This window comes from Pseudorca crassidens, chromosome Y (assembly GCF_039906515.1).
Source record: "Pseudorca crassidens isolate mPseCra1 chromosome Y, mPseCra1.hap1, whole genome shotgun sequence".
Taxonomy (NCBI): Eukaryota; Metazoa; Chordata; class Mammalia; order Artiodactyla; family Delphinidae; genus Pseudorca; species Pseudorca crassidens.
In genome coordinates, this window is record NC_090318.1 from 1,406,603 (window position 1) to 1,476,437 (window position 69,835).

The 69,835-nt window shown below is 52.3% G+C and overlaps 2 protein-coding genes across 6 annotated transcripts; both read left to right on the forward strand.

Annotated features, from left to right (window-relative positions):
• Positions 1-3,370: 3,370 nt before the first annotated feature.
• LOC137217916 (A-kinase anchor protein 17A-like) lies at positions 3,371-12,653 on the forward strand. Of its 4 annotated transcripts, none has more exons than XM_067724907.1 (6): positions 3,371-3,538; positions 5,139-5,916; positions 6,542-6,690; positions 9,491-9,731; positions 10,729-11,672; positions 11,949-12,653. In XM_067724907.1, the coding sequence occupies exons 2-6, from the start codon at positions 5,155-5,157 to the stop codon at positions 11,959-11,961; spliced, it is 2,109 nt and encodes a 702-aa protein (XP_067581008.1). In that variant the 5' UTR covers positions 3,371-3,538; positions 5,139-5,154; the 3' UTR covers positions 11,962-12,653. The 4 variants fall into 4 exon arrangements, with proteins under 4 accessions (XP_067581008.1, XP_067581009.1, XP_067581006.1 ...); XM_067724905.1 differs by having other exon boundaries at positions 3,372-3,538; positions 11,919-12,653; XM_067724906.1 differs by lacking the exon at positions 3,371-3,538 and adding an exon at positions 4,097-4,745 and having other exon boundaries at positions 11,919-12,653.
• An 11,245-nt stretch (positions 12,654-23,898) lies between these two features.
• Positions 23,899-55,658, forward strand: LOC137217806 (acetylserotonin O-methyltransferase-like). 2 transcript variants are annotated; one of them, XR_010940260.1, is made up of 6 exons: positions 23,899-28,162; positions 30,132-30,263; positions 35,203-35,343; positions 41,385-41,549; positions 50,902-50,978; positions 51,332-55,658. XR_010940260.1 is itself a non-coding variant. In XM_067724768.1 (4 exons), the coding sequence occupies exons 1-4, from the start codon at positions 27,907-27,909 to the stop codon at positions 41,411-41,413; spliced, it is 558 nt and encodes a 185-aa protein (XP_067580869.1). In that variant the 5' UTR covers positions 23,899-27,906; the 3' UTR covers positions 41,414-42,986. The 2 variants fall into 2 exon arrangements, 1 of the variants encoding a protein (XP_067580869.1); XM_067724768.1 differs by lacking the exons at positions 50,902-50,978; positions 51,332-55,658 and having other exon boundaries at positions 41,385-42,986.
• Positions 55,659-69,835: the final 14,177 nt, after the last annotated feature.

Below are 69,835 nucleotides of genomic sequence, written 5' to 3' on the forward strand. Positions count from 1 at the left end.
ATGGATGGATAGATGCGTAGATGAATGGATGGATGGGTGGGTGGGTACATGGATGGATGGGTGATGGACAGACGTATGGGTGGATGGGTGGAGGGTGAATGGACACACAGATGGATAGGTGGATGGATGGATGGATGGATGGATGGGTTGTTGGATGAGTGGCTGGATGGGTCAATGGATGGATGGGTAGATGGGTAGATGAATGGATGGATGGGTGGGTGGATGGATGGATGAACAGATAGATAGATGTATGCATACATATATACATACATTTATAGATGCCCATACTAACACCAGGCACTTTTCTCGAAGGAATGGATTAACAGGGTCCCTCGATATGGCTCAAAGTGAAAGGAATGCTGATACAGAGGGGGGAAGGTGTCTAACCTGGAGGGAAGTATCCGAATCTAGATGGAAGCCAGAATTGGAGTAGCTCTGGGTTCAGAAACAGGTGTCCAGCTTACTGTTCTCAATTCTCGCAGTACCTCATTGAATGCCTACATCCAGCATGAACCTGAGTACCTCTGCATCAGCTGTAATTAGTTACATGAAGATGAGGGCACAGCGGAGGAGGGTGGGTCTAATCTAATGTGTACGGGGCCCTTATGAGAAAAAGACGGAGACACACACACAGAGGGAGGACGATCCTTTGAGGATAGAGGCAGAGATGGCAGGGAAGCTGCCACAGGCCAAGGGACACTGGAGATCGCCAGCAAACCACCCAAAGCCAGGAGACGGACCTGGGACAGATCTTTCCTTGGAGCCCTCAGAAGGAACCCACCCAGCCCACACCTTGATTTCAGGCTTCTGGTCTGAAGGGGGTACATTTCTGTGCTGTCTGGGGTAATGTGTTACAGCAGTCCTAAAAACTGAATCGAGTGATGATAAGAAAATCACTGCTTATTTAAGCACGAGAGGAGGTCATTTTCTGCGTGGGGTAAAGAGGCATGTTTTTCTGTGATTAAGGAGGGCTGAGGATCCATATGTTGATTCCAGATGTAGTAGTCATGTATGGCTGGGTAACAAAGGGCTCCAAACGTAGAGGCTATAAACAACAGATGTTTACCATCTCCCAGTTTCCCTAAGTCAGGCGTCCAGGCCCCGGGCTAATGGCGTCCTCTGCTCAAGGGTTCACCGGGCTGAAATCAAGGTGTCAGCCGGGGCTAGGGGTCTCACTGGGGGCTTGGGCTCTCTTCAAAGCTCAGTGCTTGTTGGAAGAATTTCAGTTTCCTGTGTTGGGGCATTAAGACCGTCATCTCCCAGAAGCCACCTGCCAATCCCTGCCAAGTGGTATTTTTCCACCAGGCAGTTTGCTCCCTCGAGGCAACCAGGCAGTTTCTCTGCTGTTTCAAAGCTCTCCGACGTCTTAGCCCTGACTCCGACACCTGATTAGGTCAGGCCCATCCAGAATAATCTCTCCTTCCATTAGCTCGAATCAGTGGATTATAGACTTAAATTACAACCACAGAATTCCTTCACCATTGCCATATAATCCTGGGAGCGATATCTCATCCTATTCCCAGGTCCCCGTCACGCTCAACGAGAAGGATTTATATACCCACGCATATACCATGCCAGCACAAAGGATTCAGGCTACAGGTAATTGGGAACTTTGTTTTTCTGTTTCTGGGGTACATCCCCTGGAGGAACATTTTGCTCAAAACTGTAAAAGGATTTTCCTTGAACATTTCCCAAATTATTACAATCATCTCTTAGTCTTGCCGCTCCCGAAGAAGTGAATACCTCATTTCTTAATTCACTTTGCAAATTGCTTGGTAGAACACAGCGGAAAAGCAGTTTCCAAATTTAACAGTTCTCCAGGGAAATAAGCAAGCCATCCACATGCAAGCAGCCTTTGGGAGAACGGCTTTCAAGGGAACACCAAACACCTTTACGTTCTCCAGAAGAAGACAAAAGAAAGCAGAAAAGATACATACCCCACTGAGAAGCCTGCCTGTGTTCAAAGAGGGACCCCCCTACCTGGGGGGACCCTGGAGCCTCCGTTTCCTCCTTGTCAGGTGGATGTCATGATTATATTTGACTATATGGGTAGCATTTAATTCGACTACATATCTCACCCATAGCAGACACCCAGCAAAAACCCAGGAGCCTCTTTTCAAAACTCCACCTGACATAGGGTGGAGTTACCCACTCTCGCCCCTTCTGAAGCAAATGCTTTGGCACTTTCCGTGTTGAAAAACAGAGGGTCTGTGCTCTTGTTCTCCGACCCTGGGTTGTTTATTTTTTAATAAACTTATTATTTTTATTTTTGGCTGTGTTGGGTCTTCGTTGCTGTGCACTGGCTCTAGGCGCACGGACTTCTGTAGTTGTAGCACGCGGGCTCAGTGATTGCGGCTCATGGGCTCTAGAGCGCAGGCTCAGTAGCTGTGGCGCAGGGCTTAGTTGCTCTGCCGCATGTGGGATCTTCCCAGGCCAGGACTCGAACCCGTTCCCCTTGCATTGGCAGGCGGATTCTTAACCACTGCACCATCAGGGAAGCCCCCAACCCTGGATTTTCAATGTGGGGACTTGTGACATATTTGGGGCATCAGAATCACATGCCTTGTGCAGCGCCTGGCACAAAGTGGGAGCTTAATAAATTGTCATTTGTTAATTTATATCATAAAATTATATGTATATTATTATGCATAAAATATATGTAACATGTAGTTATGCAAAAGTTCATTACATATGAAATACGTTGCATATAACGCCTAAAGCATATTATTACTTATTTACATTTAAATTTTAGATATTATTAGGCTTCACCTTAAAATGATAAAATACATAAAGTATATGTCAAGTAAGTAAAAATAATCGATATGTAATTTGTGTCATTTTCAGATATTAAAAATAAATATTATAGAAAAATAAATGTTAAAATGTAAAACATTCAAAATGTAAAAATACTATATGTTTACACTAACATTGTATTACATATGTAGATGTAATTACCTTATAATATAATAACGTTATGCAACGAATCAATTCCTATAGTAAATAAAATAATCAATATGTAATTAGGTAATAGTTTATAACGAAATTATATTACATATTATGTGCGATGCATAATTATAATAGAAATTTAGGCCCAAACACCTGGTCCCGGTCCTAAGGCAGGTGGCCTCACACTCCTGCCCCAGGTGTGGCCTCCGCCTGGACCTGAACACAGGTAGCGGCCTGGGGGCGGGGTGGGCTCGCGCATGAGCAGTGCAAAGCCCGGGGGGGGGAGGGGAGGCCCCGGCCTGCACCACCCCGTCGTCTCCGGAAGTCCCGCCTCTGAGGGCGGGACCAGGGCCTGGAGGAGAAACAGGGAGCCGCCGCGCGGCCGTTTCCGCGGGCCCCGGCGCCGGAAGCGGATATGCGTCACAGGGGCGGGCGGCGGCGGCGGCGGTGGCGGAGGGTCGCGTTGGGGTTGCCTCCGGTGGACGGTCGCGACGCCGGGCGGGGAGGCCGCGCCTGCCAGGGTCGTCGGGGGCCCGCGGAGAGCTGGGGCCAGGGCGGCGGCGGCCTGGGACGCAGGCGGAACCCCGCTCCGGTGAGCGCCGCCCGCAGCCGCCTCCGCCCGCGAGCCGGGCGGGGGTCTGGGAGCGGGGACCCAGTGGCCGTGGTATCAGAGGGCCGGGGTCTGCGGGGCTCTCGGGAACAGGGACCCAGGGGCGGAGGACCCAGAGGTCGGGAGTCTGCGGGCGGCCTGGGGGCGGGGGTCGTAGGCCTGGGGACCTGGAGTCTGGGAATCGAGGGCCTAGGTCTGTGAGGAGCCGGGGGAGGGGGACCTGGGGTGACGAGGTAGCAGGGGCCGAGGTCTGCGGGGATCTTGGGGCCGAGGACACTGGGGGCTGGGAGAAGAGCCAAAGGCGTCCGGGGAGACGGGGGTTCCCAGGAGGCCACTGGTACCGGGGGGTGCGGTGCGGGGGGTGAGGGCAGGGCCGGTGACAGAGAGGGAAGGAGGCGGGGCCGGGAGCTGGGGGTTCCGAGGTTAATGGGGTTGGCGGGGGTTACAGGCAGCGGCCCGGGACAGGGAAGGCGGGAACTGAGGGGCGGGGGGGACAGTTAGAGGGGCTGGAGGTACTGGGCACCGCGTAGGGTTAGCTGGGGGTATCCGGGCAGCGAAGGGGCTGGGGGTCGCGCCCAGGATGCAGGAGAAGCCAAGCAACAGGGAAGCTGGGAGTACCAGGGCTCCCGGCAGGCAGGCGGGGGAGGGGGGTAGGGTGTCTGGCGCTCTGGTTCGGGCCCTCCCTGCGGCCTTTGGGGTCCTGTGGAGCGGGGAGTCACAGGTCTCAAACCAGGCCAGAGCTCCTCTGCAGTGCCCCTGACCCTGCCACGTGGCTTTCCTCCAGCTGGGACGCCCGCACCCCTGGGGTTCCTCCTGGATCTGGGGCGGGAGCTCCGAGAGCTAGCGGGTGGGCGGGCAGACCGGCTGAGGCTGCCACCTGTAGGGCTTGGTGTCCGTGGGTCAGGCTTTCTGGAAGCAGGCACGTCTCCCAGCAGGTGGGAAGAGCTGGGGGAGGAGGGTAGGAGGGGCTCCCTCCCCTCCCCCGGTTTCCAAAAGGTCACTTTTTATGCTTTATCTGGGAACAGAGAGGGTGCCTCTGCCCACAGTGGGGAAGTTGAAGTCGATGGCCCTTGGCTGTTTTTTTCAGCCTGAAACTTCTTTCCTGTTTCTTCCGTGGAAACACAGGGCCACCTCCTCCACAGACCCTGCCAGATGCCTGTCCTGGGCCGTCCCTTCCCTCCCCCGTGAGGTGTGTGCACCCTCTGGTGGAGGTGGCGGGTGGAGCCGGCCTGCCCCGTGTTTGCTGAGGGCAGCGACCGACCCCGCCGAGCTGGGCTCCCACTGCCTTGGCCCCGGGAGAGCTGCCTCTGGGTACTGGGGGCAGGTCAGCGCTGCTGGAGGAGTCGGGCTGCCAGCTGTGCCTAAACGTTTTGTCGGCCCGTTTTCTCCCCTGCTTTAGTGTAATCTCATTAAAAGCACCAACGTCTCGGGCCGAGGGCCTTTCCCTCTGTAGAGGCCCGTGTGCCTGACGTACAGAGAGCGAGCAGACTTGCCTCCCTGCTCCGGGCCCGCGGCACCGGCCAGCCTGGGACACCTCGGCCCGGTGCCCGGCCCTGACCCGTCGCGCACGGTTGTTTTTCAGGCCCGAGGTCCCGGCTATGGCTGCGGCTACCATCGTGCACGACACGTCCGAGGCGGTGGAGCTGTGCCCTCCCTACGGCCTGTACCTGAAGCCCATCACGAAAATGACCATCAGCGTGGCGCTCCCGCAGCTGAAGCAGCCGGGCAAGTCCATCTCCAACTGGGAGGTGATGGAGCGCCTGAAGGGCATGGTGCGCGACCACCAGTTCTCCGCGCTGCGCATCTCCAAGAGCACCATGGACTTTATCCGCTTCGAGGGCGAGGTGGAGAACAAGAGCCTGGTCAGGGCCTTCCTGGCCTGCCTGGACGGCAAGACCATCAAGCTCAGCGGCTTCTCCGACATCCTCAAGGTGCGCGCCGCCGAGTTCAAGATCGACTTCCCCACCCGCCACGACTGGGACTCCTTCTTCCGGGACGCCAAGGACATGAACGAGACGCTGCCGGGCGAGCGGCCCGACACCATCCACCTGGAGGGGCTGCCCTGCAAGTGGTTCGCCCTGAAGGAGTCGGGCTCCGAGAAGCCCAGCGAGGAGGTGCTGGTCCGGGTGTTTGAGCGCTTCGGGGAGATCCGCAACGTGGACATCCCCATGCTGGACCCCTACCGCGAGGAGATGACGGGCCGCAACTTCCACACCTTCAGCTTCGGGGGCCACCTGAACTTCGAGGCCTACGTGCAGTACCGCGAGTACGCGGGCTTCATCCAGGCCATGAGCGCCCTGCGCGGCATGAAGCTCATGTACAAGGGCGAGGACGGCAAGGCCGTGGCCTGCAACATCAAGGTGAGGGAGGGGCCCCTGCAGCGCGGGCAGGGCCCCGTGGAGAAGGTCCCCGCGGCAGGCCGCGCCCTGCAGGACGGCAGCCGCGGGCAGGGGAGCGGGCGGCCCCGTGCTTCTCTCACAGAGCCTGCGTCTTCAGGGCGCGCGAGGGAGCCGAACGTCCTCCCGTGGCTGCCAAGGTGACGGTCGCCCTGGGAGGAGCTCCAGCCGGGCCCCCAAACGTCCCTTGAAACGAGGCGACGGTTCTTTTACGGCCGCGCACTGTGCCCCGTGCCGCCTGGGCGGGGGAGGCGCGGCAGCCGGCCTCGGGGCCCCGGGGCCCTGTGGCAGGAGGGGAGAGGGGCGCGTTTCCCGCCGGTACCGGGGCAGGGCGTCGGGCCTCCGGGTACGCTCGTGCTCCTGGCGCTGTCCCTGTGGTTCGTGGTCCCCTTCCCCTCTCGGGAGAAGTGGGGTCCTGAGCGCTGACCGTGAGGCTCGGGGCCCGTGGCCACGCAGGGGAGGGCGTCCCGGGAGCCCCTTCCCTGCGCTGAGTCTGGGGGAGCCGGCCTCGCGCGGGCGGGGCTGTCGCCCTCAGGGAGGCTCTCCGGTCGCCGGACCCGCCCCAACCTGCCCCGTTCTCCCTCTGAAGGTTTCTTTCGATTCGACCAAACACTTGAGCGACGCCTCCATCAGGAAACGGCAGCTCGAGCGGCAGAAGCTTCAGGAGCTGGAGCAGCAGCGGGAGGAGCAGAAGCGCCGGGAGAAGGAGGCGGAGGAGAGGCAGAGGGCCGAGGAGAGGTGCGTGCGGCCCGGGCCGCTCGGGGCTCCCGCCTGGGCCCCGTGCGCGCACCCGTGTGCGCATGTGCGGGCGGCGGCGGCGGTGGCGGTGGCGGGGCCAAGCCCCCTACCCGCGTGGCCCTGCCCAGTGCCCTGGACGGGCCTTCCCCCTCCGAGCCTCCCTGAGTGCCATGCGCGGGTCCTGCTGACACAGGCACGGAGTCTTGGCTGTTTTGCAGGTTTTTGCGTTCAGGCTGAAGCTGCTTTTAAGTGAAGTAGAGAACTGATGACGTTGGCGGGTTTTTGCAAAAACGCCTCATTTAGGTCTGTAAAGTAACTGAGGTTCACGTGTCTAATGGCAAACTCGGGGGACGACCTTTCCCCCTTTTATCTTTTGCTTTATGAGTTATAAGAGCAACCTAACGATACTACCTGGATTTTAGAAAACAAGGAAAGATTCTTCTTGGTCCATCACGGCTGCTGTGCGCTTGGTGTTTCTTTCCAGCGTGTGTGTGTGTGTGTGTGTGTGTGTGTGTGTGTGTGTGTGTATGTGTGTGTGTGTGTGTTACAGTCAAGGTGTCGTGTGTTTTGCAGAGTGTTGTTCAGTCTTAGGTGTGCGTGATCTGGGCAGTTCATTGTTCACCAGTCTGTTTATCTGTTGCCTGAATTGACTTACCTCTTGCCCTGGCTGTCGGGTTCCTGTTTTGTTTTCCCTTCTTCACCGACAGCACTAACACAGATGCGGAGATATCTCGGCGGGTAGCAGTTCCTTTGTCTGCACCGGAACCCAGTTCCAGGGTAGTGCGTCCAGACCATGCTGCTGTTCTCTGCTCAGCCCCACGTGGCTCCCGCGGGGAGGCGGGGATGCCTGGGCTGCAGACGAGGGTGTGGCCGTTGGTCGGGGGCCAGGAGCCCCGGAGTAAGGCCGTGGGTGCAGAGAGAGGAACGGGCGTCCGGGGAGTGTAGGCTGTGCTCGCTGCGTGGCTGCCCTCAGGAGGCGGCCCTTGGCGGGGACGGTTGGGATCGTGCAGTGAACCGGGCCGCAGCGTCAGCACGGCCCCCTCAGGCAGAACCGGGAAGCGCAAGTGGCGTGCGGACCACCCACCCGCCCTTGTCCCAAACGGGCCTTGTCCTCCCTCTTCGAGGTGGGCCGTGACCACAAGCCCCCGAGCTGGGGGGTGTAGAAGTTCCCCACGGCCTTCCTAAAGCAGCTCTGAGGTCTCGTTAAAGGCAATTTGCTTGACCTTACGGCAGGAAAAGCGGGTGGGGAAACGGGACTGAGAGTGGCCTTGGAGGACACAGAGCAGGACACGTCCTGGTGAGGACCCGGCCTCGCAGCCCCAGGGCGGCGCCTCGGCTGTGGCCACGGAGCGTGGCAGGGCTGGCCTGGCACGAGCGGTGGGCCTGGGAGGCGCCCAGGGTGAGCAGTGGTGGCCAGGGCTGTGGGGCGGAGCCTCGGCGTCTGTGCCGCATCACGGGCGCGCGTCTCTGGGTCCTTCGGTGTTCATAGGAACAGAGTGCAACTGCCCAGTAGCGGTCGCGTTCCTGGTCGTGGCACGCCGTGGGCCATGAGCTCCACAGTTGAGAGCTGTGGGCACTTGAGGCCCGTGAGGCAGCTAGGACCCGCAGCTCTTGACGGACACCTGCTGCGGGAGGCCTTCAGGTGTGTGTGGCCTCCTGGACGCCGGCACCCTCGAGCTGTCCTGCTTCCCCGTGTTAGCTCGGCCTCGGTGCCCAGCCCGCCCCCTCCTCTGCGTCCGGATGAGCTTGGGTCCTCCCGCCGCCTCCTCCGGGCCTGGCACCCTGGGAGTGATGTCGGCTCTTCTGCAGACAGTCCGCCTTCTGGCCTCAGGGGTCTCCTCTGTGTCTGGTCCTTCCCGCAGCGACCTCGCCTCTCTGCTGTGCCGGCCCCACCGGCAACTCAGCGAACAAAAGCTCGCAGGAGATGCGGGTGTGCCGGGTGGACACATCCGTTGGTCTTCAGACCTTCCCTGGGGGTCTGGAGCCATCCTGCTTTCGGTGGCATCCTCATTTCCGAACGAGGAAGGATGTTGTTAGGGTCTAGGCTGGCGGGTGTGGTGCGGGGGTGTTTATGGAACAGTCGCTGTCTCCAGGGAGTGTGTACGCAGTGATCTCGCAGGGTTTCCCCAGGCAGTGCGTCCTCTCGGGACCCCTTGATCGGGGTACACCCCAAGGCAGACCGGGTCGGGTTTGCGTCCCCGTGCCTTTGTCGTTTCCACTACTTCCTATGAAAGGCCATGCGGTACAGTCTCTCGTGTTTGGTCTTGCCCTTAGCTCGCTGCTTCCGGAACCTTCCTGCGGCTGTGTACGTTGCCGATTCCCTCCCGCTCAGGGCCCGCGGGTTCCCAGGGTGTGAAAGCCCGGGCCGGGTGTCTCCGCTGCCGCTGGGGCTGGGGACGGTGCAGCACGCTGGCTCTAAGTTCAGGGTGCGTGCGGCCAGCGGAGGGGCCTCGTCGCTCTGCGTCGCAGCCCTTTCCCCGTCCGTCCGTCGTCGCCCCTCCGCCATCCGGGTGCCTCTTGTTCAAAACTCAGCGGCCGCTGCGTCCTCCCTGGCCATCCATCCCTTTCTTCACGATTCCGGGCTGGGGTCGCACTCAGCGAGACTCTCCCGCGGATGACGCCAGAAAGTCGCAGCCCCTGAGCGCCGCGCTCCTCGGGGTCCCCGGATGCGACTGAGGTTTCTCCGGGGAGGAAGCGCCGCGATGCCGAGCCCCGCGGCCGCCACCCGGGTGCCCTGTGGATGGCGCGCCCTCGCGCATGCGGCCCGCGGCCTCACGGAGCCCGTGTCTCGCTCGCGCAGGAAGCAGAAGGAGCTGGAGGAGCAGGAGCGCGAGAGGCGGCGGGAGGAGAAGCTGCGCAGGCGCGCGCAGAGGCAGCGGGAGCGCGAGCTGCGGCGCGGCCAGCGGAAGCTGGAGAGGCTGCAGGCGGAGGAGCAGCGGAAGCTGCAGGAGAAGATCCGGCTGGAGGAGCGCAAGCTGCTGCTGGCGCAGCGCAACCTGCAGTCCATCCGGCTCATCGCCGAGCTGCTGAGCCGCGCCAAGGTACCACCTGCCGCGCCTGCGGGACACGGCGCCCGGCCCGCGGGTGGGGCTCGTTGCGCGGGACGACGCTTCTGGCGTCCCCGGGTCGGCGCTCCACATCCGCGCCCTGTGCTGAGGGAGCCTGCGGAGCTGTGGGTCGGCCTCCCCACGTCCAGGCCTCGCAAGGGCCGGCCTGACGGGGAGGGGGGCGGGGGTTAGGTGGCGGGAAGTGGGGGTGGGCAGAACCCGCCAAGGGCCGCCCGCCCACCCCTGGGGCTCACTGGGGCCGCGCTGCTCAGGCCCCGTCAGGTCAGCCGCCCTGGGCCGGGGCCTGCCGGGGGTCGGGGCGGAGGCCGGAAGATGCGCGGTCCTCGCCGTGGCCCCGGGAAGCCAGGCGCCTGGAGCCGGGCCGCGCCCCCTCGGTCCGCAGCTGCAGAGCTGACAGGTCTCAGCTGCGCTGTGCGGACGGCCCTCCCGGTTCCCGCACCTGCTTCTCCTGGAGGCCAGGCCGGTAACTGCCGCGAGCCGGGCCGGGGGCGTGGACGGACCTTGCTGGGCGCGCCTGGTGCTCAGGCGGGCCACGGAGTCAGGCGCGGGGCGACCCTAACCTGTTGTCTGGTTACAGTTGTGATCAGTCCGCGGGAAGGAGCGTGGCGGGCGCGCTGAGACCTGTGGCAGCGTGTTCTTGTTTCATGGTGAATATTGAAGACCCTGAGCAGGCCCGGCCCCGCGCCTCCGCGCCGTAATCTCAGTTCCCCGTGGCCGGCGACCTTCGCACCGACAGCAGGCGCAGAAGGCCCGCCCCGGGGCTGCGGCGAGGAGCTTTGCCAGGGCTTTCCTCCGCCGGCTGGGCAGGACGCCCGGGCGCGGGCAGGTGCGGCGGGCCGGGCTCCAGCCGGCCGCCCGCCCGCCCGCCCACCCGCCGGGTCCCCCAGGCCGGCGTCTGCAGAGCCGCGCGCCGCGGAGCGTCCGTGCGGGTTCAGAGCCCAGCTCAGGCGCGGCCCCCTCTGTCCCGCAGGCCGTGAAGCTGCGGCAGCAGGAGCAGCGGGAGGAGACGCTGCGGCTGCAGCAGCAGGAGGAGCGCCGGCGGCTGCAGGAAGCGGAGCTGCGGCGAGTGGAGGAGGAGAAGGAGCGCGCGCTGGGCCTGCAGCGCCGGGAGCGCGAGCTGCGCGAGCGTCTGCTCAGCATCCTGCTCAGCAAGAAGGCGGACGGCGCCCGCGCGCCCGCGGGTCTGGGCGCCGCGCACGCGCACCTGCTGCAGCCGGTGCTGGACATCCTGCACACCGTGTCGGCCGGCTGCTCGGGCGCCGCCCCGCCCACGCCCACGCCCGGCGCCCAGCGCGAGGACCCGCCCCGGCCGCCGGCCGCGGGTCCCGCCCAGAACATGAACGGCGGTGCCGCGGACGAGGCCCCGAGCAAGGAGGGGCAGGATCCTCGCCGTGTCGCCCCCGACGACGGCCCTTCCGAGAAGAGGTGCCCCGGCGTCCTCGCCTGCATCCCCGACAACAACCAGCAGCCCAAGGCCGCGCCCGCCGCCTGCGAGCAGAGCGCGCCCAGGAAGGACGCGCGCTCCGAGCAAGACAAGTGCAACCGTGAGCCCAGCGGGGGCCGCGGCCGGGCCAGCGGGGACCGGGGCAGCGATGACGGGCCCAAGCGGGAGCGCAGCCGGCCGCGGCGGGCGGGCAGCCGGGAGGACGTGAGGCTGCCCAAGGAGCGGAGGTCGCACAGGAAGCGCTCGCACCAGGACGGGAGCCCCCGCCGGCGCAGCGCCAGCCCCGAGCGCGAGCACGAGCACGAGCACGAGCGGTCGCGGAGGTCCCACAGCAGAGACCGGCATGGCCGGCGGGAGAGGAGCCGGGACCGGGACCGCAGGGGCAGCTCGGGCAGGAAGCGCAGCCGCCACCGACGCAGCGAGAGGTCGCGCTCGGGCTCCCCCAGCCGGCACCGCAGCACCTGGAACAGGTAATGCACGGAGGGCCCAGGCAGCAGCTGTCCCGGAGGACCAGGACGGGGGGAGGGGGGGCGCACGTCCTGCTGCTGCTCGCTGCCCCCCACGCCACCCCGCCACCCCCCCCAGCACACCCAGGGAGCTCCCTGGTGAGGAAGGCACCGCCTCCAGCCTCCTCTCGCTCGTGGCCGTGGGTCTAGTTCAGAGGCATCGTCCCCGGTGACGAGCTTTCGTTTCCCTTAAAACTGTTGATCCAATAGCTTTAACGTCAGCAGTCCTCTCTGAATCAGGAGGAACACGTAGGCCGCCAGCCGTGAGAATTGCAGACCACCCCACCCTGGGCACACAGGCTGGCAGCGCCGAATCCCGCACCTGCTCGGAGACGCCTCTCATAGTCACTTCACGGGAGCTGCCTGTCGCGTCACGGGGATGGACTGTCCGGTGTGGCGGCCACAGCCCCATGGGGCATGGAAAAGAGGAAGCCTCGCCCTGCGGGTGTTTTTTTGTTTTTTGGTTTCTTCCCTCTTTTGTAAGTTTAACGGACTGGGAACAAAGTTTGGGTGGGATGCCAAAGGAAAATGGCTCTGGTGCATTTAAGTCATCGGCGGGGAAGCTGTACGTTCTGCAACGCGGAAACTCAGACGTGCCGTCTTTTTAGGTGTGGGCAGGTGCGGAAGTGGTACAGAGGGTCCCAGAAGCTCACTTTTCTACAAATTCAAGTAATTCAGCGTAAAAAAAAAAAGGTTGATTAAAATTAGTTTTGGTTCCTAGTCAAGGTTAGCCTGTGTGGTTTTTTTAAGAAACCGTTTTGCTAAATTATTTTTACTTGGAGCGTTTCAGATTTAATGCTGCAAACATGTTAAATTTTATAATCGTTGGCTTCTCTGAGTGAAGCTCAGAAATACTTAAAAATAGCTGTTATCGTCCGCCTTAGGAGAGATGGTGTTTATTCCAGTTTGCCTTTTTATGGTGAAATAAAATCCTTTTCCAATGAACTAATGTTTCCCATACTTAATGTGTGTTCGCGTTTTTAAGTTCTTTGGGCTGCCTCACTGACCTGAGCGTGATTTGGCGTATCTGAAATCGCTGGTTTCTAAAGATTCATTTCACATGCTGTCACTTTTGTAAAGTAACTCCCTGGAGGAGAACACGGCTCCTGAGACTCCTTCAATTTGCTTGCCGGGAACATAAAAGTGTAGCAAGTTCACGGAAGCAGTCTTTTTAAAGCTACAGTGCCATTAAAAAAAAAAGACTTCAAGTGGTTCTCTCCTCACCTTGAGTTGGGGTAGCAGGTAGGTGTCAGTGCCCCTGCTGGGACCCCGAGCTGCAAGTGATCCCTCCGTCTGTCTGTGTTTTAAGTCAAACGCAGATGTTCTCAGCACGTGGAGGGCAGTTATATGCTTTCTCCACCCTAGTCACATCATCGTCAAGATCTCAGGTCGGCACAATAGACTTGCACTTTCCTTCTCTGCGCTGACATTGGTCTGGTCTGTCACCAGTCGAGGTGTGCGTGCAGGACGTGCTCAGATGCCCAGTGATTGGAGATGCCTCTCAGAGGTGCACACGGGCAGCTGTGTCAGGATTCCTGCAGCCTGGCATTAAGTGTTTTTTGCCCCATCAGCAGCTCTGAGAAAGTCGGAGGACTGGGTGTCACTCTGGGTGCCCAGGATATGTTGCTGGATGAGACAGGCCCCCTGAAACATGGGAATCTTGAAGGAGCAAGTACAGGACTGAGGAGCAGGCCACGTGGCATCGTGTGTGTATGTAGGGGAGGTCTCTGAAGTCAAGGGAGATCTCCGTGAGGTCAGAGGAGGTTTCTCTGAAGTGAGGGAGAGTCAGATCAGCACACATCTCTGAGGTCAGGGGAGGTATCGCTGTGGACGAGAGTCAGGCATCTGAATTCTAAACCTGTTCCACTGATCATGCGTATTCCACCTCCAAAACCACTGAGCTATGCAGCAGAAGGTAGAGGCATAATCAGTGCTGCCCAGGCCAATCCTCCCTTACCGACTGGTCCTCCGCCTGCTGGGTCTGTCAGTTCCTGAGACAGGGGTGGCATTGACATCTCCAGCCGTAGCAGCAGATGCATCTTTTTCTCCTCAAAGGCCTAACAGTTTGTGCCTTTTGTGTTTGACACTGTGTTATTAGTTGCGTACAAGTTAAGGATTGTCACGTCTCCTTGGAGAACTGGCTCCTTGGTCATTTGCAGTGCCCTTCTGTACCTTGATAATTTTCCTTGTCCTGAAGTCTGTTTGGTGGTAAATGGGGAGGAAAGGAATTTGATGGAAAGGGATGTCCGTTACGTGTATGTGTCTCCTAGACACACACACAGCATCCGAGGGTGTCAGGGGAAAAGAAGGTTTTGGCGTAAGCCATGATTGTTCTCTCTTTTCAAGCCAAGCTCCACAGAGGAGAGGACAGTAGTTTTTTGTTGTGACACAGCAGATACTTTTAGAGGCAACGTGCCTAAGAATGAGGATTCGGGAGCCTGGCTTAGAACCGTTTGACCCAACAGCCCCTCTCCTGTGAGGCTGACGGCAGTGACTTGCGTGGGGACCAGGTGAAGAGCACCCATACAGCCCGTTGGGATCCTGCTGGTTTGGACTCATCTTGGGTTTAAGGCACTTGTCGTCCTTATGACTTAGGGTGGGATTTCCCAGGTTACAGTGCAACCAACCCTTATCCACGGGTTCCACATCCATGGATTCAGTGAACCGCAGATTGAATACTATGTTTACCACCCGCGGTTGGTTGAAGCCGTGTGTGCGGAACCATGGATCCGGGAGGTGGACTCTGGGACTGCAGCATCGGCGAATTTTGGTACCGGCGGTGAGTCCTGGAACGGATCCCCGTAGATACCGAGGGACAATTGTGCTTTCGTTTATTTTCTATAAGTTCTCTTGTTTTCTGTAGGAGTTGTTAGCGATAAAAAATAGAGATTAATTGAAACACGTCTGTTAACTAATTCGATTTTATCTTCACAAACCAGGATTTTTCTTAGTTCTGAGGTGACTAGACTGTAATCAAGGGCGCTGTGAGTAAGGAACACGTTCATTGAGGAAATGGAAGGTTTCCACCCTAGAAGCGTTGTCCTGCCAACTTCTGGGGTGAATGAATGGGAGGTTTGCTTCTCCTTTTCTGTCTGTCTCACAGCATTTTGTCCTGAGCCTCGTTCTAGCCGAGTGGGCTCGTTATCTCATTGTAGGTAAATAAAAACCACGCCCAATTTATCCGTTTCACCCGGCGGAGATGTTCTCCAGACCTGAGGGCCTGGGGGTCACCAGGTGTTCTGGGATTTGGGACTTGACTGTGGCTCTTGTGTCCTCTGGAACCTAGCGCCCTGCATTCGAGGAGAGACTGGGACATGAGGGAAGGCGAAGAGCTCTCAGGGAGGGACGGGGCTGACGTGGCGTCGCGCAGTTGTCTCACCCCTGTCACTGCCATCTTCACTCCTGCAGACCCTGCATCTGACAGGCGACTATCGATGCAAAGGGATTTTTGACCTGCTTTCGTTTTGTAGTTGCTTTTACTTATCTGGATTTTTAAAGTTCTGCCAAAGAGGAGGGTGTCACCACTGTAACCATGCCTCGCTACTCCAGGCACCTGTGCTTTTCCTCACCATGCCTATCCCTGCTCAACACACACGGCGGAAACCCCGCCGACTCACCTGAGTCACCTAGGCTGCTGTCTTGCCAGCTAGAGTCCCCACTTCCTGTCTTTGCCCTGTGATCTCCCACGTGGGGCTTCATGCCAGCTCACGGGGTCCTTGATGCACACACGGTTTGAAGGGGATCGGGGCCATTTCTCAGTCCTCGGCTTCGCTCTAAACTTGTTCTTGTAACTGATCGTCCTGGGAATGTGCCTGGCTCCAGCGTCCCCCTTCTCCTCCCTCTCGCGGCCCCCGTGGAGGCACCGTGCCTCCTCCTTCCTCATACTTGGGCTCTGCTCCCCAAGGTGACACGGCTTCTAGGGTCCCAGTGTCACCTGGAGAGGTGGGTCTGGGAGCGACACGGTGACAGCGGAACGGAAGAAGGGCCTCCTGGAGGTGTGTGCTGGGAGATTGTTAAAAAGGAAGTGACACCCTTCTGTCCATGTTTCTGCTCCCACCAAGTACATGAACCAGGTTCCCCCAGACCCCAGGAAAACCGGGAGAAAGTTCACTCTGAGCCATCATGAGAGGAAGCCCTGTCCACCTCGTTTAGAGGACGCATTTCCAGTCGAACATCAGTTATTAACATTTGCAAAGTTTTCATTTATACACCTGCTCACGATGAGTCAGAGCACAGAAAACACATAAAACCTGTTAACAGTAAAAAACCCAAAAAACGTAAATTCTCGTACAATTTCAATTTATATATTTTATTTTTTCTAGTTTTATTGAGATATAATTGACATATTGGTTTGAAATTTGTGTATACTGCAAAACGATCACCACGAAAAGGCTAGTTAACCTCCGTCACCTCGTGTATAGACATCTTACTTCACAAGTATGATGGGATGACCAGGTACATTTCTAAGCACAAAACATAGAGCCCAGAACCCTGGCGGGGAGAGAAGTGAGTTGAGAACGTGGATAGAACTAGAAAAGGAAACCGCACGACATTATTTTAAACACGCTGTCTTGTGGGTTTAAGTGGATGGATATAGTTATTAAATCGCTAGGGTGTTCGGGGTCTATCAGACACTCCAAAGAACGCAGCAAATTGGAAAAACGTCTGTTATATGCCAAGCATTGCGCCGTTTGCATTTGCATTTAGATGATATTAAAAAAAAAAGCGTAGCGGGCACCTGAAAGACCCCTCCCCCGGGATGGCGGTCTGGTTTCAGACTTCCAGGTGTTCTGGGCTCACCTCGGGGTGAGAGGAAAAGGCAGGATTCCACGCGGCAGGTGTGTGGGGGGGTGGAGCTCCTGTAACAGCTGTTTTCCAGGTGATGCTCTTGCTCTGTCGGAGGAGGGGGTGCACTTTGTGGAGCGTCCCTTCCAGCCCCTCCCACCTGCCCCACTGCCCACACGCACATGGCGTGCCCGAGGCCCAGCCCCCTCCTCCGGGCAGGCCCTTCCCGGGTGCTATACGTACCCGCCTCTCTCATCAGGCCCCTCCAGTCAGCGCGCAGACAGGCTGACGTCTCCATCCCCGAGCTGTGTACGTGTCTCCCCACACCCGCTTCAGCCTGAGTCCCCCCATCTCTGCTCTCGTCCATAAAACCCCTGCAGGAGGGTCTTCTCTCCTGCCCTGCAACTCAGGCGCTGCCCTCACACTCCCACCACCCTCACCGCCCCGTCAGAACGCTCGCACCCAGGCGCTGTAGACGGAACGTTCGTGTCCCCCCAAATTCAGACATGTTCTGGGGGGCCCCTTACCCCCAAGGCGATGGTGTCAGGAGGTGGGGCCTCTGGGAGGTGATGAGGTCATGAGGGTGGGGCCCCCGTGGATGGGATTAGTGTCCTTAGAAAAGAGACCCCAGGGAGCTCCCTCACCGCTTCCTCCATGTGAGGACACAGTGAGAAGACGTCCATCTAGGAACCAGGAGGAGGGTCCTCACCAGATGCTAAATCTGCCCTCGCCGGGATCTCGGACGTCCAGCCTCCAGGACCGTGAGGAATCAGTGTGTGTTGCTTATAAGCCCCCAGTCTGAGGTATTACAGGAGCTGCAAGTAACGAATACCAGGTGGTCTCCAAGTACGTCTGAACTCGCCCTTCTCTAATCACGTTCCCTCTTGCTTTAGGGCAGCAAGTTAAAGCATCCTGCGGCCCCAGGCTCCAAACTAAAAAGCAAACAATTTGCTCAATTAAAAAACCCACTAGAACGGCAGTACTACTACAACTACTAGTCACCCCCACTGATAGTAATAATAAAAGGGAAATAAACACTGACAAGGATGTGGAGAAACTGGGTCCCTGTGCACAGTTGGTGGGAATGTAAATAGGGCAGCTGCTGTGGGAAGCAGTATAGCAGTTTCCTAAAAAGTTAAACATAGACGTACTGTGGGACCCAGTCATCCCACTGCCAAGTGTACACCCAGAGGAACTGAAAACAGTCATCTAAGAAAAGCTTGTACAGGGATATTCATAACGGCAGTATTTACAACGGCGACAAATGTGGAAACAACCCAAGTGTCCATGGATGGATGGATACACAGCACGGGGCCCATGCACACAGTAGAATATGACTCAGCCGTGAAAAGGAGCGAAGCCCTGACACAGGCTGCCACGTGGATGGACCTTGAACACACGATGCTCAGTGAGAGAAGCAGACACACAGTGTGTGGTTCCGTTGGTAGGAAACGTCCAGAACAGGCAAATCCACAGAGACAAGAAAGGAGATTCATGGTTGTCGGGGGCTGGGGGAGGGGGAGGGGGAGTGACTTTTCATGGGGACGGGGTCTCCTCGGGGGGATGAGAAGGTTTGATAGAGGTGATGTTTGCACAACACTGTGAAAGTCCTAAACGCTTCTGAGCAGTTTACCGGAAATGGTTAAAATGGTCAGTTTTAGGTTACGTGCACTTTACACGACTGAAAACCTAAGGATCTGGTGTTCTGGCTTTTTGTTTGATTTCTCCTTTCCCAGCTTCTTGGTCTAACTCAGTAACGGAGCCAAACTCGGGTCCTGTGTGCAGTAAAGCCAGTCTCCTTCACCCCTGTGGCGAAGGAAAGTGCAGCCTTACTGCAGGGCCCAGCAAGGAGAACGGGGCTGGTGCTCGAAAAACCCGACCTCCCCGAAGGGCTTCGGCAAAGCATTTTTAAAGGCGAAGCACGGTAGGCGTGTCCCAGGATGTGTGATCAGCTCCTGCACAGTTCTCTGATTGCCTGACGGTGAGGGACCAGGACAGGGTCACAGGGGTTCACGTCATCAGTCCTCAGCTGCCAGGAGGTCTGGGGGCTGTGTGCTCATGATCATCAGGTAGTTAATTTCTTCCACTTGGTGGTGGTTTTAGCCTCTGCAGAGCAACTCCGGAAACGTGCACCAGATACTGTTATCTAAGTACTTCAGGGAGGAGCTACGGCAGAGGGCATGGGGGAGGGGTCTGTCCCGGAAGGCCCCAGAGGCTCCTACTCGGTTACAGTTCCCTGGGCGCCTCGATCTTTGAAAAGGTTTAGAAGGCTGGTTTGGTTCAGGGACTGGAGGGTGTACAGCTCTCCAGACATCGGCCAGCCCCGCCCTCCTGGGCCGCGGCGGGGAGCAGAGGATGGTGTGGCCGCCGCCCACCCGCCATGCTTCGGCCTCTCCAGGCTTAGGCCCACGCGGCTCACAGCCCGGGGCGTCTCTCCTGCTCATGCGTCGTCCTTACACCAGCTCGGTATCTCCTCGGCCTTGGACCCCACCCGCTGCAAGGCGCAGAGTGAGGGGTGCACCTCTGAAACAGGAACGCTGCCGTCCAACACTGATCCGTGACTCGCCGCTACTGGTGAGAAATCTGTATGGGTTTTCTGGGGCGTCTGTGACAGATGGACACAAGCTGGGGGCTTAAAATAACAAACAGTCATCCTTCCCCAGTCCTGGAGGCCAGGCATGTGAGGGTCAAGGTGTCCCAGGGCCGAGGTCCCTCCAGAGGCTCCAGGGGAGGGTCCTTCCCGCCTCTTCCAGCTTCTGGGGGCTCCAGGCGTCCCTGGGCTTGTGGCCGCATCCCTCCCCTCTGTGCCTCTGTCTTCCCGGGGCTTCTCCTCTGTGTCTGGGTCTCTCCTCTTCTGTCTCTTAGAAGGACGCTGTCATTGGATGTAGGGCCACCCTCCTCCAGGAGGCCACCTCATCTCAGACCCTTCACTGCATCACACCCGCAAAGACTGCATTTCCAAATAAGGTCTTTTCTGAGGTTCCAGGAATTTTAGGGGGACAGTCTTCAACCCAGTGCAACATCCCAATTTCAGAGATGTTAAGTGTTTGGGTTTTTTAAATGTACATTTTGGAATTGATACAACCATTTCTCACCTAATGACTAGATCACGTTGAATCTCTGATTTAACATCTTCCTTGCACGTCAGCCCTGGGAGTGTTTAAAAAGCCGGAAGCTTTTTACATTTGTGCTTACGTTTAAGTTAGAGATTTAAAAAAAAATTTATTTTATTGAGGCAGAGTTGATTTACAATGTGTTAATTTCTGCTACAAAAGTGTTTCAGTTATACGTATATATGTATTTTATTCATATTCTTTTCCATGATGGTTTATCCCAGGATATTGAATATAGTCCCCTGTGCTCTACAGTAAGACCTTGTTGTTGATCCATCCTAAATGTAATAGTTTGCATCTACTAACCCCAGACTCCCACTCCATCCCTCCCCCACCCCCCTCCCCCTTGGCTACCACAAGTCTGTTCTCTACGTCTGTGAGTCTGTTTCTGTTTCATAGGTGTTTGTGTCATGTTTTAGATTCCATGTATAAGTGATATCATATGGTATTTCTCTTTCTCTGGATGACTTGCTTCACTTAGTATGATCACCTCTAGGTCCACCATGTTGCTGCAAATGGCATGGTTTCATTCTTTTTTATGGCTGAGTAATATTCCTTTGTGTATGTGCGCCACATCTTCTTTATCCAGTCCTCTGCTGATGGGCACTTAGGTTGCTTCCGTGTCCTGGTTACTGTGCATAGTGCTGCTATGAACGTTGGGGTGCATGGATCTTTACCAGTCAGTGTGTTACTGGACCATATGATTTAGAGATAGTTTTAGAAGGCGTATGGTTGTTTGCAGTGAAAGCAGAAGAGGCTGTTTGCAAGCTCGTGTACTGAGAAGCAGAGGAGCAGTGGGGATAGCCGTCTCTGTCCTGCACGTGTGTGTCTTCAACACTGATGTGCAGGGACCCCCGGAGACAGAGGCAGGGCAGCCACGCAGCCCAGAACAGGCCGTGCATTTTCATCCGGCCTGTACGTGCGATCACCTGAGGCTGCTTTGGTGTTCTGGTTCTTCCTAAGTTTCCACGGATGGGCAGACCTTGTTTCGTCATGCTTTGCTTTGCTGCATTTTACAGATGGTGGATGTTTTAGAAATGGAAGGTTTGGGGCCCCCCTGTGTCGAGCAAGTCCGTTGGCGCCATTTTTCCAACATCATTTGCTCACCTTGTATCTCGGTGTCACATTTGGGTCATTCTCGCAGCGTTTCAAACCTTTAAATTATTTGTTATGGTGTCTGTGGTTTTTGATGTTATTACCATGACTCACAATATTTGTTTTATTGGGGTGGCCTGGAACCGAACCCGCAATCTCTCCAGCGGATATCTGTGCTTTTTTCTTTTATTTTCTTTGGCCTCGCTGCACGGCATGTGGGATCTTAGTTCCCCAACTGGGGATCGAACCCACGCCCCCTGCCGTGGAAGCGCGGAGTCTTCTTAGCCACTGCACTGCCAGGGAAGCCCCTAGGCTCATTTTTAAAGAACACTCGTCCACATAAATTCTTTCCTGGCCGATGAGAATAGCCTTCTGTCAGGATGCCGTCTTCCTTCTTCCGGTATAAATGGGGACCGTTGAGGGCCTGGCTGTGCAGGGCAGATGCTGATCCAATGAACAGCTCAGCACGGCCAGGCACCTTGGGGCTCTCGTGGCCTCTAAGTCCTTTTGAGACAGGCTGGGACCTGGGACCCTTCGCTGCAGGGCTTGCACCTGGACACACCTCTCCTGGAGCAGCAAAATACAAAGAAACTAAGGGACGAAAAATAACTGCGTGCATGCGCAGTTGGGGCAAATTCTGGACAAAAGATACAAAGAGACCAAAAACCCACCTGTGATCTCTGAAGAGCCGGGAGCAAAGGCGGGTACTGCGCACGCCCCCTGCACTCACACCACCAAAGCAGGGCACTGCGCACGCCCCCTGCACTCACACCACCAAGGCAGGGCACTGCGCACGCCCCCTGCACTCACACCACCAAGGCAGGGCACTGCGCACGCCCCCTGCACTCACACCACCAAGGCAGGGCACTGCGCACGCCCCCTGCACTCACACCACCAAAGCAGGGCACTGCGCATGCCCCCTGCACTCACACCACCAAAGGGGTGGGCAGACCCCCTAAGCCTCCCCTCCGGCCCGACCCCTGGACACACCCCTACCCTCACGCCGTAGAAGGACCCAGCTGCCCCCGCCTCGGGGAGCGGGGCAAGGGCACCTGTTACTTGTTCTCGCTCCCCGCCTGCTGCAGCAGGGACCTCAGTAAAGCTTTGCCTGAATTTCTTGTCTGGCCTCTGATCAATTTTTATTGATTAAGGAGGCCAGGAACCCCGGTCGGTAACACTTTCTGCCCCTGGAAGAGTAAATCCAAGCCCCGACCTTGAATTTCATAGGTTCCTTCTCGTCACTCAATCTCGTTACTAAACTAATCACCTTAAGTGAAGATGCCGGATTGATCCTGCAGCCGAGGGGGATTTGGCTAAAAAAGGGCTGCTTGCGTTTTAATCAAGCAAATGGTCTCCAAGGCCAGTCCCTCTGGCCTCCTGTGGGTCCCTCCCAGGGATCCCCCCGTCGCTCTCGCCTTCAGGCTGTGTCCACCGTGGCATGGTCAGCTGACACTGAGGTCCTGCTTGCCGGGGTCCAGGGTGAGAAAAGGAGGGCCACCACGGCGGGGGCAGGTGCGGGGGGGAGCTGCAGCCCCCATCTGGGCTCTGAGGGTTTAAACTTGAGTGTCAGAAATGGCTGGAAAAGGGGGGAGCAGCTCCCCAGCAGGGCTGGGCCATGGCAGGACCCTGTTCAGGGCGGGTTCTGGGCTTCCTCTGGGATTAGCATGGCTCACCATGGTTCATTGGTGATTGAAACGCCTTCAGTGGAAATAATTGATCACCCTGGTGTAGCGGATTAAATGATGGCCCCCCAAAACATATGTCCTTGTCGTAACCCCCAGAACCCAGGAACGGGACCTTATTTGGAAAAGGGGTGTTTGCAGATGTGATGTAGTGAAGGGTCTGAGATGAGGTCCTCCTGGATAAAGGTGGCCCTACATCCAATGACAGGGTCCTTCTAAGACACAGAAAAGAAGAGACACAGACATAGAGGAGAAGCCCCAAGACAAAGGCAGAGATGGGAGGGATGCGGCCACGAGCCCAGGGACGCCTGGAGCCCCCAGAAGCTGGAAGAGGCAGGAAGGACCCTCCCCTGGAGCCTCTGGAGGGAGCACGGCCCTGGGACACCTTGACCTCAGACGTCTAGTCTCCAGGACTAGGTGAGGATGAATGTTTGTGGTTTACAGCCCCCCAGTTTGTGGTCATTTGTTACAGCTGCACCAGAAAAGTGATAGACCCCCTCTCTCCCCATATGAAGGGCCCAGAGCCTGTTCAGTCCATCCAATGGGTTATCAACGCCAGGGATTAGTGGGCATACGGGTTTGGGACCAGTTCCACAGCTGATGGTGCAAGGGCGGGCAGGGGCTGGGGGTGCAGGTGATTTTAGGGCTGTGTGCTCATCAGGGACAGAAGGAGTGAGCGGAAACCCCGGGGGTCCCCATAAGCTTTGTCATCCCCTTAATCAGGCTGATGGAATTTTCTAGAATAATCCATCTTGGGCTCACTCCTGGCCCAAGCAAAGAGCTTGGGGCATCAGCACTGAGCCCCTGGCCGTCCCCTCAGCTTGCTCAGAGACCCGTGATTCTCGAAGCCAGGACGTTGGGGTCCTCCAAGCCAGGCTGGCCTGGAGGGAAGACGGGTTCCCCCTGGGGAGGAGAACTGCGGTCTCCTGGAGGAATATTCCAGCGCCTTCGTGGTCGCCCAGGTGGGGGGCTCTGAGAGCTAGCGGCTGGGCATGTAGACAGCCTGAGGCTGTCACCTGCACTGTCTGCTCTCCTCCAGGGGGATGAGAATGTCCGGGAACTCTGGACAAGACTGTGTGCAGAAGCTTGGCCATCGGGGCCTGGGGCCCTTCTGGGGATCTGTTGACCCCAGTGGACTCCATCTCAGAATGATGTTCATGCAAGCTTAACCTGAACTAGATAAGATTACAAAGGAAATGGTGGTTATTGGAATACAGGTATCAACTTATTTCAAACACTTGGTGATCGAGGAATACGGGTGCTCGTCTGCTGCACCCTAAGGTGATGCGTTTAAAATCGAGGCAGCTTTGAAAGGTTCACCCAGGAGGTAGGAGACGTAAGTGTTTCATCCCTTCTCGTGGCTGAATATTATGTGCAGTGAAAGTGCCAGACACAGAAGGTCCCAGGGTGTGTGACTCTGTTTATAGGAAACGTCCAGGACAGGCAAGTCAGACGGGCAGAAAGTGGGCTTGTGGCACCAGGGGCTGGGGAGGGGGATGGGGGTGACGGCTCGTGGGGACGGGGTGTCCTCTGGGGGGGTGAGAAGGTTCTGGAACCAGATAGAGGTGGCGGTTACCCAACGTTGTGGATGTGCTAAACGCCGCTGAGCTGTTTAGTCTAAAATGGTTAAAGGTGATTCTTGTGTTACTTGCATTTTTGCTTCAATGAAAACTGGAGGGAAGTTGGAGCTGGATTTTGTGTTGTAGAGAGACAGGGGTGGCAGGTGTGTTGAATGAGGTTGTGAGCGGCGGGTGCAGCCCTTCGGCCAGATTCACTGGGAATCCAGTCCGTCCTCGCTTTGGGGTCCAGGTGGTGCAGCTCGCCGTGCGCAGTCGCTCGGAAGCAGGTAGGGGCAGGCCAGTCTCCGCTTGCTTGAGGGCGAGGCTGGGCCTGTCTCTCTGAAGAGCACGAGCCCTCCAGGCTTTCTCGAGTGAGGCTCCGCCGTTGAGAACACACAGCCTCACCACGTGGCAGCTGACTGTCCTTGAGGCCTAGAGATGCCCCAAGCTTGGCCACGCTGGCGGGAGGGGAGGGGTGTGTGGGTCTGTGGCAGCAAGACGGGGCGCTGTCTGCAGCTGGTGGTCCATCCAGACCCCCGGCTTCAGGGAGGGCACTGCCCGCCGGCAGGGTCCCACGGTCTCTGCGGCTGCTGTCGTGCCCCTGAGGACAGTGTAGCACCTCCTGGCCACGTGGTCACACATGCATGGTCTGGGCGGACTTCGTCCTCGAGGGGGGTGCTTAGATTCAGGAAGGGTGGACCGAAAAGGGGAGTGAAGCATCTTCCCCATCCAAGGTCCGGATCCCCCGAACACTACCCGGGGACCCCCCTGGGCTACGACGCCTATCTTAGCGCCACTGAGATATAGGGAAGAGGACCTTACAGAAAACAGAGTAACTTGCTGCCTTCCCCTGGCTTGAAAACGTGACCTGGCTGTGCTCCCATCCCGTCCCCAGCCGGCTGGGGCTGCCCGCTCTTTACTCAGTGCCAGCTGCGTGCTCACAGGGTGTGCGGTGGCTTATAACTCTTGGGAGGAAAGTCGCTTTGGTACACGCAATTTCATGCCGTGTACTGTCACCTGTAACAGAATCAGAGCAGATGCAATTTTAGTTTTAGAATAAAACTTAATACAGCCTGAACGGAACGAGAGAGTTAATAAACTCTCCGTAGAAGAAAGCTGAATGCAAGCTTGAAAGAATAAGTCAGTAACCTCTCAATAGAAGAGTGATTACAGCTCTACTATAATAAGAGTTAATACAACCTCACTACATAAAAGCGAACACCGTCTTAACCAGATAATACAACCTTAATAGGACAAGAGTTAATAGAATCTCAATACAAGAGGTTCATCCAACGTTAAGAGCATAAAACTTACTACAACCACATAGAATAAGAGTTCGTAAACTCTTCACACACAAAGAGTGAGTACAGCCTTAATACAGGAGCTCATACAGTCATGACAGGGTAAGAGGTAATGCAAACTTCACAGAGCAAGAGTCAACACAACTTTAACAGAAGAAGAACTAGTACCATCTTTAGAGAATATACCTTAACACATCCTTAATAGAATGAGACTTAATAAAACCTTAATAGAAAAAATCTGAATACAACCTTCGTGGAATGAGAGTTGATAACATCTCAGTAGAACAAGAGTGATTGCCATTTACTATACCAAGAGTTAATACAACCTCACTGCAAGAGCTAATACCATCTCAATAGGATAAAACTTAGCACCTTAATACAGCAAGAGTTCATGCGACCTTAATAGGATAACAACCAATAGTACCTTTGGAAGAGTAGATTCAATCTTAATAAAATAAGAGTTAATGCAATCTTAAGGGAATAGGAATGGATACAATCTTAACAAGAGTTAATATAAAATATAATCTTAGTAGAGTGAGAGTTGATGGAACTTTAATATAATGGTTCTCAAGTGGGGACTGTGCCCCCGGGGGCACACTTGTCAGTGTCTGGGGACATGTTTGCTTGTCACAGCTGGGGAGGGGGGAGGGGAGCTCCTGACATCCGGTGGGTGGAGACCAGGGCTGCTGCTGCACACCCCGCAGTGCCCAGGACGCCCCACATCAGAGGTTGATCCAGCCCCCCACATCGGTAGCGCCGCTGCCTTAATAGAATAACAGTTACTAGAACCTTAATAGCAGAATTAGGAATTAACACAATAGTATTACACTCCCCTCTCGCACATGCATTTGGAGGGCTTTCCAGTGTCATCGTGGGTCGGGAAGCAGCAACTTCCCTAGTTAACGTAGACACAGGTCTTATTTTTATGCTGTTAAAACAAACCTAATCGTAAGTGTGGGAAACACATTGTCTCAAGAAACCATCTCTCCACTGCACACCTGAAACTTAAGACAACACTGTAAACCAACTACACGCCAGTAAAATTTTTTTTTAATTTTTAAAAATGAAAAAGAATAGATAAACAATAAGGACCTACTGTGTAGCGCAGGGAACTATACTCAATATTTTGTAATCTATATGGGAGAAGAATCTGAAAAAGAATGTACACGTGTATTCTTTTATATATAACTGAGTCACTTCGCTGTACACCTGAAACTAACACGACGTTGTAAATCAACTCTACTTCAAAAACAAAGAAATAAAAATTGTACCCGAAATCTAGGGTACAATTCTGGAAAAAAGAAAAATAACTGTCTCTCCTCGTGGGGCGTTAATGGATCCACCTCTCATGGCCAACGTTATCCCGAACCTTGTGTGCGAGGGAGAAAAATGCATTGATGGTTTATTCATTATTTTTACCCTTTTTGTATTATTTGGAGACACCCCATTCACTTCTTTAGATGGAGAGAGAAAAAGAGAAAATAAACCGTCTTAAGACTCTTGACACCAGCAGGTAGGGAACACCACTGACACCTTAAGGAAAAAAAAAGGACTGCGTATATTTCCTTGTTTGGAAAATGCAAACAATGCAGAAGGAAGGGCGTGGAATGAAAACGCAGAAGGCCCTGTCTGTCCCCCATCCCCCGAATTTCTGCTCCCAGGTGACCAGTGTGACCAGCGAGGGACAGAGCGAGGATTATAGGATTTTGAAAACTCACGCGTGGCTTCCCGTGGTTGCACGTGCCCCTCGATATCCCTCGGGCGTCCCCTTTGGGGACCTCAGGGTCCCTCACGGGGGGTGTGCATTTCCCAGGACAGGTTCTTGCTGTTCCGGGCAGGTTCCATGAAGAGCTTCTGTGGACCGACAGGGCGGGGGCAGCTGCTGCAGACGCCTGGACCTACCAGGCTCCTGCCCGGCTGGCCAGCCCATGAATGACCCCCTTGGCCCCTGCCCCTAGGGGGACAGCCCCCCCCGGGCCCTGGCGCCCACCCTCCCTGGGGACCGATCCATCCACTCCCGTGGGGCAGGATTAGGGCTGAAACAGCAGGAGCGGTCTCTTCGTGGGTGCAAGGTGGAAGCGTCATTTAAAAACTGTTTTTATTGTGGTAAAATAGACGTACTATAAAATCTACCATTTTTAAGGGCACAGTTCATTGGCATCAAGTCCATTTATATTGCTGGGCAACCATCCCCACCATCATGTCCAGAACTCTCCCATCTTCCCAAACTTTGTCCCCATTAAACACTGACTCCCCCTCCCCCAGCCCCTGGACCCACCATCTACTTTCTGTGAATGTGACTCTTCTAGGGAACCCCGGTACGTGTCCTTCTGTGTCTGGCTTCTCTCACTCAGCATCATGTCCTCAAGGTTCATCCACATTGTACCTGAATCAGAATTCCCGTCTTTTCTAAGACTGAGTCATGTTCCATTGTTTTTACACGGTATTTTGTGTATCCATCCATCCATCAGTGGACGCCTGGGTGGCATCCACCTTTTGGCCATTTTGAAGAATGCTTCACGTGAACACACGGGTGTCCACGCTATCTGGCCCCCTACTTTTGGTTCTTTGGGGTCTACACCCAGCAGTGGAATTGCTGGATCCTGTGGTCATGCTACGCTGAATTTTGTGAGGAACTGCCCTGTTTCCCTGAGCACTTGCAGATGCACGCTCCCTCCCCATGGCGTGTGCGTCTGGTTCTTAAGAGAATTGAAGCTGAGTCTGGTTTCTGCCGTTGCCCCGAGGTTCTCTTCGCCGCCTGTGAGCTGGGAGTCTTTGACCTTCTGGCCGAGGTCCTGGAGGCCCTGGGCTCGGCTGCAGTGGCTGCACGTCTGGGCGTCAGCTCCCGGGGGACAGAGCTACTGCTGCATGCCTGTGTGTCCCTGAAGCTGCTTCAAGTGGAAGTGAGGAGAGAAAAAGGTAAGCATCCTGGCTAGTTCGAAGGAGGCATTTTAAAGGTGCACCCTCAGCACTTTTTTTTTTTTTTTCTGTAAAGGGCCAGAGAGTAAGTATTCTTAGCCTTGTGGGCTGGCCGTGTGGTCTCTGCAGCTGCCACCCATCTCTGCCCTTGGCGCACCCAAGCAGCTGGAGACAAATGGGAGGGGCTGAGTGCCAATAAAACTTTATTGACAAGACAGGTGGTAGGCCAGGGTTCCAGTAAAACTTTATTAACGAAAGAGGTGGTGGAACGGGGTTCTAGTAAAACTTTATTGACAAAATTGGTGGTGGGCTAGGGTTCCAATAAAAGTTTATTGATAAAACAGGTAGTGGGCCAGGGTTCCAATAAAACTTTATTGACAAAAACAGGCAGAGGGCCAAAATCAGAGAGCAAAGGCGGGATGTCATTTACCAGCTCTGGATCTAGAGGTTTCCTCAGGCTGGTGTATGCACTGGAACCCCGATGAAGTATCCAAGGAACAAGATAAAAATGTGAAAAAAAGAAATCTCAAGGGAGTAATTTTCCATCAAGCTGAACTGATTCAGTTCAGGGGTTGCCATTTATGAGAGTATATTATTTTGGTGTTGAAGCTGCTTTTCTCTTATGGAAGATGGTGATGGTAGGGTTTTTTTTTCTTTTTTTTAATGTCCTTCCTTTGCAAAATTCAAAACTGTCAACCCTATGTCGGTCATCCAGATGGTTTTTTAGAGTTTTGTCAATCCGAGAAATTGCAAAGTGTAGGGACTATCGCTTGATAGAACAGGAGTGGGTGGACCAGAGGTGTCGGGGGGTAGCTGGTGGGCTTTTTTCTTGCAGCCAAAGGACTTGTGTACCTGTTGGATTTCCGGGGTGCGGCCGAGTTAACTTGAACAGGGAGACATCATCTGAGGGGTTGGTGGTGCTCAGATAGCCCGGCTTGGAAATCAAGCAGGTACCAGCCACACCACGGGAACAAGCTTTGCAGGTCCCCCTCCCGGCCACCACTGGCAACACTGCCCCTGAATGCCCAGCCCATGCTGAGACCCAGCCGGGATACACCTGTGGAGGATGCTGGCTGTTCTATGGGAAGCACCTGGGGGTGGGAGGAGCCTGTGGTTCCCGCTGACATGCGGCCCAGGCAGGTGAGGATTTGGGCAAGCGCACAGGCTGGAAAGCCCCGTGACGGCAGCGTCCACTCCGGCTGTGCCTCTGGGGTCCCCGTGGAGACCCACAAACATTGGGCAGGTACGCATTGTGCAGGAGAAATGAAAGGCTAGATCCTTCCTCCTCGTGAGTGGGACAAGGCCCTCCTGTCCTAGGAGGGATGCCATGACCAAGAACAGGACCACGCCGGACCCCAAGCACCACAGCTGGGCCCCCAGGACAGGCCCAGGCACCGGATGAGCCGTTCGGACATGTGGCCCCGAGATGCCCAGGGCCGTCCCCCCTTGTCGGGGGCTGGAGGGATGGAGTGGCTTAGGGTGCAGCCGGGGAGCACGGTGCCGTCTGCCCCGGGGGGCTGTGGGCATCCTGCACCTTGTGGAGATGATGGCCCCACCAGGCTCGGGTCCCTGCTGCACAGCTGAGCTCACCCAAAAAGCGCCCCTTTCTCCCCTGATCTTTGTTTCCTCTGCACGAGTCGGGCTGTTGCCCCCATATGTCCATTTTAGAATCAGGTGTTGCTTAAAGGTCCGCAGACTGTAATATACGTTTCCCTCGGGCTCGTTGGCTGTTCACTGCTCCGCCGGATCTTCCCATGGGATTTGCCGAAGCTGAACCCAGCAGGTGCGCCTGCTGCCCACAGGTCAGCCGGCCCTTCGGGACGAGGGTCCAGCTGTTGGGACTTCCGTTGTCCCAGGCAGGAATCGCGTTTCCATCAGGGTGTTCCCAGTGCTGGTGTCAGCATGTCGGCGGTGCCTTGGTATCTAATGCGTTTTTGTTTTTTTTTTCCTCTGTTCTGTGTGTTTTCAGCTGTGTATGAAAACACAGAGCTCGCCAGCACCTACCTGGCCAGAGCCAGCCCCAAGTCCCAGCAGGACATGCTGCTGTACGCGGCCAGGACCACCTACCTGGGCTGGGGCCACCTGGCCGCGCGGCTGTCAGGTGCGTGCGGTGTCGGTGGCGCTCCTGAGTCCCAGGGCTGCCTGGGGGCTGGTTTTCAGGGCATCCGAGGAATCGAAATGCCGGGTTTCTTGTAGAACCAAACGCGACATCATTAGATTTGGGAATCCGGAGCAGATGTGTGAGGTCACCTGGTGTCGACCGACGGGATTACTCTAATGATGTCGTGATGAGAATCCTTGTGCTTCAGGAGTCTCCAGGGGAAGCGGGGGTGCCCCAGGGCAAAGCAGGAAGATAATCTGGAACATACGGTGGAAAACCCTGCGTGCTGCTCTCTGCATGTGATGGCTGTGCCGCACACCGGGCTTCTCAGCCTCACCCCACTGGCTGGGTGGGGCTGGGTGACCCTCTGATGTGGGGCGTCCTGGGTCCTGTGGGGGGCGGAGCAGCTTCCCTGGTCTCCACCCGCCAGGTGCCAGGAGCACCCCCTCCCCCCAGTGAGACAACCAACAATGTCCCCAGACATTGACAGGTGTCTCCTGGGGGCAAAATCAGTTGTAACTGGGAATCACTACGGTAGAGACAGATGGATAGAGCTATAGTTAAGTGATAGATATTGGTAGATCAATATTATTAGATAAATACTGATAGATAAGTAATGATACATTATAGATGATAGATGATTGATAGACAATATTGACAGTTTGATAGGTGATTGATAGATATAGATAGATATTGATAAAATGATAGCTATTGTTAGGTATGGATAGATGATAGGTAGATAGATGGATCTATAGATAGTGAATCTATAGGTAGATGTTAATGATAGATAAATATTGTTAGATAAATGCTGATAGATAAGTACTGATAGATAGTGATCAATAGATGATAGATATTGACAGATGATTGATAGGTAATATGCATAGTTTGAGAGATAGATGATGATGGATGGACATTATTGGTAAATACTGATAGAAGATGATAAATATTGATAGGTGGGTCTAGATAGATGATAGAGAGATAGATGAATACAGCAGTCCCCAACCTTTTGACACCAAGGCCCGGTTTCATGGAAGACAGTTTCTCCACAGACGGGGCGAGGGGGCTGGCAGGATAATTCGGGCAGTAACGCAAGCGATGGCGGGATGGTTCAGACGGTAATGCGAGCCGTGGGGAGCGGCAGATGAAGCTTCGCTCGTCTGCCCCCTGCTGTGTGGCCCAGTTCCTGACAGGCCATGGACCGGTACTGGTCCGCGGCCCAGGGGTTGGGGAACCCTGGCTGAATAGATAGATAGATAGATAGACAATAAGCGACAGCTAGTGGAATTATAATAGGTGACTGATAGAGAGAATCTCTGATGCTAGGTCAGGGTTTCTCAGCACGACTGACATCGGGGCTGGGTGACCCTCTGATGTGGACGTCCCGGGCCCTGTGGGCTGTGCAGCAGCTTCCCTGGTCCCCACCCGCCGGGTGCCAGGAGCTGCCCCTCCCCCAGTTGTGACAACCAACTGAAGACATTGACATTGTTGAGAACCGTGGCTCTCCATTTTCTTTCTTAATTATTTTAACTTAAACCCCATCTTGAGCCTCCGGTAGCTTAGCCGTGAGAACCCGAGGACCCAGTTCTGCCGCTGGTTTTGGAAAAGGTACAGCTCATCAGATTCACTCTTATCGTCACTGTTTGATTTCACGTTTCTCTTCCAAGATCACACCCACGTGAGACTCACCGCGCACGTGGCGTCGATGCTGTTCTGAGCGTCCCCAGGTGGCCCAGGGCCGGTGCACAAAGTGCGTCAGGGTCGGGCCCACAGCTTGGAGCCAAGGGGACTCTCAGTGAGTCTCTGAGGGAGACCAAAGCGTCAGGGGTCTCGTGTCACAACCAGACAAGAGGGCACAGTAGGGGCAGTGGCACGGCAGAGCGTGGACGCCCGTCTAAGGGATCAGCCCCCCGTCAGCTCCCACACGTTGTGCCCACGCGGCCATGGGGTGACAGCCGCCCCAGCTTCCGAACTTTGTGTTTTACGAGAAGCAGGATGTCGCGATTTCAAGGGGACGCCCCCTGAGCTTTTGACCTTGGGGCCCATTCAGTTAAAGAAGGAAGCCGTGAGGAGCTGGACACAGCCCAGTGGACTCCGCCCGAGGGTGCGAGTAACCAGCGGCGCCGCCACATCTCCGCAGCCCTTGCTGGACCCTCTGGAGTCGGTCCGAGGGACTTCAGTGCTTTGCCCCACGGGCAAAAGGAGCCTCTGGTTTCGGAGCAACGGAGAGTAACAGGCTCCTTCCTCCTGCCTCGTGCTGGTGTATCTGGGTCCCACGCGGAGGCACGTATTTCTGCTGCTGTGTAATTTTCATCAGTGTCTCCCGAAGGTCAGGTGGAAAGAGATGCCTCACCTGACCGAAGGCTGGGTCACCTCATATCCATGAAAGGAGCAGGGGGCTGACTGCAGCCAGACTAGATCCAGGATGGAAGGAGGACACACCGCGGGGAGCCAGCTCACCTGTACATCAGGCAGCGGGGCCCAGGAGGACCCAGAAATCCCCCCCCACCGGCCTCAGGGGAGTAGCAGGAAGCTGTGGGTAGACCCGCTGGCCCTCCAGCTACAAGGACGGCCCCATCCCCAGGTGCCAGGGGCTGAGTCCTCCTGGACCGAGGCATCGCCTCATTTCACGGCATCTTTACACTGTCTTTAGACTGTCCCTCGTTTCTTCTTTCCTCACATCAGAGAGGCCTGCAAGACGGGTAACGTGCAGCTCTGAATGTGGAGTTATTTTTTGCAAACTAGAAATGAATTCGTGAGTGTCTTGGGTTACTTGTTTCCTGTTTGCTCTGTCTGCGATGTAAGGATAGGGTCTGAGAGCACCAGTGTGTGGTACCTAATGTGCAGTAAAGTCTCAGAACCCGAGTGATGCGCGCCCCCGATTTCCGAGACAGGAGGAACCGGTATCTGAAGGCCTTTGGGGTTCCCTCCGAGGAGCTCTTCACTGCCATCTACAGGTAACGCCAAGCACCTGCTTTTTTCTTTTTTTTTTTGGCCTCGCTGCGGGCTCTTAGCTCCCCAGCCAGGGGTTGAACCCGAGCCCCCTGCAGTAGAAGTGCAGGAGTCTTAACCACTGGACCGCCAGGCAGGTCCCAAGCACCTGCTCTGATAGGGTTTTGCTTATATTTTATAATTTTATTGGAGTGTAGTTGATTGACAGTGTTGTGTTACCGTCTGCTGTGCAGCAAACCGACTCAGTTATACATATTTATACAATCTTTAATATTCTTTTCCATGATGGTTTATCCCAGGGTATTGCATGTAGTTAGTTCCCCGTGCTCTGCAGTAGGACCTTGCTGTGTATCCATCCTATATATACGAGGCTGCATCTGCTAATCCTGACCTTCCCTCCCCCACCCCCTCCCCCTTGGCAACCACTAGTCTGTTCTCTGTGTCTGTGAGTCTGTTTCTGTTTCATACATAAGTTCATTTATGTCATATTTTAGATTCCACGTAGAAGTGATATCATATGGTATTTGTCTTTCTCTGACTTACTTCACTTAGTATGATCATCTCCAGGTCCGTGCATGTCGCTGCAAATGGCATCATTTCATTCTTTTTTATGGCTGAGTAGTATTCCACTGTATATATGCACCACATCTTTTTTATCCATTCCTCTGTCAGTGGACATGTAGGTTGCTGCCATGTCCTGCATGGAAACAGTGCTGCAGTGAACATTGGGGGTGCATCTTGGGATCTTCTCAGATTATGGTTTTCTCCGGACACACGCCCAAGAGTGGAATTGCAAGTTCATACGGCAACTATATTTTGTAGTTTTCTGAGGAACCTGTGTACTGTTCTCAATAGTGGCTGCGTCAATTTACATCTCCACCATCAGTGCACAAGGACACCCTGGTTTTAATAGTTCCCGGTGACCCAGCGAAGGAAGAAGATGGATATCCCAGTAGGACAGTGGGGAGCATCTTTCTGTCACTTCCCAAAGGCTGTTGTGGTCCTAGCTCCTTTCACTGCAGCCAACTAGCACCGGCTCCAAGGACGAGGGCGTGGGACACAGATGTGGTTCTCCGTGTAGACAGCAGTGAGAATCCTCTGGGCGGGGTTGCAGGCTGGTCTGCTGAAACTCCGAGAGCAGAGTCTTCTCACGCTGCCTTCCTGTTGGAGGAAAACACCGTGTGAGCCTGCAAGGATCAGGAGAGTTTACTGGGGTCCTGGGGGGCAGATGTCACTCCTCCGTTGTGATGCTGGCGGGGATGAGAAGGAAGGCCGGCCAAGCCTGCACGTTGGACACTGGGAAGCTCCCAGAACAGACGCAGGACTGGGTGGGTGGTCGTTCTCCCTGTCTTACGGGATAAGGGGGTGGGGCTCGGTTGAGGGCAAAACGGCAGCGGTGAGCACCAACCCTCGGTCTGGTTTCAGGAGACCCCGCAGCTCCCTCCTGACCCAGCACTGCCTTCCCATAGAGGAGGGACGGAAAGCACGGGTCGCCCTTCGGGTAGGGATGTGAGGCTTCAGAAAATCATCTCTGGTGCACAAGGGGTGTCTTTGCCATGTTCGCTGGTAGCAGGCTCCTCTAAGCAAGAGCAGGCTTGCAATTGCTCTGCCCTGGGGCCAGCTGGGCATGAAAACACAAGACAGGAGGGTCTCCAGGACCTGGGACGTGCATGCCGTTGGCTGGGAGGGCCCCCCTTGTTTCTCACTGGGGCGTCCCCTGGAAATGTCCCCCACAGGGACCCACGGGCACATCTCACTCCAGCATTTGCCCAGGGCTTCCTCTGCTTGGCTGTTGTCTTCGGGTGGACAAATTCCCTGGCACGAGAGGACACAGTCAGGTCAGAGTCTGTGTGGAAGGTTGGCATGCGGGTTGGCCCAACCAGGAAGACCCCCTAGATTCCAGGGCCCGTAGGTGAACCTGTAACTATGGAGACCAGAGTGTGGGTACCACCCAGGTCCCCACCCTGTCACGTCCTGTGTCCGCTTGCAGGTGGTTCCGGGGCTGTGGCCAAGGTGTGCATGTCTCTGTACCCGGGGTCTCAGGTCACCGTGTTTGACATCCCGGACGTGGTCCAGATGGCAAAGAGGCACTTCTCATTCCCGGAGGATGAACGGATCGGCCTCTGTGAAGGTGGGTTTCCAAGCGCTGTCTGTGTCCACGGGGAAACATGCGTCCCGGGGGGGCGTGGGAGAAGGCGGCAGTGGATGGTCAGAGTGGGTTCCTTCACCCTCCAAATATACTTCCCCTCAACCTAGAACTGTGAGTCATGACAGATGGAAAACTCTGGGAGGGTATATTGTTTTCTTACAATTAATTCTTTCTTGAGTATTGTACTGGGTTCAACAGTGTCCCGTCAAAATTCATGTCCACCTAGAATATGTGAATGGGACCTTATTAGGAAATAGGGTCCTTGCAGATGTGATGAAGTGAAGGGTCTGAGATGAGGTCCTCCTGGAGGAGGGTGACCCTACATCCAATGACAGGGTCCTTCTAAGAGACAGAAGAGGAGAAACACAGACACAGAGGAGAAGCCCCGAGAAGACAGAGGCACAGAGGGGAGGGATGCGGCCACAAGCCCAGGGACGCCTGGAGCCCCCAGGAGCTGGAGGAGGCAGGAATAACCCTCCCCTGGGGCCTCTGGAGGGAGCGCGGCCCTGGGACACCTTGACCTCACATGTCTGGTCTCCAGGATGGGGGAGGATGGATTTCCTGGTCTGTGGCCATTTCTTACGGCCACCGCAGGGCACCCACACAGGTGTCTAATCCAGGTCACTTATGAATGACAGTAAATGACATGGGTTGAAGGTAGGGTCAGGGGTCAGTTCCTGACTCAGAAGCTTGAGAAGCTTCTCGGGCTTTCCAAGGCTCAGAGACCACAGCAGCTTTGCCGAGAGCTGGAAGGGACTTCCTCTTGCTTTGGAAATGCGGGGTGCGGCTCCCAGAGATGCTGTCCCAGGAACTAAGGTCTTACCAGCAGACGCCCTGTACCTCCATTTATGGAGGAAACTGGCCTTTCGTGCTTCTATTTTTCTGCTCGCTCAGAAGAAAAACACCAGGTGGGGGTATCATTTCCATCCACTCTTAGATCTGCTGTAAATTCACTATGATGATGATGATTATTTTGGGCCACACCATACGGCTTGCGGGATCTTAGCTCCCCAGCCAGGGATGGAACCTGTGCCACCTGCAGTGGAAGCGTGCAGTCTTAACCACTGGACCGCCAGGGAAGTCCCTCGCTATTATGTTTTTTTTAAAAAAAATCACCTGCACGGGACTTCCCTGGCGGTCCAGTGGTTAAGATTTCATCTTCCAATGCAGAGGGTGCGGGTTCGATCCCTGGTCGGGGAGCTAAGATCCCACATGCCTCATGGCCAAAACACCAAAACATAAAACCGAATCAATATTGTAACAAATTCAATAAAATGATCTACAGCAAAAGATCTTTAAAAAAAAATCACTGCCAAGTTCATGGCATCTCATGGGACAGGCCATCAGCGTTGCATCTGGGGCCAGATGTGGGGTAGACATTCCCGAAATGTTGACTGATCCAGACGAAGGATCATCTCCTTTTGAGTAGCTCTGGATCCGATAGGCTGATTTCAAGGTGACAAGAATGTGCTGAATCGTGTCCTTCAAGGGCTGGATACCATCTTTATTGAAAATTCTGAAATTTGGGGACGTCCCTGGTGGTCCAGTGGCTAAGACTCCACACTCCCAATGCAGGGGGCCCAGGTTCGATCCCTGGTCGGGGAACTAGACCCCGCAGTTAGACTAGCTGCAACTAAAAAGTCTGCACGCCACAACTAAAGATCCTGCGTGCTGCAACTAAGACCCGGTGCAGCCTAAATGAATACATAAATAAAAATAAATATTTAAAATTCTGAAATTTTGACCATCAGGAATTTGTTGGGGGGTGTGGGGGGCTTAATGCTGATTTTTTAAAAATTCTTTTTAATTTTTATTTATTTTTGGCAGTGCTGGGTCTTCGTTGCTGCGTGCGGGATTTCTCTAGTTGTGGCGAGCGGGGGCTACTCTTCGTTGAGGTGCGCGGGCTTCTCATTGCGGTGGCTTCTCTTGTTGTGGAGCACGGGCTCTAGGCGTGCGGGCTTCAGTAGTTGTGGCTCGCAGGCTCAGTCGTCGTGGCTCGCGGGCTCTAGAGCGCAGGCTCAGTAGTTATGGCGCACGGGCTTAGTCACTCCCTGGCATGTGGGATCTTCCCGGCTCAGGGCTCGAACCCGTGTCCCCTGCATTGGCAGGTGGATTCTTAACCACTGCGCCACCAGGGAAGTCCTTAATGTTGATTTCTAAAGCCATTGTATTAAAATACATTGAACCTCAATGCCCAAGTTTTGGGGCCCCTTAGATTTTGTGCGCAGAGGCAGCGCCTCACCCTGATCTTAAGCCTAATCCCACCCCTGGGGAGTCTTCCTCCTACTTCTTGGAGACACACGATCAGTGTTACTTCGGTGCCTCATTTGGAAAATGGGGTGAAGAAGCAGACTCTGGAGGTTGGGGAATTAAGTGAAATTCTACTTTATTTTGTGCTGTTACCCCGTTGAGGCTGGGTGTCTGCGATTGGTCCCCAAGGGCAGCTGGTAGAAGGTGCAGGCATGTCTACCTTCATTCCTGGGTCTGCATTCTCTCCAGGCTGTAGGCAAACAGACGCCTGACCGAATTTGGCCCTTGGGCCGTAGTTTTCTAAGAAAAACCCCTGTCTTTCTTCACTGAGTGGAAGAAAACCCATTTGGAGGAACCTCCTTCTCCGTGCCCTGTCTCATGGGGGAATATTCTGGGGTCCATGTTTCCTGGGATACTCAGCACATGAAAGAGATCCAGGGGATAGCATCTATGTCATCCAAGACATCCTCCCCAATTCCCGTGAATTTGCAGAGCATGGACCACACAGGTCAGCTGAGGTAACCCTGTACGGCTCAGGGCTATCCAAGCTCTCTTCCCACATTGATACTTCTTGCAGGAAAAATGGGAGGAGAGTTGAGTGTTGGCCATCACCTACAGATAAGAGTCTCGTGGGCATCTTTATTCAGTCAGGGAAACACGTATGGACCTTGTTGGTCCAGTTTGACTCATCGGAATGGAGCTTCTGATCCATTGCCAGGGACCTCCTGAAATCCATGGCTTAAAGGATGCTGTCTGTTTACACGAGACCTTCGGAAACAAAATAAAAATAAAACAATTGTCCAGATCTGATGGAGGGAAAGGGGCCCCCAAACATCGTTCGGAATGGTCCTGTCTTCACTGAGATTTCTTTTTGTTCAGGGGCTGGTTGAAGGGTCACCAGCTGGGAAGATCTGGGAAAGCTCGGTCCATACAGGTGGCCTTTCCCTGCTGGGTGTTGGTGTGGTCCAACGGGATTGAGATGCAGGCTGACCCCAGGGCACTCGCCCTGGGTCGCAGGAGATTTCTTTAAAGACTGCCTTCCAGAGCCGGATCTGTGCATCCTGGCCAGGGCCCTGCATGACTGGACGGATGAGAAGTGTTCACACTTGCTGGTGAGAATCTGTCAAGCCTGCAAGACAGATATGTGGTAGGGCTGGGTGTCGCTGTGCTGTCAACTCGGGGCAGGGTTGGCAGACTCTCCTTGGGGTGCCGGGGACTGAGTTCATGTCACAGGTAAGGGGAGTCGTCCAACCAAATGGCTCTCCTTCCACAGCAGTAATTAAAACCGACAAAAAAATGGCATTGATAACCATCCTGGAGCGTATCCCAACGAAAGATGGAGGTAGCCGCTGTGTGTGATGGGGACAGTATCCTGTGAGGTCACGATGCTGCGGGTCCACGAGGGAGTGGGCACAGCCTCTGTGTGTGATGAGGTCACAGTCACAGCCGACTGCTGAAGGTTTCCTTGCTTTCGGGACGTCACCATGCCTCAGGCTTTTGCATTGCTTCTCCCTCTCCAGAATCGTCCATTTTCCCCAGAAACTGTGGTTCTGTTGGTGGAGAATCATTTTCAGAGGCGGAGTTGCCCTTGCTGGGAGGGCAGTGTTTCTAGACCCCTTCCGCGGAGAGAGCTAGGAAATGGATTGAACACGCTGAATTATTTACATTTCCATCCATAGGGACGTTACCGGGCAGCTACTCAGTGTTTCTAACCCCGTCCTTGTGTGGTGTCCTACGCCCGGAGCCATGCTCCTAAGATCATCAATAGTACTTGTTTGCCTGTCCTGATCTGTACATGACGTCATCCCAAAGGAGCAAAACCAAGGTTACTGCAAACAAGAGAACTGCCAGGCCGTGCTGTGCCTTGTCTGCAGTTCTTCTGTTTAGAATATCCACGAATTGGTGCGTCCAGGGTCACAGAAACTGCAGTTGTCGCCCGGAGGTGATGTCGCCGATGGATCGGCTCCTGGTCTTTGGTTTGCTTCCAGTGTTTAGGCTTTGCCTCTGCTTTTTATGTGTTAATTCTTGGAGGACTAACACATTTGCATGATTCGAAAACCAAATGCTGATGAAAGGTCCAGGCAGAGAAGTCCAGCTTGTAATCTGACCCCCTCACACATATTTCTCCCCAGCTCTTGTAGGAGAGCTGATTTAGGCTCTTTAAAAAAAAAAAAAAAAATTACAAAAATAAATAAATAAAGCCGCCGTGTTTCCTGGGTGAAGCCACGCCCGGGAGGGACCTGGCACCGGGGCCGCTGCCCACAGCAACCACGGTCACCTTGCCGCTCACCCCCCTTGTGTCTGAGATGCAAACACAGCGCCTGCCGGTTTGCATATTTCTCTGGATGTGGCCGGAACTCTGCAAGGGAAGCCGTCGATGGTGCTGAAGCCGGGGGCAGCCCTCGGAAGCGGAGGAGCACGGCTTTGCAGGCCCGGAATTTCTAGCCAGCAGGAAGCTGACCTCGGGCACGTCACCTACCTTCTCTGCACCCTCACCCTTCAAATTTAACAGACGGGACTGGGTAATCTCCAAAGTTCGTCTTAAATGCCCTGCGATTCTTTGACTACGTCCAACCAATGCTTCTCAGCTGGGGTGATTTTGCCCCCCGCCCCCCGCTGGGGACACACCTGGCAGTGTCTGGAGGCGTCTTGGGCTGTCACGCTGGACTGGAGGACGCTGCTGGCAGCTGGTAACTGGGTACCAGGGATGCTGCCCGACACCCCACAGTGCACAGGGTACCCCACATCAGAGAGTGGCCCAGCAGCCCCCAGTGCCCACAGTGCCGGGCTAGGGAGACTGGGTTAGGATGTGGTCACACTGCAGCTTCCCCGATACTCGTGGCAGTAACGACAGGACTGGCTCTTAGGGGTGCGTAAATTTCTTAAGAGTCCTCCTGAGCTGAGGGCTCTGGGAGGGTCACGCTGTCTCCTTGGGGGTAGGAAGAGAAACAGGTATTGGAAAGACCTTCAGAAGATGATGGAAAGCCAGCTGCTGGTCCCAGACTGTGCTCCCCAGCGTTGGTCCAGCTCCGTGGCCTGGGGAGGGACCGGGTGGACTCAGCAGGAAGGACCCTCCAGGGCACCGGGAATCACCTGCTCTGACTTCTTCCCAAATACCTCTCAGGACAGCCTGGAGCCTTGGAGGGAGACATCCTCCCGTTGCCACGGCGACGCCGGATCACTTGGGGCAGGACCGGGATGCCTGTCTGCCAGCAGATGGCGCCGTTGGGTGGTTTAATGGACGTTGGCTCCACGGACCAGGCAGTCACCAACCAGAGGAGGCTGGGGTAGCCGTAAACGGAGAAGACACACACACTTTATGCCTTTGCCCCCGAAAATGTTAGGTTTCACGAAAACAAGTACCTTTTCATCATTTTCCCCCGTGAAGGGCGATTACAAAGTAAGAATAAAAGGCATCGTTCTCCAGGTTCTAAGTAAGGGAGGGGACACTGCCCCCCGCCAACACCCTGTCCCGTGGAGAGACACCCTGGGCCTGGTGCACAGTAGGGCCGGCTGCATCTCTCGCAGGAGGGCCCTGGAGCCATTGCCGGAAACACCACCTGTTTCTGGAGGGTTTCTGCCCCAATAAGGAACTTGCGTGGTCAGAGGTGATATGGAAGCCCCCGGTCAGCTTGTGTAGAAGAAAAGCTGCTGAAACATAGCACGGCACGAACCCTTTGGACTACAAAACACACACACGCGCACACACAGTTCTTATACAAGGTCGTCACAGAAAACGAAAACCCCTCTCTTTTGTTTCTCTGACGTATTAGCCTCCACGGGGGACGACGATGTACGCTGAACGGATGAACATTTCCCAAAGAACGTGTTTGCCGCTGCCTGGGTCATTGCAATGCCTCCTGCATCCTCCACGTGGGGCCCCAAGTCTGCACAAAGTGGAACCCCTTTATGTGCAAGGGCCGAATGCATCCATCCATGTAAGTTAACGGCTCCTTACAGCAGAAACTAACACAGCATTGTAAAGTAACCACACTCCAATAAAAAGTCATTTTAAAAATTTAAAAAAGGGACTTCCCTGGCGGTCCAGCGGTTTAGACTCTGGGCTCCCAATGCAGGGGGCTCGGGTTCGATCTCTGGTCAGGGAACTGGATCCCACACGCCGCAGTGACGATCCCGCCTGCCGCAAGCTAAGACCCAGCGCGGCCACATAAATAAATATTTTTAAAAAATTAAAACAAAAGTTTGCATTTTTGGCTTTCATCACTCCTGCAGAACGACCGTGTCTATGGGAAGAGCATCGAAGGGAAATATGGTATTGAAGGGAGACGTCAGTAAGCACACCCCAAACCCTCCTCTTTTACAGAGCTTTCACGCCTAGCATCTCATGGGACCCCTGGGGCTGAGTGTGCAAAAATGGACTTGCCGGGCTTGTGCAAATGCATGCAGGGAGATGTTTGCTAAGCAGCGGAGTCTGTCCTGTTCAGAACGATGCACCAGGGTGGGACTGTCACCCCCAACCCCTGCCCTGTGGAGATGCTGGTGATGAAACTGTGCTGGAGAAGGCTTACGGGGTCCTCCAGATCGACTGTGGTTCATCTCTGGGCTGCCCTGTGCCCATGTGACTGACACCTGCCTGGCTCTCTAACTGCCTGATTTCGGGGAGGGGGCGTCGGCCAATGGGTGAGAAGGGGCTGCTGCCTAGCGGGTTTCTCCTGGGTTCTTCTCCCCAAACTGAGCAGCTCTTTCCTTTGGTCTTCGAGACCTGGGGGGGGGGTGCATCCCCCTCCCTTGGGGATTCCCCTTGGCCGAGCCCACGCTGTAGGAGTGTCTCATCTATGATCTCCAAGGCGCTGACCCGTACAGGAAGGAAGCAAGTGGCTTCTTCAGTGCCAGACTGTACAAACGGGTATTATTCGGACGTTATCAGAGTTTCAAAGGGCCACCCTCGGCTAGACAATACCTTGGCACCGTTTATTTTAAATTTTCTAATGTGATTCTTTAACAAATGTAAATCCGTATAGCAGGGTTTTTTAAAAAAAATATTTATTTATTTATGTATTTGGCTGTGCCAGGTCTTAGTTGGGGCACACGGGATCTTTAGTTGCGGCATGTAGGATCTAGTTCCCCGACCAGGGATCGAACCCCGGGCTGCCTGCACTGGGAGTGCAGAGTCGTAACCGCTGGACCTCCAGGGAAGTCCCTGTGCCATATTTTAGATTCCACAGATAAGCGACATCATAGGATATTTGTCTTTGTCTGACTGACTTTACCTCATATGACAGTGTCTAGCTCCATCCACGTTGCTGCAAATGGCATGATTTTATTCTTCTTTACGGCTGAGTCATATTCCATATGTACCACATCTTCTTTATCTCTTCCTCTATCGATGGGCATTTAGGTTGCTTCCATGTCCTGGCTATTGTAAATAGTACAGCTATGAACATTATTTTACTTTTTAGAATAATAAGTGATCTTCATGATGCTTATAGATGGACATGGCTACGAAATGGTTAGCTTTGGAAAAGTAGAAATTGCTTTAAAAATTTGTCATTAATAGTAAAGCCATCCTCCAGATACCTGACCCGCCACCCAAGTCATCAAGCTACCAGCAAATCAAAACCTAATTAGTATAGGAGACTTCAGTTGGGAAAATAGATTCTAAAATTAATCATAAACAGGTTCACATCTCTCAGGATGGCTACTATCAAAAGAGACTCCAGAAAATAACAAGTGTTGGCGAGGATGTAGAGAAACGTGAATGCTTGTGTGGTGTTGGTGGGAATGTACAATGGTGTGTCTGCTGCAGAGAACAGAATGGAGGTTTCTCAAATAGTTAAACACCGAACTACCATAGGATGCAGGCTTTGAGTATTTACCCAAAAGAATCAGAAACTCGGAGAGGTCTTTGCACACCCACGTTCACTGCAGCGTTATTCACAACGGCCAAAATATGGACTGTAAACGTCCATAAACGTAAATGTTCATGCATGGGTGATGGACACACAGAATGGGGTCCATGCACACAGTGGAATATTACTCAGTCCTAAAAAGGGAGGGAAATTCTGACGCAGGCCACGACGTGGATGGACCTTGAGGACGTGAGGCTCAGTGACACAAGGCAGTCACAGAAGGACAAATCCTGCAGGCTTCCACTTATATGAGGTCCCTAGGGGAGTCAAATCCATAGAGACAGAGAGAAGGAGGGTGGGTGCCTGGGGCTGGGGAGTGGGTGTTTAATGGGGACAGTTTCAGTCTGGGCAGATGAAAGAGTTCTGGAGGTGACGCTGGAGATGGTTGTGCAACATGAATATGCTCGAGACCACTGAGCTGGACACTTAAAAATGGTCAGTTTGATGTTGCGTCTTCTTTCCATCATTAAAACAAATCCCCTATAAAGAACTGCAGGCACATTCCCCTCAGCGCAGACGCGATGACCCAGGCCGCAGAAGGAACCTGCTGGCTTTGGAGGACAGGTGGGTAACCCGTGCAGACAGAGGATCGAGAACAGGGGACAGACAGTTCCACACCCACCCCCCCCACCCCGGGAGCGGAAGCTAGGATTCCTGCTACCTGCCTCGGGAGAAGCAGCAGGAGGGTGAGGAACCTGCACTGGTAGGGGTGGCAGGGAGCTGGAGGACACAGGTGTCCTATCCGGGAAGCCGCATTCCAGGTGGGAGCGAGCAGGTGTCCCGACGGACAGCAGGGGGCGCTCCTGCCTCATCATCCCGTCCAGCTGCTCTGTCGACCAGAGTCGTCTCTAGAAATTCATCACGGAGGGAAGGCTTCGATGAGTGTTTGCAAACAGATGTTCCGTTGATGAGGCCTGCCGTGTCGGCAGCCTCCCCCTCCCCTTTAAAACGTCTGTGCCGAGATGGTACAACCCCAGTTAGCCAAGAGGATGCTTCCCTGTTTCCCCGCCCCTGTCTTTCCTTTCCTCTCCACTGAGCTGTTTACCTGAGATTTTCGAGCGTGACAATTTCCGGATAATTCGTTCGGTGGCGTCGAGAATTGGGCCACAAAGCACAACACGGATTCCTTTTATTTGTTTTTCTTCTCTGATTGCTGTGGCTAAAACTTTCAAAACTATTTTGAATAAGCGTGGTGAGAGTGGGCAACCTTGTCTTGTTCCTGATCTTAGTGGAAATGGTTTCAGTTTTTCACCATTGAGGACGATGTTGGCTGTGGGTTTGTCATATATGGCCTTTATTATGTTGAGGAAAGTTCCCTCTATGCCTACTTTCTGCAGGGTTTTTATCATAAATGGGTGTTGAATTTTGTCGAAAGCTTTCTCTGCATCTATCGAGACGATCATATGGTTTTTCTCCTTCAATTTGTTAATATGGTGTATCACGTTGATTGCAATAGCCAGGACATGGAAGCAACCTAAGTATCCATCAACAGATGAATGGATAAAGCAGATGTGGTACATATATACAATGGAATATGACTCAGCCATAAAAAGAAATGAAATTGAGTTATTTGTAGTGAGGTGGATGGACCTAGAGTCTGTCATACAGAGTGAAGTAAGTCAGAAAGAGAGAAACAAATACCGTATGCTAACACAGATACATGGAATCTAAGAAAAAAAAAAAAAGGTCATGAAGAACCTAGGGGTGAGATGGGAATAAAGATGCAGACGTAGAGGATGGACTTGAGGGCACGGGGAGGGAGAAGGGTAAGCTGTGACAAAGTGAGAGAGTGGCATGGACATATACACACTACCAAACGTAAAATAGATAGCTAGTGGGAAGCAGCCACATAGCACAGGAAGATCAGCTTGGTGCACTGTGACCACCTAGAGGGGTGGGATAGGGAGGGTGGGAGGGAGGGAGACGCAAGAGGGAAGAGATACGGGAACATATGTATATGTATAACTGATTCACTTTGTTATATATTCACTTTGTGGTCTGTCCCGAAGAAAGATGCCTGGTGGTGGTGCTCGGGGCGTTCGCTTTGCTGGGGATTCTGGGTCGGAAGTGGCTTCCCATCTACTCGTGTCTGACTTATGACTTCTAGTAATTGTCCTGCTGTTTTACGTGGAGACTGGACCAGTGTATGACTACATGTATTACTTCTGTAATTGTACAGCATCTGTTTATACCTGGTTCTATAATATATAATCCAAGGATGGCGCCTGTCCGTAGATATCTCCGGGTCTGTATTTATGACCCTGCGTGTGTGTCTACACCCGTGTGTGTCCGGGATGATAAGACTATGTCCGTGTCTTTAATCCCCGGTCACACTGCTTGTCTCTGTATAATCTGAAAGCTTATTCTGTGGTCTGTCTATAAGTATAGGCAACTTACGTGTTCTAAACACTTTTGTTTTTTACAATGTTACAATTTATTCAAATACTTGGCATCTCTGTGCATTATTTTTACAACTACGGAGACACCTCATTTATTCCAGGTGGCCATGGAAAGAGGTATTCCGCACAACTGAATTAAAGTCTGAATAAAAGAAAAATTTTGAGTATAAATCTTCCTAAATTGGGTATGAATTTCCCCTACATTTTCCAATGGAGTTTGCCAATCCTGACTCAACTTTCTCTCTTTCTCTCTTTTTCTTCTTCCTTCCTTCCTTCCTTCCCCTCTCTCCCTGTTCTGTTTATTTCTCTCTTCTTGCTTTCTTGATTTGTTTTGGCTTTTAATAACACAGGGTTCAAAACACCTGATATACTTCTTTATATTCTTTTCCATGGTTTATCACAGGGTATTGAGTAGAGTTCCATGGGCTCTACAGTAGGACCTCGTTGCTGATCCAGCCTATATATAATTGTTTGCATCTGCTAACCCCAAACCCCCAATGCTTCCCTCCCCACCACACCTGCCTTGGCAACCACCAGTCTGTTCTCTATGTCCACAAGTCTGTTCTCTATGTCCACAAGTCTGTTCTCTATGTCTGGCTAAACACACATTGAGATATGTAATCTCAGGAAGCCATTTTCTCCCTTGTGTTTATAGAATTATTGTAATAATGATTAATAATGATAATAATATTTTTTTAAAGTGCTAACAGCCATATGGCATGCAGTCTGTGCGGGGCACCATCCTGCATGCTTTCCGCATTTCGTTCATTATTTTCATTATCAACCTTCCCCCAAGGCAGGCATTCTTATACTCACTTCCTGGATGGGGAAACGGAGGCACAGACCATCACTGACTTTCTGGAAGTGGGCATCAGCACGGAGCTTTGAGCCCGGGAGTGCTGGGGCTGGGGCTGGGGTCTGATGGTCATTGGATGACTAGAAGTCACCCGGTTGCTACGTGGAAGAGGGATGATGTGTGGACTGTTTTAAGGGACATGTCACAGTCCTTTGTTTTTCCAAATCAAGCCAGCTTGGGCTCTGTGTCCCCATTTGAGCTTAGGTGGAAGGGGGAATGAAAATTCTGTCGTGGGGATACCGGGGTCCTGCGACTAAGACAGACAACTCCAGCTTTTATTTAAAGTCTACGGCCCCCAAACCTAATGTCAAGTGTGTATGGAAAGGAGATAAAAGGCTGTGGACAGAGGGATTCAACTTCCGGTTTCCATGGAGTTGGTCCAGCATCAGAGGGACAGCTTGTGAAAAGGTACTATATAACCCTGGGGAATATTTTGGCCCTTTGGATGGGAAGGCACTAGTAGAAATGTTTTGTTGAAAGCGTGGTTTTCCAGGAAGGAAATAAACATCACTGCTCCCCTGGAGAGACGATAAATGAGGTGTGGACACAAGGTCCACCCTCAACGCCCCCCCAGTCTCAGAAAATCAGGTCCTCCTGGCTCATTACGTGGGGGGAAGCTGAGTCCCCCGCTGCTTCTAGGTGGAATGCGTGAGGAGGGAGGGCCTCGAGAGCACGTGGCCTTGGTGTAGACAGGAAGAAACATTTCCGGCCAGGAAGTCGTCTGGCGTGGCTGAAGTTACGGATGAGGGGGGAAGAGAATTTGTAAGTGGGGAGAACAGGAAACAGAGCCTCAGACGGGACAGCTGACATAGCAATGGAGCCAGACATGGGGGAGCGGGGTGCAGGGCACACCCACCCAGGCTGCCTGCTGACTGGCCCACCTGTGGCCCCCCGGGGACAGGACATGCGGAGATGTCAAGGCCAGTTCTTGTATAACGTAGGCATCAGATAAATTTCAGTTACTTAATGCAAGAAACTACAAAACCGCTTTGAAAGTGCATGGTTTTTTTCTTTATAATTTAACACAAAACTTGAGGATTTTCAATAAGAGTTAGGAAAAAGATAGTATGCTTAAAAGTTGCACATCTTGGTGATATAACCGCTAGTTATGATTGGTGTATTTCTTTGCTAGGCACCAAACATTTAAAAATAGACTGATCATGTCTGTCTACTATTTCATTAGGGTCTTTCCTCCACATTCTGAAAGTTTCCTTAACCATGTGGTTTTTGATGGCTGTGTAAATACATTGAATGGCTTCTGTTTTGGAAGGACATTTAGGTCATTTCTGACTTTTTTCACTGTAGATAACCTATGGATGTCCTCACTCATTGAATCATTAATGGACGGATTGATTCATTCAGCAAACGGGTTCCAAGCCAGACCCCAGACTGGGCCCCAGGAGGGGATGTGGGACCCTCAGGTGTGGTCCCTGGGGATGACTCAGGGATTAGACTTTTCATCCCACAGGCAGACGATAAATCCCACAGCGTGTGCTGGTCCCAGAAAGCCACCGACAGTGACCCTGGTTTGATCCATATGGGGTCGAGAAATAACTAAAATACTGATTTCCGACTCAGATCTGAGGACCCAAGACTCATGTATGTGGGCAGACTTCCACCCAGAAAGACTGTGCCGGTCCAGTCGGAGGGACTGTTCCACCGAAGAGCGCACCTTAGTCTTTATGACACGTGGACTCCCATTCGCGTTTCTGCCACAACCAGGAGACCTAACGTTTTACAGGATTGTCGGCCCCAGGTATCTGTTTCCTCAGATGAATCCCCAGTTCCTCGGCTCTGCTTTGGCTTCCGTCGGATGCGTTGGCCGCTTCCGCTTAATTTGTCCCGTGAAAAGAATCAACTCCCTTTCGGCTTTTATCGCTTTTTATGCTTTTTGAAGGAAAAGGGGACAGGTCATTTGTATGACGATAAACGTGACCCTGCTTATCCTAAGGACTTTGGGAAACCGGGAGGATCTGTAAAAATAATAGGAGTTGGATCCCTTCCGCCCAGAACACACTCCCGATGCCTTTTTTGTGAGATGCTTTCACACCCCCGTGTGGCTTGTTGGTGCCGACGCTGGCTTTTGGGCTAAGTGATGCTTCCCGAGAGGGGGTCCTCTCCCCATGCCAGCTGAGTAGGGCTGCCCGTCCGACCCCCATGCCCCCGCCCCCTCCTCTTTATCTGCATCATTTAGGCCCCGGGCTGCTTGCAGCCTTGCTGGACTTTTCCCTGTCGCGTACCGGAGACCAGGCTGCACCAAGAGGAAACCACAGGGACTTCCCTGGTGGCGCAGTGGTTAAGAATCCGCCTGCCAGTGCAGGGGACACGGGTTCGAGCCCTGGTCCGGGAAGATCCCACATGCCGCAGAGCAACTAAGCCCGTGTGCCACAACTACTGAGCCTGCGCTCTAGAGCCCGCGAGCCACAACTACTGAAGCCCACGTGCCACAACTACTGAAGCCCACGCACCTAGAGCCTGTGCTCCGCAACAAGAGAATCCCCCGCTCGCCACAACTAGAGAAAGCCAGCGCGCAGCAGTGAAGACCCAACGCAGCCAAAAATAAATAAATAAATAGATTGATTAATTAATTGATTAATTAAAAAAGAAAGCGGAAACCACAGCCTTGGACCGCCGGCCACTGCTAGCAGTCACCTTTCCCCAGATGCGTTTTCACGTGCAGAGACATCCCACTCCAATCCCGGCTGCCCACCTCCCGAGCTGATGCTACACACAGAGCTCTTGATACTCCGGAAACCGTCCAAATTGTGCCCGGAGGAGAGTGGCTGGACATGACAGCCAGGTCCCCAGGGCCGCCTGAGAACAGAGTCTCCGTTGACAAGAAACGAGGCTCTCCCGGAAATAACACAAGTGGCTTCAAACAGCAAAATTGAAGACAGTCCCTGTGGAAAACAGCAGGACGTAGAGAAAGGAAGAAAGGATCGGAAAAGTGTCAGTTACCCTCCTCGCAGGGCTAATTACTGTGCGTTTCTGAGGCACTTTTCCTATTGATAAATACTTGAAAGGGGGGGGGTTTCAGCTGGAAAAATATGAGTCCTGGCCTGCATGCAAAGCGTGATGACTTTGTGCAAAAAGCCCGTTTGCCTGCTTTGCCCGTTTCCAATCAGTTTGTAATTTGCCACTTAAGTTTTTTTAACCTTTTAAAAATTAATTAATCAATTAATGGCTGTGCTGGGTCTTCGTTGCTGCGTGCAGCCTTTCTCTAGTTGCGGCGAGCGGGGGCTACTCTTCCTTGTGGTGCGCGGGCTTCTCATTGCGGTGGCTTCTCTTGTTGCAGAGCACGGGCTCTAGGCGCCCGGGCTTCAGTAGTTGTGGCACGTGGGCTCAGTAGTTGTGGCTCCCGGGCTCTAGAGCGTAGGCTCAGTAGCTGTGGCACACGGGCTTAGTTGCTCCACGGCATGTGGGGTCTTCCCAGGGCAGGGCTCGAACCCGTGTCCCCTGCATTGGCAGGCGGATTCTTAACCACTGTGCCACCAGGGAAGTCCCTAACTTATTTAAAAAAAAATTTTATTGGAGTAGAGTTGATTTACAGTGTTGTGTTAGTTTCAGGTGTACAGCAAAGTTAATCAGTTATACATATACATGTATTCACTCTTTTTTTAGGTTCTTTTCCCATATAGGTCATTGCAGAGCACCGAGTAGAGTTCTCCATGCTGTACAGTAGGTTCTTATTAGTTATCTGTGTTATATATAGTCCTGTGTCTATGTCACTCCTAGTCTCCCAATTTATCCCTCCCGCTTAAGTTTTTTTGATTTGCCATTTTTAATTTGGTAGGAAAACAAATCATCCAGTCTCTGTTCACCGTGTCCACCTCTGTCCGTCGTGTTTAGAAAGGCATTCCTTTATAAAAGCATACACGTAGCTTCCAATCTCTTTTTTAGGACAGGATTTTATTTTTTACGGTTAAAGACGTGTGGGATTAACTGTGTGGCATTGATGGGGGGATGTATTCTAGGGATCTACCTCTTTGATTCATTGAAATGGGCCGTTCAAGAAAAAAGAAAGCAAAAGCAAAAAAAGAAAAAAAAGAAGCCTGGCACGAAAGTGTAAGAAGGAGAAGGAGAAAGGTGAAGGAATCTCCAAACAACGATGCAGAGTAAAAGCAGCTAGAACCCCAAAGAACACACGGTGTCCTTCCATTTCTAGGAAAATGTAAATGTCTGGAAATCCCCTGCTTAGAAAGTTCTAAGCGGTGCGATCAATGCCATAGTGACGGGAAGCAGGTCAGTGGCTGCCTGGGGCTGGGGGTGGGGGCGCGCAGGGTGGAGGAGGGAATTCAGGGAGCGATGCTCAGGGCATCTTCTTGCTTGGCCCTTTGTGTGTCATTCCCTGGGGGACGGCCACACGGGGTCCACGGAGGGCAGGTCCTGCACTTTTCAAAGGCCGTGACGTTTGCTGACCACGAAGGGCCAGGTGAAAGGGGAGGAGAAGGTCGTGTATGTCTAACTGCACAGGCTGGTTTTGATCCCCTCCCGGGTTCAGTTGAGAGCCCTGGGTTCCCCACAGCCTGTGTTTCCTGCCTCCTCAGCTGTGGCTTCTGTTGCCTGTGGCTCACGCCCCCCGTGTTCGTTTTCAGCAACTTTAACGAGGCTTCCTGAGCCGGTGAGGCTGGACCAGGTGAACCCCGGCTTCCCCGTGACACGTCACAGACCAACATCTCAGCTGCACCGGGAGGCGCCCTGCATCCTCGCTTCCTGCTTTGAATTAATACACGAATCCACGCCGCCCGCTTCCCGGCGTGGTTGCTCCCCTGAGCCTTCCGTTCTGTTCCTCGCTCTTCTCCTGGCCTTTTCGTGTCCGAGTTGTAAACCGTCTTCCTCCTGAAGTCAGCCATCCTCTTCCAATTTCACATTCCCACCCACCTCTGCGTTTTCCCGTTAAAAGTCTTTTCCTGACAAGCCGGGCATGTGCGGCCTTTCAGGTGCCAGATGTCGTTGGTACCAAGTCTGGGAAAGACTGAGAGAAAAGAATGTTTTGAAAATTCATGGTGGTAGGACTTCCTTAGAGCAGTTTTAACGGCTGACATGTGGGGCTGGGTGACTCTCTGAGGCGGGGCATCCCGGGCCCCGTGGGCTGTGCAGCAGCTTCCCTGGTCTCCACCCATCAGGTGCCAGGAGCACCCCCTCCCCCCAGTGTGACACCAAAAACGTCCGCAGACATTGTCATATGTCCCCCTGGGGGCAAAGTCATCTCTGGTTTAGAACCACAGCCATAGACAGATAAATGGATGGATGGATGGATAGATAGATAGATAGATAGATAGTCTCTCATGCTAGACAGGGTGTCTCAGCCTCAGCACTGCTGACATCTGGGGCTGGATGACCCTCTGCTGTGGGGCGTCCTGTGTCCTGTGGGCTGTGGAGCAGATTCCCTGGTCTCCACCCGCCAGCAGCCAGTAGGATCCTCCCCAAAGTTGTAACAACCAAAAATGTCCCCAGACATTGTCAAGTGTCCTGGGTGGCCAAGTCATCCCCAGTTATGAACCACTGAGATAGGTAGGTAGATAGATAGATAGATATGGATGGATAGATGGATGAATAGATAGATAGATGGATAGATAGATGGATAAATGGGTGCGGAGAGAGGTTATGGATGGATGGATAGATACATAGATACATAGACATGGATGGATGGATAGATTATATATAGAGAGAGGATATATGGGTAGATAAGACAGGATGGATGGGTGGATGGATAGATAGATACATGAGATGATAGATAGATGATAGATAGATACATGAGATGATAGATAGATAGATAGATAGATAGATGATAGATAGATAGTCTCTCATGTTAGGTTACAGTTTCTCAGCCTCAGCACTACTGACATCGGGGCTGGGTGACGCTCTGATGCGGGGCGTCCCAAGCCCTGTGGGCTGTGCAGCAGCTTCCCTGGTCTCCACCCGCCACGTGCCAGGAGCATCCCCTCCCCAGTGGTGAAAACCAAAACTGTCCGCAGACATTGCCAAGTGTCCCCTGGGGGCACAGTCACAGTGTTTGAGCGCTACTGTATTCAGTTAAAATTCCCTGGTGACCACATTTCACACATGTGGTCACAGCTCGTTGCTTGAGGACTTCAGTGCATCCTGTGCGACTCCACAGGGACATGCCCCTGGAAGCTTGCACCTGGCTCCCCCCAGGATCCACCCCACACAGCTTTCCCTTTGCTAATTTTGCTCTGTATCCGTTCACGGGACGAAACCACCACCATGAGTTCCACCTTGTAACGAGCCTGAGTCCTTCCAGACACTTGTCAATCCTGGGGGGTCTTGGGAACCTTGATGCAGCGTCCAAACCCATATCCAATCCCTGGTTTACAGAGGAGACTGGTTGGTCCGGACGACCTTCCCCAGGTGAGGCGGGTGATGATGGGGTGGGGGACATCCCCTGCTTCCACCTGTGTTGGTTCATGATCCCCCCCTCCCCGCAGCGCAGGCGAGTGCTTCTTCTTCTCCCACGTGCTTATTTCCAGAGCAGACTGTTTCTTTTGTGACTGCACATGCGCTCTTTCAGGTTTTTTGCCCACAGTTTGTAACCTTTGGAGTCTGCTTACCCCTGAATAAGCAGGTTATTTATATACGGAGATGCTGAGGCATATTCTTTGGAAAAGGAACTCTATGACCTCCGACCTAGGTTCGGGAATTTATAAAAATAAGCAGAAAATGAGTGTCTCGCCGCACCTGCTTATACGGAGGTTTCATGCAGTCACGAGCTTGTCACTTCCAGGAAGGTATCCGTTCAGGGGCAGCTGTGTTTCTGAGATTAATTTCCATTCTGGGTCCTTGCAGGAAGGGTTGTCCATCTTGTGTGCTGGCCGTTTGGGTTGCTGTGGACAACCCCCATTCATGGATTGATTATGTGGTTACAACATGGCAATACTAGCGTGGCCTGGGTTCCGTGGGGGTCCCCCCCAAATGTGCTCACATCCTTATCTCCAGAACCTGTGACTGTGACCGTGTTTGGAAACAGGGTCTCTGCACATGGGATGAATTGAAGGATCTCAGGATGACATCTTCCTGGATTACCCGGTTTGGGGTCACCAGGGGTAACTGCCATCTTCATCTCAGTCTTGCCTACAAACCTGGGTTGGATTTCAGAAACATCCGAGGACGAGCAAAGCGGAAGGAAGAGGACTGTTTGCATCAGATGTGCTTTACTGAGCGGGAAGAGCATCCTCCGTTCCCTTGTGAACACCAGGCAGCCAAGGTCGTCCCAATTCACCTGCAAATGCGACCCCTTGTTTATAGGAATTCTAAGGATTCTAAGGATTTCTGCGGAGTGCAGTAAATAGGAAGGGACCCCAGGAGCTGACCCTGAAGGTCTTTGTTTCCCTCGGCTGCATCTCTCCGAGGGCAAGGAGAATGATTTCTGTTGAATTCTGCCCGTTGATATAGTCGGGGTGAGCCCCCGTGAGGAAAACGGGTTCGCATCCAAGCGCCCAGATGAAACGGCTTCTTTCCTTCTGGTGGGGACTTATTACCGTCAGGCGTTTGGAACAGGCCACACGGAGAGAGGAACGACAGAGGTTTCCTCAGCTTCCTGCCAGCTTGGGCGATGTCTGTATGGGGGGCTCGCAGATTCTGTCGAGACAGGAGGGCGTGAGCGCCCTGACCTCTCCTTGCAGGCTGATGCTCCCAAGAAGAGCCCCAGAGCCGCGAGCCCTCTCCTGGCTGGCTTTGCAGAGAGACGTGGGGGGTCCACCCTGTTTCTCCCCCTCCGCACGGGTATTGATGCTGCTTCCCAGCTGTGATGGTTAATTCTGTGTCAGCTTAACTTTATAGATCACAGGGGCCCAGACAGCTGGTCAGATGTGATTCTGGGTGTGTCTGGGAGGGTGTCTCTGGACAAGATGAGCATGTGAATCAGTGGACTGAGTGAAGCAGGTGGCCTTCCCCAGGGTGGGTGGGCCTCATCTAATCAGTTGAAGGTCTGAATAGAACAAAAGTGGAGGGAGGATATATCATGGCTATCTATCTATATGTATCTATATCTATATGTATCTATCTATCATCTATCTATCATCTCCATCTATCATCTCTGTCATCTATCTATCAATCTATCTATCATCTATCCATCTGTTATCTACCTATCTTCTTTCCATCCACACATCCCATTGGTTCTGCTTCTCTGGAGAGCCCCACGGATACAGCTGGGGAAGGGACCTGGGAAAGAAGACAGGGGTGTGTGTGGATGGGGTGGGAGTCAGGACGCAGGGCCCGTCCGGCAGGAGTGCAGTGAGTGGTGGGGTTGCTGTCCTGGGCAGAGCTGGTTCTAGGATGAGTAGGGAAGGGCAGGTGGGGCCTTGGGAGGAATGGGGTCGGTAGGAGGAAGGAGAGGAGATGGGGGTCAGGGAATGGGCAGGGGTCTGGGGTCACAGGTGAGGGGCTGCCTGGGCGAGGAGAGAGGGGCCGTCCTTAGTCGGAGGAGCTGTTGCACGGAGCCCAGGGGCTGCGGCTCCCGGAGTCCACACTCCTTGCGACTGGGCACCCAGCGCGCAGCCTTCACCACCGCCGTGCTCACGTCCCAGGCATCGCGTGAGGGGCCAGAAGGTGCCTGGGGAGACGCCACCTTTCTTCCCCAGTTTTTGAATCCTATCTCCCGTCTTGCTGAAACTCCGTAGAGTCTGTTAAAGAAAATTATGCATTGGGGTCTCAAATAACATTTTTGCGTCTCCACTGTGCATGATATGTTAACTACAAATTGTATAAGATTCATGAAAACATAAATGTAATGTATGATTTGTATATAAATTATATACATATAAGTATATAAAATATAATATTCATTGTATATACTGTTAGAGGCTGCACTCTATAATATATATTATACTGTATACAATGATATATATTATTACCTTATATATTGTACTGTATATGATTATACGTATTATACTGTATATATTGTATGGCAATCATATTATATATTATGATAAATTTATATTATGTTAATTATAATTTTTATATAAATTACATATAAATTTACTATATATTGTAACATAATTATATACATGGAAATAATATATATTAATATCTTATTAATATAATTATAATATATAATATAATGTATATTATATATTATATGTATAATATACATTTAATACATTTTATATTATATAAGGAACAAAATTAAATACATAGCATGAATATTAATTAATATATATTAAAATATAAATATAATATACCATATTATTTATAGCCATATAATCATATACCTATTATAAATTATAATAGTCATCTTTAATCACCTATAATTATAGATGTAAGTATAATTCCATATGATTATAACATACAGGTAACACTATATCTGTTTATATATAACATATATCATATAGTTTATAAATGTATATAATGTGTACAATCTCTATATAATTGTATATGTGTGTCTCATATATTGTAATTTATGTATAATTAAAATTATAATCATATACAAAATTATATATAAACCATACTATACAATATTCTACGTATAAGGACGCTTACTATTGGATTTAGGGCGCACCCTAATGCACGGTGACCTCCTGGCTCCTGGCGCAGAGCTCCCGACACCCTAGGAGCTTCCTGAGTGACGCAGGCCAGAGGAGCATCCTGCGACCCTCGGAACGAGCCGCGCCGCGCCCGAGTCTGCGCTGAGGCGTAGCCCTGCGAGGTGCGGGCCGGTTGCCCGGAGGAACCAACCACGTGACGAGAGGGTGGGCCCGTCCAGCCCCGCCCCCAGGCGCCACGGAGCGCGGAGGGGGCGGGGCTCGAGAGGCTCCAGGTGCGCGCGGCTTCCGACGGTCGTGCCTGGCGGCAGCCCCGTAAACTCTCTACGTGGAGGGGTTCCGAGATCTTCCGGGTTGGGGAACTCGTCCGCACGTTGGCAGAGTGACGCCCCGCAAACTCCACGGAGACAGGAGCTCCGGCGCTCGGGGACCCCCCGGGCCTCGCCCTCCGCCGCCCTCTCTGGCTGTTCGTTCAGCTTTCTGATAAACGGGTGAGTCAGCCATGTGTTGCCTGCGTTTTCTGAGGAGGGCGTCACGGGGACCCTCCGTGTGTAGCCTTGTCGGACACAAGTGTGGGCGGCCTGGGGACCCAGTCCCTGCGCTTGGGGTTGACGTGGGAGCCGTCCTGGGGCACCGAGTCTTTACCCCGTGAGGTCTGCGCGCCCCCGGGCTCCTATCAGAGTTGAATTGAAGTGGACGGCACCCAGCTGGTGTCCCAGGAGAACTGGAGACCTGCTCGGTGTGGAAGAGCCACACGTTGGGTGTCGGAAGTGCTGTGAGTAGACAGTTTTCTTTGAAGATTTGAAGTTTTCAAATTTACGCCTTTGGAGCAAACACCTCCTCCTGGCTGGCCTCTCTTGCCCTTCCTGTAAGCCATTCTCTGTCTAGTCGGAGAATTCTCTAAAATACCAATTAGATCATGTCCGTACCTGCAGCATCGCCCACCCCCGTGGCTTTCCAAGGTTGTTAGAATAAAGGACAAAGTCTTTCAGCTCTTCTGCTGCCCGACGAGGGGCAGCTGGTGAAGGGTGGTCCCTGATGTACTGAACATGCTTTGAGGCCAGTGGGAATGGTCTCCCACGGCGTACGTCTCGGGGTTTATACTCTGTGTTCTGTTGCTTCAAGACCTTCAAAATGTTTTCTTATTACTTATGTTTGACGTAGAAAAGCGATTAAAATATTTTAGGGCTAAACGTTTTGCCCTACCACCTAAGAGCGGACCCATTGAGTTTTGCAAGGCAGACCGTCACAGCATCTGTAAATACGTGGTGTGAGCCATGCGCCTGTTTGTCAAGACACGTGTGTCTCTGAAATTTAATTGTGCATTTGTTGATTCTCACGTAAGTGCTGTAACCCGGGTGCTTTGCTTTCGTTGCACCGTAAATTGGTTTTCTGGGGTCGTTGTCATAAATGACCACAAATCAGGTGGGTTAAAACCACAGACCTCCATCCTCCCCCATCCTGGAGACCAGACGTCTGAGGTCAGGGTGTCCCAGGACTGCGCTCCCTCCAGAGCCTCCAGGGGAGGGTCCTTCCTGCCTCTTCCAGCTTCTGGGGGCTCCAGGCATCCCTGGGCTTGTGGCCGCGTCCCTCCCGTCTCTGCCTCTGTCTTCTCGGGGCTTCTCCTCTGTGTCTGTGTCTCTCCTGTGTCTTAGAAGGACCCTGTCATTGGATGTAGGGCCACCCTCCTCCAGGAGGACCTCATCTCTGACCCTTCACTTCATCTCATCTGCAAAGACCCCGTTTCCTAATAAGGTCCCATTTTGAGGTACCAGGCTAGGACGTCCAATTAACACTTTGGTCGTGGGACACAATTCCACCAAGAACGCCCTCCAGCAAGCAACATGTGATACACCTTTTATTTGGGTGAATTTCCACGATTTCCACGCTTGGAGTGAGTTAAAACACATGGAAACTTTCGTCCCTAAAGCCTTGGTTCTCCCTGTAAGGGAGTAGAGAGTATTTACGCATTTTCTGCGGTGCAGGTGAGACCCTCTCCCATTTCAAGTGGCCAGCCCCTCGCACCCAACACTGCGATTGGGCGTGTTTTGGGTAAAATCCATCGGGGATGGATTGAGGAAGCTCCCCTTGTCTGGAAGGGTCTGCCTTTGAGAAGCAGCCCGTGCACCCTCGCCGGGATGCGGGTCCCCTTAACCACCATGGCCGTGACATGCAAAGGGCTGATAATTCAGGGTTGGGGACACTTGGACCCTGGAAAAAAGAGGCACGTTGTTCGCAGAAGGCTCTGGGCGTGTTCCTGGTGAAGCCAACGCCTTGTGCATTGGAGGAATCGAGAAAAAGTGGGGGGTAGGGGGTGTCCTGGGACTCAGGTCCTGGAGATTCTTGGACGTCCAGGAGAAAGTCAGGACCAGGTGCTATTCTTCACGCACCTCATTTGGCATCTTACATCCTTTTTCATGCGCCTCGCTGGGGAGGAGCTCCGTTTCTCCTACAGTAGGGAAGCCGTGAGGGCGTCTTGGGATGCGTGGCCGGTCAGTGTTTTACTTCCTTACCTCGGCGTTGCCTGGAATTTGCTCAGCCTCAGAGGAGCCGTGTCGTATTGTCTAGTTAGCTCGCAAGCTTTGCTTCCAGCGGACACGGCGGTGGACCTTCTGTGTGCACGGTGCAGGCGTGGTTCCTGGAACACCAGGAAACTCAGGGCTACGTTTTCTTCCCGTGTGACGAAGTCGCTGTCGGGGGTGGGGATGCTGAGTGGCTTTGTCCCCTGCGTGTCACCCCAGACGGCAGGGAGAGTCCAGGCTTCTAAGCAAATGCTCTTCGAGGGATGAGGTCCTCCTACTTTGTCGTGAAAGCCTGTGTGGTCCCTGATGCTGTGTGTGCGTGTGCATGTGTGTATCCAGGTTTATGTGTGTCTGCATATGTGCACGTGTGTCCGTGTGTGTGTGTGTAGCTGTGTCTGTATAAGTTTACATGTATGCGCATCTTTGTTCCGCATCTGTGTGTGTCTCTGCAGTTGTATGTCTTTGTGTGCCCGTTTACTCCTGCGTCTGTGTGTGGACGCCTGCGTGCATCTGTATTTATTCCTGCGTCTGTGTGCATCTTTTTTTGTCCTGCATTTGTGTGTCTTTGGTTATGTATCTGTGTGTCTGTATTTATTCCTGCATCCGTGTGTCTGTGTCTCTTGTGTCCGTGCGTGTCCCTGTGAGCTCCCTCCGAGGCTCTCACTGCAGGCTCTTACCCCCCGCACCCCCTGTGGCTGTGTTCCCCGGGCCGGTTGTCTTTCTGTGACCATAAAGCTTGATGTAGGGGGGTGATTATGCCTTTCGTCGGCTCTGTCAGCCCTGTTTCCTACCGTGCGGGGTCATCGAAGTTCAGGGATGAGGACACACGTGGCTGAGATCCAACATTCTCTGGGATTCAACATGCTACCATTCTCGGTAGGACGCCAAGAGCAAAGCGGTCTCACCTCCTAGGAGACCAGGAGGCCCAGAGACACATGCCATAGGACCGCGCGCCCATAAACTGGCACCGGGCATCGTGTTGCTGGGGACACAGGGCTCAGTCTCGGGGGGGCGGGTTGGGGGCAGCAGGGTTTACGAGACTCTAAAGCCGCCAGGGCCCCATGCTTTGCATGGTTTTTATCGCAACGTGGCCACTCTCTCGTCCCTAAGGACTCTATTCTCGTGCACGAGGATTAGCCGGCAGAGTGTCATAAACTGGAGACCGCACCTGTCTCGAAGAGGAATTTTATTCTGTTGGTGAATAGACCTGGGCCTGAGCAGCGCCTTGGGATCCTGCATTAAAACATGAACCACACACTCATTCCATTTCTTCTCCGCTAAATGCACGATTCCATTTTTTGGTACAAATGTGCATTGATTAAAGTGCGTCTCACGAGGCATTGAACTAAAACCTGTGAACGTGTTATGGAAACCTACAACCTGCATGTCTGTATAAAAGTTTCCGTGATCTGAAAGCGGGAATGAAACGATTTATTCGTCCATCGCTGCGATGGATTGATTCTGGGGGATTCACGGCGAACCGTCAGAGAGTTGTGATAGCGATTCTTTGTGATCATGACTCGGTGGATGATTATTTTATTCTCTGGCTTTTGGCTCCTTGTGGGTAGATGGAGGACTGTTCTTGAATGATCATCGAGGTCAACTAGCAGCTAGAAGCTGGTCGCTGTATAACCAGTGCACCGAAAGAAGTATCTCTAAGTCAGAACATCAGAACTCTCTTGCTCCGCGGAATTCAGTGAAAGAAGGTCTAGTTCTGAGGGTGTTCACTTATTTTTGACTAGAGAGGATTTTTTTTAAATTGAAGTATAGTTGTTTTACAGCGTTTTGTTCATTTCGGGTATACAGCGAAGTGATTCAGTTATACATATGTACATATTTATATCTGTGTGTATATATATATATATATATATATATATATATATATATATATATATATATATATTCTTTTTTAGATTTTTTCCATTATGGGTTATTACAAAATATTGGGTATTGTTCCCTGTGCTATACAGTAGGTCCTTGTTGTTAATCTACTTTACACATAGTAGTTTGTATCTCATGATCCCAAACTCCTAATTTATGCCTCTCCACCTTTCCCCTTTGGTAACCGTAAGTTTGTGTTCTATGTCTGTGAGTCTCTTCCTGTTTTGTAAATACGTTCATTTGTGTCATATTTTAGATTTCACAAACAAGTGATATCATATAATATTTGCCTTTCTCCTTGTTGCTCATCCATCCTATATATAATAGTTTACATCTACTAACCCCAAACTCCCAATGCATCCGTCCCTCCCTCCCCCTTGGCAACCACATGTCTCTTCTCTATATTTGTGAGTCTTTTTTTTTGGTAGCTAAGTTCATTTGACTTGTATCTTAGATTCCACATATGAGTGATATCATACAGTATTGGTTTTTCTCTGACTTATTTCACTTAGTATGATAATCTCTAGGTCCATCCATGTTGCTGCAAATGGCATTATTTTATTCTTTTTTATGGCTGAGTAGTATTCCGTGTGTGTGTGTGTGTGTGTATGTGTGTGTGTATGTATATGTATATATACCACAAGGAGATGGGTTCTTTTTTCTGTTTAATATGGATTGACTGGGACACCATTTCATCGTAGGGTCCTTGGAGACTGGTAGGGCCGCCAAGGAGGGCGAGGTAGTGGGTGCCAGGGCTCCAGGAGCCCTCTCCCTGGAGCCACATGGCGTGGAGGACAGTGGGCTTCCAAGGTGGGCCCCCAGGGTGCACTGCCCTGTGGGGGAGTATCCGATGTGTCCCCCTCTGTCCTGGGTTCCAGACACTGTCCCGAGGGTGGGGGCCAGCAGACGGCTGCTGTGGGTGGTCCCCGTGCCCTGTGGTCACTGTGCCCCTGGGCTGTGGCAAGAGTTTCCCAGAGGGTCCATCTGGTCGACCCAGCCCTGCCATCCCTGGTTCACTGGTTCATTGGTCCTCATTCCATTGATGTGATGTTCTCACCAGGCTGCCACTTGACCTCTGCTGGGGGGCTTTGAGGACTTGGGAAAGAGCTGATACTACCCGTTTGTAGTCCCCAAATACCAGTTTGTAGCCTTAGACCCATGGGTGATTCCACCCTGCTGCCTGAGATATAGAAGCTAGGACACCCTTGTTCCCCCACTCAGGACCAGAGTCCGGGGGGTGAGGGGCTCCTGCCTTGATCCAAAATGCTGATATGTTATGCGATGTTTGTATTCATTTCGATTTTTAAAAATCTTCCACTAGACATTATTTATCTTGCTTTCTGGTTGTTGTTGTTGTTGTTTTGGTGTCATCATCAGTTCTCCGCCTGAGAGCAGTGCCTTGCTTTCCTCACCCTAATCCTGACCCTGCTTAGCAGCGAGCTTTTGTCTCTGTTTACCTGCACAAACAGGATGCAGATACCCTCCTTCTGGGGCGTTCGTGAGTTATGTGCCCAGCAGAACATCTGGCCACAAAACAAATTCAAGTATCGATGTTACCCTTTAGGGCAACTAGTAATAATACCAGCACAGAGAAAGAAGAGAGCGCGGGGGTCTGTGGAGCCCTGGACAGGAAGGGGACCATCAGTCAGTCACTCGGATGCAACACGAAACAAAATCTTCTAATGACTTGATCTGCCCCCTTTGCCATTGTTTTTTTCAATTTTTTTAAATTGAAGTGTAGTTGATTTACAATGTTGTGTTGCTTTCAGGTGTACAGCGAGATGATTCAGTTACATTTACACACATATATATGTATTTTTCCAGATTCTTTTCCCTTATAGATTATGACGTGTGGGGTAGAGGTGAGATTTTCAGATGTTGCAGGTGCTGATGGAAATGTGTCTGCATCGGATCTCTTCACTTCACATTTCTATTTAATGGAGTATTCCATTCCTTTCTTGGTGTGAACCAAGGGGTGTTTTTGGAAGCCTCCCGGAGAGGGAAATAGAAAAACTCTCCCTCTGTTCCTCTCACTTCTGGTGGGAGGGACCAAGTGAATTAAGGACCTTTGTTCTTTATTTTAAAATTTAACTTAATTATTTAAAAAAAAATTTTAACTTTTTTATTGAAGTGTAGTTGATTTACCATGTTGTGTTAGTTTCAGGTGTACAGCAAAGTGATTTTATATATGTGTTACATATATAATATGTATATTATTTATATATATTATTTATATATTCTTTTTCAGATTGTTTTCCATTATAGGTTGTTACAAGATATTGAATATAATTCTGTTATACAGTAGGTCCTTGTTGTTTATCTATTTTATATACAGTAGTGTGTACTGTTAATCCCAAATTCCTAGTTTCTCCCTCCCCCACTTCCCCTTAGGTAACCATAAGTTTGCTTTTTATGCCTGTGAGTCTATTTCTGTTTTGGAAATAAGTTCATTTGTGTCGTAGTTTAAATTCCACATATAAGTGATATCATAGGGTATTTGTCTTTCTCTGTCTGGCTTACTTCACTTCGTATGATCATCCCTAGGTCCATCCGTGTTGCTGCCAATGGCATTATTTCGTCATTCTTTTTTATGGCTGAGTAGTATTCCATTGTGTATATGTACCACATCTTCTGTATCCATTCCCCTGTTGATAGACGTTAGGTGCTTCCGTGTCTCGGCTGTCGTGAATAGTGCTGCTGGGAACACTGGGGTGCACGCATCTTTTGGAATTAGAGTTTTGTTCGGGTATGTGCCCAGGAGTGGGATTGCTGGATCGTATGGTCAGCTTTCTCTTTCTTGGCTGCATTAATGGTGGAGCCTCTTCAAAACTAAAATAAGCACATCTTTTTCTATGCGCTGCTTCCTAATGCCTTTTTTGGGGGGCGGGGCACAGGCGGGGCCAGTTCATGAAATGTTCTGCCTTTTCAGTGCGCTCCTCGTCATCGTATTTCCCTTGCCTTCCTTCCCCTCCCCCTCCCCCTCCCCCCTTTCTGGTGTATCCACTTCAGTCACCTTCTCCAGTCTCCACTCTCAGGACCCAGAGTCTGATGTCCTGGATTTCATGGAATTGCATATGCATGTGTCTCTGCCATTTTGCATCTGATTTCAAAGTGTAGGGAGTACGCTTTGTAAAGAACCCAGATGATGTAAGTGCTGTGTGCTTGATAAGGGATCTGCTTCTTGAGTGCCTGGGCCTCTGTGCTGCGGTTCCACCGGGAAACATACATGTTATTGTTACTGTTTTGTTTTTTAAGATTTTTAGCTAAGCCTCTTTGGGGGGGGCGGGGGGCAGAGGTGATAGGTAGGTAGGTAGGTAGATACATAGATATAGATGGATACTGATGTACATATAGGTAGATAGATGGTTAGGTAGATGGACAGATAGATGGATGGACAGAGAAAAGTGATAGGTAGATACGTAGATGTTAGGTAGGTAGGTAGATAACAGAGATTATACATATAAGTGAAACTGTGGACAGTATATTGTGGACTTTTATTATGTCATGTTCTTCTGAAGAGTGTTTAGTTTTGTTTCAAGAAGCGGGTGCAGCATCACCTTGAGCTTGAAGACACCTGTTTTTGGGTTTCTGTGGGTGGATTGATTTTCGTTTTGCCCTTGGTCCTAGGGCGTATTCTCTCTACCTGGGTCGTGGTCCTTACTCCTCAGACGTGGTCATTCCGGGGGCTCCGTGGAAGGTCTCCGGTGTCCGTCAAGCCTGTCTGACGGGCAGGATGAAAACTGCAGACTCTTGCCCATCAGGGAGCAGCTGCAGAAATGGCGCCTGCTGACCTCAGACTCCCAGCTGCCGCATGCCCTGGGGTCTTTGGAGCTGTGTCCCCACCCCCCTCCAACGTGGAACGGGGGAGTCGGCCACGGTGTGAGCAGAAATTTGTTCTGCAAACGTTGGTGTTCCACAGTTCCTTTCTTTTCTTTTACTTCCTCAGTTTCCACCCACGCTAAGCTGCTCAGCAAGGCCGTCCCTTGCTTCCTGACCTCCGACCCCCAGAAGCTGTGGACCATGGCAGGGGGGCTGCCCTCAGACAGCAGTGGATGGATATCAGTCTCACCCTTGTGATTCCTTTTCCCCAAGGACCCTTGCTCCACCAGCTTCTGCTTTTGGTGGTCCCAGCTCAGTGCCTTCAACACACATTTCTCTATTTTATCCAAAGTTCATCGTGGCTCTTAGCGTGAGGTTTTATCTTTCTCCAGCAAATACGCCGTCACTGGTGTCCTGACATCGATGGCACTCTATTTTTTTTTGCACTTTGTAATTATGGTAGTTTGGCCAAAGATAGGTACTAAAATAGAATAACAGCCAGAAGCTTTCATTTTTGCCGTTCTGCATTGATGATTGGATGGAAACGTAGAAGTTGGTCATTTTCCCATAAGAATACATAAAGAAGAATCACCTTAGCAAACATAGGGTTGCCTTTTTTAAAATACAGATTTGATTAACAGCTATTTTGCTTCCGGTTTTATTGAGCTGTAATTGGCACACAGCCCTGGGTCAGTTGCAGGTGCTCGACATGATTTGAGCGCCTGCGCCGTGAAATGATGACCTCAGTAAGTTTCGTGACCATCCATCATCCCGTATAGATCCAGCGTGACAGCGCTAGAAATGTTTTTCCTTGTGGCGAGAATCCTTCGGGTATATACTTTTTTAACAGCTTGCATCCACGGCACAGAGCGGTGTTGATTACATTTATCACGCTGTGCCTCACATCCCTAGGACTTACCGCTGAACATCTTCCAGACCTCAACAGTCATCCAATTCCTCCACCTCTGGCGGCCACAGATCTGACCTCTTTTTCGATGATGGCTGTCTTTCATTTTGCTGACTTCTTTTCCTGGCTGTCATTTGTAAGAGTGCGGTTTCTTCCAGAGCGCTGGGACTCTGTCAGGAGGGATGTACTGCCCTGCCCGTATCCTGAGACGCCGTCTGCAGACCGTTTCTACTGGGGCTGTGGGTTCCTGTGTCCCTCTGACCCGTTTAAACTCATGCGTGGTGAAGCAAGAGTCTGGGACATAATAGCATCGGGTGAACACCCAGGAGGAGCAGGAGGGTGAGACCGAAGGACCCTGCTTTGTCCTCCTGCAGGGCGAAAATTCTGGGCGTGCTCCAGAAGCCACCCGAGCAGGGCAAGCCCCTCCCCACTCCAGTGACCTGATAAGAAATGTATGCATTTAGTCTCTGCCCCTGTCGTCCGAAAACCCTCGGAATCTCCGAAGCCATAAGGTCTTTTGTAGGCTAACCGGTGGCTCCTGGATGGCCTCAGGGTGGAGCTCGTTGCCATGGAGACCAACCCTGACTAGACAGTTGGAACTTTCAGGCCAGCCCCCTGACCGTCATCTGGGGAGAAGGGAGGGGCTGGGGCTTGAGTTTAATGCCCCCCCCCACAGTGATTTAATCCGTCATGCCTACGTACTGTGGACAAAAAAGGTCACCTGTGTCGACTGAAAAAAAAAAAAAAAAAGCAGAACCTAAAAGTTGAGAATTACGTTTCATTTGGTGGAGAAAACTGAGGACTTCAGCCCAGGAGACAGCTTCTCGGATAGCTTGGAGGGACAGCTCCAAAGAAGTCCAGGCGGAACCTGGGTGTATAAGAGGTTTTGCAACAAAAAACCCGGGTAGTCTGAACTCAAAAGATTACTGCTGATTAAAGAAATCAGGCATCTCACGGTAATGAATTCAACGCTTTTCTTTGTATGGAAAGAGGCAAGAGTCTGGGCATCCTGTGTGCTCCCTCCTGAGTCCCCGCAGGGCTCACCTTCCAGGGCCGAGGCAGTGGTGGAGGGCTTGATGTCTGCAGCATCCTTTGTTTGTTGATACGGCAGGCGACATTTCCCATTCACACCTGCGTATCAGTAAACGGAGGATGTTGAGGCCGTCAAGCCCTCGGCCCCTGCAGCGCCCCCGGCGGTGCACCCTGGGGGCACTCAGGTTGGAGAAAAGCAGGATGCTGGCCCTAGGTAGCTAAGGTGCACATCAGAGGAATGACTTGGGTGAGCCTAGACTCTTGCATCTTCCCATACGCAGAAAAGCACTGAATTCATTCACTGGAGACGTCTTTGTTTTGTAATTAGCAGTAATCTTTTGATGTTCAACGAGGAGTTCTTTTTTCTCCAGCAAAAACTCCTATATAACCGGCCTCCTCCCTGACCTCTTTGGAACCATCCCTCAGCTCTGTGAGAGGCTGCCTGTCAGGCTTAAGTCCTCAGTAAGTCACCGAATAAAACATAATTCTCAGTCTTTAGGTTGTGCATTTTTTTCAGTCAATAGTGTGAAGCCTCCGTAAAAATCCCTGGACTGTGGGTGTCAGCGAGCTTCCGGGTCGGTGAGCGGTTTTCCACACACAGCTTCCGTGGGGCTGTTCCCGAGTTTCATCGTTCCGTAGCAAACCTGTACTCCAACAAGTGCACTGTTTTTCTAAGTTCTGTGAGCCCCTCTAGCAGATTATGGAACCTAGAAATGAGATCACGGGAACCTCCGTTGCATACCTGGTCGGTGAGAAGCACAGGGGACGTGCTGGGGCTTTTGGATGGGCGTCTGAAGTGGGGGCAGTTTTGTAGGGCCGAGTCCTCAACCTGTGGCATCAGACACTCGCCCCACGATAGTATCTGGACTGAATTGCATGGTAGGACACCCAGCTGGTGTCTTGAAGTTTGGTTGAGAATTGGTTGATGTGGTGGCCAGAGGTATTGAGAGTAACGTGATGTATAAATAGAGAAGCCCCCCCGTCCCCTCCAAAAAAACACGCTTCTTTGGACCACCTCTCAAATAAATTCCTTGTCCCCTACCCTTTGTCGGAGGGTCTGCTTTGGGGGAGCGTTTTGGGGTGGGGGAGCCCCCTTCCCCCCCCCGTGCTGTTGAAGAAGCATGCAAGAAATCTAGGAATCCCAGCCCCCAAATAAGCTCGCTTTGCCTGTTCTTTCCGCTGCTTCTAGTGTGTGGACGGAACGGGGTCCTCCGTGTGTGAACGTGCGGTCATGCACTGCCTCAGTCAGAAGCTGGTTCTTTGCGACTAGAGATGATCATACTGCGTGAAGTAAGGCAGACAGAGAAAAACAAATACCATATGACGTCCCTTACACGTGGATTCTAAAATATGACATAAATGGACTTATCTGTGAAACAGAAACAGGCTCACAGACGGAGACAACAGACTTGTGGTTGCCAAGGGGGATGGGAGGTGGGGGAGGGATGGTCTGGGAGTTTGGGATTAGTGGATGCACACTATTATATATATAGGATGGATGGACAACAAGGTCCTACTGTAGAGCACAGGGAACTCTATTCCATGTCCTGCGATAAGCCATCATGGAAAAGAATATGAAAAGAGAAGGCGATTCTTGTTTTACAGAACGTTTCTTTCACCCCAAGGCATCAGGAAAAGGGTGAGGTCTGGGCCAACCCAGGTCCCGAAGAGCATGTGTTTGATGCGTCCTTTGAAGGGGACAGGAACACTTATGTGGAGGTGACACGAACATACCCTGAGAGACAACCATCATTATTTTATACCAATGACCCACGTGGTTTGCTCTTCTGACCACAGATAATGAGCCCCTTGCTGGGTCATCCTGCTGTGTAATTAAGTGTCCTCCAGATCTCTTCAGTTGGTCCCTAAATTTCCAGGTGGACTGTTTTATTCTATGAAAGGTGCTCAAAAGACTCCCTGGGTATTTCTACCGAGTGTACATTCCAGACGAGCAAAGACGCAACAAAAGCAAAAATAGTTACTATTTCCGGTTCTGTTCACCATATCACAAACCCTTCCCTGCAGAGAGGCAGAGATGGAGGCAGTGAAAGAGCCTTCGCTTATGAACCAAATGTTTCCATTCTTGAGAAAAAGGAAACGTACACTGTTGACATCTGTGCATGTATCAGCTCCCTCCACTCAACGCCACCTTGTTGCCGGGCGTGTGCTTTCCCATAATTCTCAGGTTGGCCTCCGTCGTTGCGGTTAACATGCAAATCTACTCACTGAGGATGGTTTTTGGTTATTATTCCAGCCTTGATGTTCTGGAGCCTAGAGTAACAGGAGGTGCAGAGGACCACGGGGATGTGCATCTTCCCTCATTCAAGGTCATCTCAATGTCACAGAGCTGGCAGGGGCACAGACAGATCCCCCTCCTCCCTGTCATTGGTTCTCTGTTCCCCTCCACCCTCACCAGATGCTTAGGCAAAGGCATGAGGAATGAGCACAGACCCTTTTCCCGAGACGACACCTGTCTGACTCTGGGTTCCATCCTCTGCTTTGCCAGCTCAGGACTCCACCTTCCTCCCGGGAAACATTCCACGAACTTGCCTGGTGGATGCTTTTTCCTGAGACACCCAGGCAGGGGTGGCGGCCCACGGGGATGCCCCGGGACTGAGCCGGCGGGACAGACAGAAGCCTCGCCCCTCCTGGATTCATGGGGACCCAGTTGAAGCCCCCTAAACAGCCACAGTCTGTCCCAGAGAAAGAGGGGAAGCCGCCCTCGTGTGCATTCTCTTTCAGATGGAAGTTCTTCACACGCGAGCAGCTCTTTCTTCGGATTTCTAGGAACAGGCCTGAGTGGGTTTATTTCAAAGAAGAAATTTAAGGGTTTTTTTTTTGCTGGGGAACTTGTTCAAGATATAGCCAGAAAGCTCAAAAAGGAAGAAAATATCTCATATCTTTAAGAATTAAAAAAGAGACATATTGTTTTGAATTATTTAGCATTTATTTACAAATTTGTAGGGTTTTTGATATAAAAATAAATGAAATGTGCTAGTAGTAATGGGTGAGTCGAGTATATAAAATGTCACAGTATTAAATGAAGATATAGACAAATAAAGAAAAAATATAAAATATCACAATATTAAATGAAGATACAAAGAAAATATATAAAATGTTACAGTGTTAAATGCAAATATAGACAAATAGACTATATAAAATGTCACCACATCAAATGCAAATATAAAGGAAATCTATAAAATGCTATAATATGAAATGCAAATATAGACAAAGAAATATAAAATGTCACAATATTAATGCAAATATAGACAAAGACAGTAGGTAAAATGTCACGACATTAAATGCAAATACAAAGACAGTATGTAAGATGTCACAATATTAAATGCAAATATAGACAAATAAAGACAGTATATAAAATGTCACAGTATTAAATGCAAATACAGGTGAATAAAAATGACTTCATATTTACTCTGTCTT

What these genes read in the sequence shown, in the direction of transcription:
- LOC137217916 (XM_067724905.1), top strand. Translation starts at nt 5,155, where the DNA reads ATGGCTGCGGCTACCATCGTGCACGACACGTCCGAGGCGGTGGAGCTG. An exon ending in CCGTGGCCTGCAACATCAAG is followed by an intron (nt 5,917 to 6,541) that starts GTGAGGGAGGGG and finishes CTCCCTCTGAAG; the next exon opens with GTTTCTTTCGATTCGACCAA. An exon ending in AGGCAGAGGGCCGAGGAGAG is followed by an intron (nt 6,691 to 9,490) that starts GTGCGTGCGGCC and finishes TCGCTCGCGCAG; the next exon opens with GAAGCAGAAGGAGCTGGAGG.
- LOC137217806 (XM_067724768.1), top strand. Translation starts at nt 27,907, where the DNA reads ATGCACGCTCCCTCCCCATGGCGTGTGCGTCTGGTTCTTAAGAGAATT. An exon ending in GGAAGTGAGGAGAGAAAAAG is followed by an intron (nt 28,163 to 30,131) that starts GTAAGCATCCTG and finishes GTGTGTTTTCAG; the next exon opens with CTGTGTATGAAAACACAGAG. An exon ending in ACGGATCGGCCTCTGTGAAG is followed by an intron (nt 35,344 to 41,384) that starts GTGGGTTTCCAA and finishes CTGACGTATTAG; the next exon opens with CCTCCACGGGGGACGACGAT.